This window comes from Phacochoerus africanus, chromosome 3, assembly GCF_016906955.1.
Source record: "Phacochoerus africanus isolate WHEZ1 chromosome 3, ROS_Pafr_v1, whole genome shotgun sequence".
Taxonomy (NCBI): domain Eukaryota; kingdom Metazoa; phylum Chordata; class Mammalia; order Artiodactyla; family Suidae; genus Phacochoerus; species Phacochoerus africanus.
This window is the reverse complement of record NC_062546.1, coordinates 33420616-33492704: the sequence shown is the minus strand read 5'-3', so window position 1 is coordinate 33492704 and position 72089 is coordinate 33420616.

Genomic DNA, 72089 nt, shown 5'->3' with positions numbered 1-72089 from the left:
AGAAGATGCTTTAGGAGTTTCCGTCATGGTGCAGTGGAAATGAATCCAGCTAGGAACCATTGTGGGTTGGGACCCTGGCCTCGCTCAGTGGGTTAAGGATCTGGTGTTGCCATGAGCTGTGGTGTAGGTCACAGATGCGGCTCGGATCTTGCTGTGGCTATGGTGTAGACTGGCAGCTGTAGCTCTGATTGGACCCTAGCCTGGGAACGTCTATATGTCGTGGGTGCAGCCCTACAAGGCAAAAAAAAAAAAAAAAAAAAAAAAGGAGAGAGAGAGATGCTTTACATTGAGAAAAGCAGTACTTTTCTCAACCTCAAATGTTACAGATTTGAGGTTTTTATTTTATTTTTAGTCTCACGGTATCTTGTGAATAAAACCAGCTTTTTTCTTTTTTCTTCTTAACTAACATGCAAACTTGTCTCATCTTTTAAGAAAGCAAGTTCAAACATTTGGTACGGATGAAGGTGGGTCCAGCATTTAGGCAAATAATTTCAGAGTCCAGTGGTTATATAATAAAAGGCGTTTGATTCAAAACAGTATGTCATGTTGGTCAGCAATACCTGCTTCCACTAAATAACCAAAATACACAAATTGAAATAAAGTGAAATTCTTTTTCCAGAGTTAATGAAAGGTTCCTGTTTGTGAATTGTAGGCTTTGAAGTCCAAACCTCCCCAACAGCACCAGGAATTTACTAGTGATTTACGACTGTTTGGACAAGTGGCGACCAGAGTGTACTCTACAGAAAGCTGACACTCCCTACCTGTCGAGGCTGCGCGCCTACAACCGAGACTCGGGCTCCTCCGCCTGCAGCTCCCGCTGGCCGTGCCCCAGCCAGGGTCCCGATGGGCAGTGGGGTTTAGCTCAGCCTCATCTCTCCTCCCGGGCCCAGCCCTTTCTCGCTCCACCTGCCGCCACCTCCCCCCTAGACTCCCACCCCCACTTCCCATCACTGTCCACTCTCCCCAGGCCCAGACAAAGCCCACTGCCTCATGTGCTGTCTCCTCTGAGCCTTTCTTTGTGACACTTGGTTGACCCAGGGAACTAACCTGAGGCCAGTCTGCCTGTATGACTAGGAGGTAAGAGTCAGACCCTCTTTCAAATCTTTCCAGAATGTCCCCAGATGGACAGTGGCCCACTCCCCACTTAACGAATAGTGGCTGAGGTTCTCTCCTCATCTTTAAGCCCACACTGCCTATCCTGGGAGAGGACCAGGCCTTGCGAGGGTCCAGACTGGAAACTGTGGGAGACCAAAGGTTCTGGGAAAAGAGCATCATGACTCCTCAGTGGCTGGGACATCCATAGTCCTTGCTGGATGGAGGCCTGGCTGAGTTTTCACATGACTGAGTGTAGGGTCCGAGCAAGTCCCCCCTCCCGTGTCCTGCTACAGTGTGGTCATTAAAAAATAAACTGTGCCTATACATTCATTCATCAAAGCTCCTGTGTGCTGCTGGGCTGTTTTCTTTTCTTATTATGATCACTTTGCTTGGGAGCCACTTAACTTTCACAGCCATTAGCACAAACTAGTATTAACAAGAAAGAAAACCCATTCCCTTTATCTTAAAATGTACTTTCCTACTTTTTTTGTTTTGGTCCCTTTAGGGGTGCACCTGAGGCATATGGAGGTTCCCAGGCTAGAGGTCAAATTGCAGCTGTAGCTGCCAGCGTACACCACAGCTACAGCAACCCCAGATCTGAGATTCGCCTTCAACCTACACCACAGCTCATGACAACGCTGGATCCTTAACCCACTGAACGAGGCCAGGGATCGAACCTGAGTCCTCATGGATACTAGTCAGATTCGTTTCCACTGAACCCCGATGGGAACTCCATACTTTCCTATTTTTTAAGTCTTTTCTCTATCCCCAAATGACCTTCAGTCTCAGTCAGCTGGCATTTCTGGAATATTCCCACACATCTCCTTTTGTGATATGGCATCTAGAGGTTAAGAAAACCCAAGATAAGGGCTGCATAGTCTAGCTGGAGATAAAAGAATAAGCATTAAAGGATTAATGGGCGAGGTGACCTCAGAAAGAGGCTCCAGAGAGAGCTCAGGGCTGGCCTCGGGTCAGGGGCTTTGGACCCTGGTTGTCACTGACTGACTAAGGCCTTGACACCACAGGCACCTTCTAGAACCTCCAGGCTTCGGTTTACACCTCTGAAAAGTGATGATATTGTGGTACCTGCCTCGCAGGTCACAGTGAGCACTGAGTGTGATAACTGGGCAGTGCGTGGCCCTCTGTAAAGCATGTAACATGTATCCACGGTCACCTTTACCTGTGTGTTCTGGGGTTCTGAAGGGGTTGGCTCCTGGGAAAGGTGTGGCTTGGGGGGCAGGATCTGGATCAGGTGGGATCAAGATGGGAAGGCCTGTCCTGTTCCAGAAAAGGAGGAGAAAGGAATGAGTAACAGACCTTTTCGTGCTTTTGCGTCCCAAAGTTACACCCTGTTTCCTAGGTCATATGGAAACAGCTCACTTGTGGCAGGGGAAAAAAATGCGCATATTCCTATTTGGGGTGAAATCATTTACCATCAGAGGCACCACGCACAGCTTGGCTGTATACAGAAAGTGTAAAAGAGACAGAGGGACAGAAAAATTTTGTTTGTTCAATGTGAATGAAGGATGAAGGAAAAAATGATCTTCAAGTAGTTCAGAGTCCTGTCATTTGGCTGCACTCTGCTCCAAAGAAACCTCTGCTCGGTGCCATCCTGGCCCTGCCGCCACGGTGCCCGCCCTCACTCCCTTCCCCCGAGACGCACCGGCTCCTTCCCAGGGCAGCACCGAAGCAAACCCGCAGCTTTGTGTTTCCAGACCAACTCCTGACTACAGGACCCTTTAGGACGAACTCTGGGTGAGGAGTCCAGGCCCCAGGGGGTGTGCTGAAGAAAGCATCAATGACATGAAAGAGCAGATGGTAACTCTCTCCACAGAACGGGATCAGGACCTCTGAATCTGGAAGGTATGTTTCCATGATGCCTTCCAGCTCTCCGGAAGGGAAGGTTTTTTTTCCAGAACAAAGTGATGCTTTTCCATTCATATTAGACAAGTTGATGTCAGTGAAGAAAGAGTGGAGGAGGTCTGGGTCCGATGTGGACACGTGGGCAAGGAACCCCTTCACAAGGCTGCCCTAGACCATGCTCTCCACCCAGCGTTGGATTTGGCTTCACTCTGAGTGCAAAGGCTGAATTCTTTCAAGACCCTCAGGGCTGTGCAAGGGGCCTGGGTGGATGCTGAGGCTCTGCTTACTCAGCTGTTTCCACACAAGCTACCTGGGTCACTGGCCAGAATTTTTTCCTCTTTATGCATCTGTATTCTCACGTTTATTGCCATTTCTGTGGACTGTGGGAAGAGATAGAAGGAAGGGTGGAAATGTTGAGTGGTGGTGGCACCAACCCCCAGCTGGACCGAAGGCTGCCTAACACACCTGGTGCCATATTTGTCATCAGAGCATCCAACACCAGGAGCGTTTTCATGCCATTTTTTTCTCCTAAGATCCTGCTACCCATCATTAGGACCAAGACTACTCAGGGCTGCCCCTGGGACATCTGCTGTGGCCACAAACCACAACTTCTCTGCTGAGAGATCTGCAGCTGCCCTGGAAAGGGACACATTACATTTAAGGAGCCTGGACAAGGGGAAGTGCTAGGTTGGCAGCTAGAATAGAATTTGGGAAAGATTCATGTCTCTGGTAATTGAAGCCCTGAGTCCCAGGGATGAGCCAACTAGAAAGAGAAACAGGAAGAGAGAAGGTGGCCCAGGACTGTGAGGCAAAGCTTTCCAACATTTAGAGTTCAAGGTGGTGGTTTAATCCAAGTACAAAGACAACAATTCAAAAATCTCTAACATGTTGGCCCCTGCACCATGTCTGTGGTGGATCAGGGGAGTAAGGACTTGAGAGAGACTCAAGGAACCCAGCATCAGATGCTGAGTGCATGGGGTGGGGAGAGGGGGAGCCGATGATGGGGAGGATGGGGGGGAGTGTTCTGCTGCCCAGGGTAGATTCCTTGCAATTCCTGTGTGATTACCTCCAGACAAAAACTGAGAACCTCAAGCCACGTTTTCCCTTGCAGAAGCAGCACTCATTTCTAACCGTTTTTACAATGTCCCCAGAGAAGGCGTTCAGAGGCTTTGGAGGTCCCAACAGTGGGACCTTCATATTCCGGAAGTTCTAGCAGGTACATCTCAGCCTGAGGTCAGGAGGTTACCAAGAGCATAAACCATGATTCTTTTCCTTGGTGATTTCACATCCTGTGACTGTGCGTGTCTATGAAATGCCAGATACCTTTGAGTGACAGTGGCTTTTATTCTAGAACCAGGTCCAAAAAAAAAAGTTTGCACAAATTGGCTGAAAAACTACTGCTAATATGCAAATTTACAATGTCCTAAAGATATTTTTGCCTTCATTCACTCGTGATTTGAACCCCACCTCTCCAAAGATGTTAGCCTGTTACGGTTACAATTTGTGACTCACACCAGACTGCAAGCCTGGAGAACTAGGCTGACGCCAATGTCCTCCATCATTGGACCTAGAGAGATTCTATGTTGGGCTCCATTGCAGCCAGGAATGGCTTCCATGTTGACACAATACTTATATAACTCATTCTGATGGTTAACTTGCAAAATAAGCCTCACGTCGTTCCAGGATGGCCTCTGCCTTAACTGGATGTGGAAGGGAGAGCCAGCCGCCAGCTGGATAGGCATTGCTGGGTGACTTCGAGTCATTCCCCCAATGTGGGTCACCTGCCTGCAAAAGACGAGACAGTTGCATCTGTGTTTCCAAAGCCAGCTGCTGTGTTTTCTAAGTCACACATCAGGCAGAACATCTGGGGAAGGTCTTCCTGGAGAAACCGTCATCAACATTGGTACCTAAGCCTGGCTGCTTTCACAGTCACATGGGAGAGTTTATTTAAAAACATGGAGAAGTTCCCATGGTGGCTCAGTGGTTAACGAAGCCGACTAGGAACCATGAGGTTGTGGGTTCGATCCCTGGACTTGCTCAGTGGGTTAAGGATCCAGAGTTGCCGTGAGCTGTGGTGTAGGTCACAGATGCGGCTCAGATCTGGCGTTGCTGTGGCTGTGGCGTAGGCCAGAGGCTTCAGCTCCGATTAGACCCCTAGCCTGGGAACCTCCATATGCCACGGGAGCGGCCCTAGAAAAAGGTAAAAAGACGAAAAATTTTTAAAAAATGGAGGCTCAGGAGTTTCCATTTTAAGAACATCTGGCATAGAGCTCAGGAATCTGTATTTAAAAAATTTTTTTCTTATTAAAGTATGGTGACTTTCAATGTTGTGCCAGTTTCTACAGAACAGCAAGATGACTCAGTTATACACACACACACACATTCTTTTTTAACAATATTGTTTTCCTTCATGGTCTATCCCAGGAGACTGGATATAGTTCCCTGTGCTGTACAGTAGGACCTTGTTGTTTATCCATTTAAATGTAATAGACGAGACATGGAAACAACTTAATGTCCATCAACATCTGAATGGATAAAAAAGATGTGGTAAATACACACCATGGAATACTACTCAGCCATAAAAAGAACGAAATAATGCCATGTGCAGCAACATAGATGCAACTAGAGATTCTCATGCTAAGTGAAGTAAGTTAGAAAGAGAAAGACAAACACCATATGGTATCACTTATAAGAGGAATCTGTGTTTTTAACCAGCGTGGCTTGTGCATTGCTATGGAACCACACTGAGTGAGTGGGATTTTCTAGCACATAGGATGCAACCAGAGAAAGAGTGCGTCTGGTGGGAGACTTCTATAAATGATGCAGGGTTCCATCCCCTGGGTAGCGTTGAAGAACCTGCTGCACACAGGACCCTCCCGCAGTCACAGCTCACACAGAGTTGACCAGATTTTGATCTCAGTTGATAGCAGGATTGTAGAAAGGGCTCTCTTACTGAATCAGGATTTCTTTTCTTTTCTTTTCTTTTCTTTTCTTTTTAATTATGGCCACACCACAGTGTAAGTTCCCAGGCAACCTATGCTGCAGCTGCTGCAACACCAGGTGCTTTAACCCACAACGCCAGGCCAGGGATTGAACCTGCATCTCCCACAGCGAATTGAACCACTGCAGTTGGATTCTTAATCCACCGCACCACAGTAGGAACTCCATGAATCAGGATTTCTGCTGCTCCCTGGAATCGATGTTTTCAACCATTTCTCTGGATGAGTCAAATACGCAATAATGTTTTGGAAACCAGGCTCTAGTTACAGAGTCCCAGAGTGAAGGAAGCTGTCATCTGCCACCATCACCATGTCCAGCACAGGAAAAAACAGGAAGAAAGCCTTGGAAAGAAGTGTTCCACTCCAGCGCCTAACTGTTAGTGTAAGGGTATCTTTGCCAAATCTGAAACCACCACACCCTCCAGCTTGCTTGTCTCAGTGAAAGACCCCTTACAATCATCCTTCAGGCTCACTCACGCCTACATGCAATATCAAGCTGACAATTCTGCCTGTTTTATCTGAATCCAGTCACTTCGTACCAGCTCTGCCCTGGCCGTCTCCCGCCTGGACCAAGCCAGTGCTTCTGGTCGCTGCGCAGCAGTCAAAGTGCGCCTTTCAAAACCCAAGTCAGGACGCGGACACAGCGGCCCAAACTTCACTACACCCTGTCTCACTAGAGGAGAATGTGCCGCTCTTACTATTCAGCTAGTTCTCACCTAACCCAGGCGACCCAGGCCTCTCAGCCCTCTCTCCTGCCCCTCCTCCAGTCCCCTCCTTCCCACGCGCCCTGGAGTCCATGAAGTTCACGCCCCCGCGGGGCCTTTGCACCTGCTGCTCCCGCAGATGCCCTCCTGACTCGCTTCATCCAGGTTTCCGCTCCTAGGCCTGCCCCCCCCTCCCTCCCCCCGCCCCGGCACCCCGCCTTGTGGAGCTCTCCACCTCCCACCTACACCAAGGCCCGCGTGTCCTTTGCCAGCCTGAGTACCACCAACGCAGCCAGACCGCATCCTCAATGTTGCCCCGCCCCCAGCTCATCCCCACAACGCCTTCGTCACGTGACGCGCACCTTCTGCTTCTTGCTCTGCTGCGCTCCTGATGCTCTTAGCCTGTGTTATGACCTCCTTCCCCGGTCAAGGGCATTCACGCTCCTTCGTCCCATTTGCTGGTCTGCTCTGGCCCTTGGAGCGGTTCAGTGAAGTGATTCCGCTTCCCTACTCCTACCGTCTCCCACACGGTGGAGTGGGGCTTACTCTGGGTGGACCAGGAGCACTAGCGTAGGGTGGGGGGCTTTCCCAAAGGTTCACTTCTGGGAATGCATTTGAAATCCACTAATTCGGAGTGGGCTCAGGGTGGCCTGGGACACATTTTCCCATTTCTAAATCGACTCAAGACTCTTTCCAACCCAGATTTCTCTGCAGCCTTTTCTAATATGCTTTGGGAGGTTTCGGCTGAACGCTTTGTTCAGTTGCATAATCTGAAAAAAACAAAATTAAGCAGGGGTGTGAAGTGGCTGCCTATGCATCCATGTGCTCTGATTTGTCTGGCAGAAGATAAGATCTGTTTCTTTTCCTCCTCTGTTCCTCATGCTCAATATCTCCAACGTAAAATACACTCTGTTCTGCCTGTAGGACCCAGAACCATACCAAACGAGAAACACGAACTTGGCTATGGTGCCCGAGGTCCTGGTCTGTGATCTTTCCCCACAGCCGCACCTTCCCTCTGAGGCTCTGAGACGCCTACTTAGTTCAGCAATAGGGACTGAAAGGCGTGTCCAATTAAAAGAGAGTTAAAAGACCTCAGCTTCTCAAACTCAGTGCCAAAGAAAAACCGTGGCACAGAGTGGGATGGCAGCTCGTGGCTGGAGTCCACCCCAAGCCTCCGGGGTCAGGCCTGCTGGGACCACGTGGCCAGGCCCCAACCATTCCCTACAGATGCAGGTTTGATCCCTGGCCTGGTGCAGTGGGTTAAGGATCTGGCGTTGCTGCAGCTGTAGCAGAGGTCACAGCTGTGGCTTGGATTCAGTCTCTGGCCCGGGAACTTCCGTATGCTGCAGTGGCCATTAAAAAAAAAAAAGTCAAAAAATGGAAAAGGGAGATGCAGCTGGAAATATGTGAGAGGCTTCAGATCTCCCCGAGGTGCAGCTTCACCTGTTCACCCGTAAGCCCTGGGAAGCCCTCCAAAGCCTTCTCCTGCCCTCTGGTCCCGGGGGAATAGTGTCCTTGCCTCTTTCTTGGACCTTAAATGCTTAAGCGAGAGCCCTGAAAACTAGCCATGGCTGAAAGACTATATGTGGAATCTAACAAAAAGGATACAAATGACCTTATTTGCAGAAAAGAAACTGACTTACAGACTTTGAAAAACTCATGGTTACCAAAGGGATAGGTGGGGGGCGGTGGGCTGGGGCTTGGGATTGGCATATGCACCATTGAGATGTATGGAATGACTGGCTAATGAGCACCTGCTGTCTAGCACAGGGAACTCTACCCAGTATTCTGTGATAATCTATGTGGGAAAAGAATCTGAAAGAGGATGGATGCGTGTACGGGTATAACTGAATCCCTTTGTTGTACAGCAGAAACGACCACAACCTTGTAAATTGACTATACCTCAATAAAACTTAAAAAAATAAAATTAAACTAAAATTTAAAAAAAAAAAAAAAACTACCCATGGCCCCAAATATGTATGGATTCAGATCTGGGGAATGCCAAGAGCCAGGTTCTGTGGCTTCTTCCTGCCCTTGGCTTCTTGGAGATAATCTGGTGTTCTCTCTTCCTTCCCACATCTGTCAGTTGAAACCTTCTAAGAAATATTACAGGCCCAGCACCTTCCAGGCCCCCAGAGAAGCTACCAGGTTTAGGCTCAAATTTGTTTAGAATTATGAATGATTGTTCCATGAAGCTCTGATGCTGATGGCTAATCTGATACAATTCAAAGAACATTTTCTAGGTCTCTCTTGTCATCTGTTCTTCCTTTTTATCCCAAAAGCCACTCACTGCTTGGGGTGTCAGAGAACCTGGAGCGAGAGTCTTAACCAAAAGCAATAGCTGAAAGGACTGAATAAACCTTTCAACCGAAAGAGAGGGACAAAGGCTTCATGAAGGTCCACTGCTCATGGTCACACACCCCAGAATGTCGCAGCTCACCCAGCTCAGCCTTGACCAGCGCTGCACAGGAAAGACTGTTCTTCTCTCGTAGAATCCTTTGTGGTCTTCCAATTCCAATGCTCATTTTCCTTGTCATTGCCAGTAACTGAATACATTTGGGGCTTTCTTCTGGCCCAGGAGCTTCCTGAAGAGGAACAGTTAAAGACAACATCATCCAAAGCATTGAGGTCTGGGGGTTTTGTTGAGGTCCCAGCACCCTATCCTCTCTTGGGGTCAGTGACACCCATTTTGACCTGCTTCCTTGGAAAGGGGGCCATGCTGCCTGACTCATATCCAAATAGGATGGAGGAAATGCTGAAAGAACCTCTTCAGCCAGGCTGACCGGGGGCCGTGCCCTTCGTAACAAACCCAACCCTACAGCCCCGTTCAGGCCTCCCTCCCGTCTGGGTTCTGTGGCCACTGCGTTCCTGGAACGGATTTGGGTTGAATGTGTGTTTCACAGAGGGAAAAGGAGGGGTTTCATCTCAAGAAAAGTCTCTCGCTTTACAGATGAGGAAACCGAGGCCCAGAGATGTCACATGATGGAGATGAACAGCCTGCAAACAGGGGACCTGAGGTCCCTAAGGAACTTCACCACCGGCACCATCTATTCGATGCTGACTGTCTGCATCACCAGGGCTTGGGGTAGGACAGGAGAACAGGGAGCTTAAGCACCAGCACTGTCCCCTCCTGTGAGTGAATCCCCTCACATATACCCACGAAAGCTCTGACACCACGGAGCACATGTGATATATATTTTTTTTTCCATCAAGACCCTGCAAATAGTGAAAGGAATTTCAATATGCAGGTTGTCACCAACTCTCTCTCCTGTATGGGATCCTTCTGCCCTAAGTAAATTCTTTGCAACCTAAAGATGCCTGGCGCCACTTCCTGCCAGCCCCTGTGACTGCAGCTAGTGAGTGGATGGTGCTGGGTGCCTGGCTCGGACCACCAGCCCCCCTTGACCGTGGACAGTCAGTCTCAGGCCTGGCAGCTGTGGTCTCGTAAGGGTTAACCAGGGGAAGGAGCGAGGTTCCAGGGCCTACAGTCGATTTCCAAGGGTCCCTGCGTGTGGAGCTGACTCCAGTGCAACATCTGGTGTGCACCTGAGTCAATTTGAGAGGTTTCCTTTTCAATATTGTCTGCATTCTGCACCTCAACTCCTGGCTGTTAAACCCACTGTGGTGACAGCTCCAGCAAGCGGGGCAGTATGTCCTTCATGAGGAGGACATTCCAAGAGGAGCCACCTGAAGCCACCCCCACCCAGCCTGCGTCCTGAAGCCCAGCTGGCTCCTTCTGCTGCTGATTCCACTTGGCTCACTCACTTTTTAAAGCCACGTTTTCCCTTTGGAGATGCGTTGTCTCTTTCTCTCTCCTGTGCTCCCTCTTCCAGACTCAGTTTTCCCCCAAAAGACACATCCCGGCCCCCTGCCCCCCGCTCCTTGTGCCTTCCTGTCAGCCACGTCTCATCGCTCAGGGTGGCCTGAATTGAAAGTTGACCCTTGGAGGGGCCCCGACTGCCCACTCCCCCTCTTTACCGTGGCTCCCACATCATGCTGCTGCACAGGATTCTTTCAAGGGGTCTTGGCAGAGTGAATCATCCGTAATCCTGGCCTCTGGTTCCTTCCCCAGAGTGAGATCGAAAGCGGGGACCGCAGAATACGGGAGGTGCGCAGGCTCTAGAGGCTGTTTAGATCCACAGCCCCATCGTGCATGTGAATCAAATGAGGCCCTGGAGGGTGAGCGAGGGTCCTCACCCCTCCGCCTCGCGGTCCAGCCTCCTCTGCCATGTGGTCCCCTTCTCACGGCCACAGGCTCTGGTGAATTCAGCTCACCACGCTTCCCTAGGGCTGGAAGGGCACCGCCTTGGGAAATGGTCCTCTCTCCTCCACCCTCCCCTCACTCCCGCCTGGAATGCACTCCTTGCTCTGCCCTTCCCAGTTCTAGTAGCGCTCGCTCTTGTCACAGTGTCCCAGGGTGCATGGCATACAGGCTATCTTAGTCCTCACCTCCTCCCCCCAGAAGGAAAGCCCTGAGACAAGGATTCTGTGCTAACCTGTGACTTGGGAGGCGACCCTGGGAGCCCCCGGTGGGAGGTAGAGACGGGAGGAAAGGCTGGGGAGGGTGGGGGTGGGATGGTTTTGCTGAGAAGAAGGGCCTCAGAGAGCCACCCCACCAAAGAGCAAGGAGGCAGGGAAGTGTACGTCCAACGCCAGCCCCTCCTTTTGGAAGGTTGCTCCTTGGCATCTCTAGCCCCTCTCAGTCTCTGGTCAGGTTCTGGAACCATCTCCTGGGGTCCCTGGCATGGATGGGAGGGTGACAGTGTCTCTCAGGGGACAGTGTCTTCTGAGAAGCAGAGTTTGCATTGTACTTACCTCCATGTCCCAAGATACAGTATGTAAAAAGCACACTGATGAGTTCAGTTGGACTAAAACATGAATTAAACCAACTAGTAACCCACTCACCTAAGGGACAGTGGAAACCGTGAAGCAGGGCTCTTGACTCCACGTTTTTCAAAGCGCTTTTCAGAATTTTCAGCCAAATCATTTGTTTTCTAACCTCAGGGAAACTAGAAGTATATTCCCTGGAGTGTTGGGGCACTGAGTTCACAGGAGCCTGTCACCAGTAGGGCGTTTCTTTGATGTTTGTTTCTTAAATTTCTGTGAATGACATTCTGTGCTGTAGCCCATTTCCATTTCCTTTCATATTTTGTAAACATTTCGATTACCAGTTTAAGTGATTACCCATCACAGCTCAGTGGGTTAAGAACCTGACTAGTATCCATGAAGACACCGGTTCGATCCCTGGTCTTGCTCAGTGGGTCAAGGATCCAGTGTCACTGTAAGCTGTGGTGTAGGTCACAAGCGTGGCTCTGATCTGGCGTTGCTGTGACTGGGGTGTAGGCCGGCAGCTGCAGCTTCAATTCAAGCCCTAGCCTGGGAACTTCCATATGCTATGGGTGCAGCCCTAAAAAAGACAGAAAAAAAAAAAAAGATTAACCATTGTTTTAACATTGTTGGGCTATGTCAGAAGCTAATGATCCGAGAGATGATGACTTTCTGAGGCTTTCCTGGGGCTTCAGGTGTCCCCACGATCCCCCCGCCCCTTGGTGAGACACACTGCCTTCCACGATGGAGACAAACTCCCGGGAACTCTGGCCCTGACCGCAGGGTTCTCCTGCCCTCAGTCTTGGGCACCTTGCTGACTGGGGGGTGTTGCCTGAGGGGTTGGGCTCCCCCTGCCCCTGCTTCACTTTGTGAAGGAGCCTGACCCCTACACAGGATTCCTGCCCAAGCAAGTGGGACTCCAGGCAGCGCCGAGGTGGCAGTGGCGGGGGACAGGTGTGTGAGGAGTGAGGTCTGGATCAGGTCTCCTGGCAGGGGAGGGGGGAGGGGGGCTGGCTCAGGTCTCATGCCCCCAGGCCTCCTGCCCACACACAGGCAGGGTCCTTGCCGAGCCTCCCCACACACGGTGCTCCCTGCACCTGCTCAATGGGTGCCACACTTGCACCAAAGCCATGAGAGGGATGGTCTGCTGAAGGTCCCTAGGTGAGGTCCCTGAAGCCTGTATTTGTCCTCGTGACTGCCTTTCCCAGGTACCCCTTTGGCTTTGCAGATGCTCTGTCCCCTTCACCCTCCCTCTTCCCCCCGTGCACATGGTGCCAGGCCTCTGCCCTCCGCCTCCCCTGCCCCCTCCGCAGGCACGCTTCCCTGTAGCCCTGTTCATGTGTCGGCCCCCACACCCCAACACCTGCCCCATGAGACTCTAAGGGACCCTGTGATGCCAAGTATCCAGTGTGCTTAGAAGGAATCGGAGGATTCCAAATACAAACACGTCTTTGTCTTCCGGCACTTCCTGGACCAAAAGCACAACCAGGAGAAGAAATCTCCAAATTTGACTTTCTTTGCCATAAAAATCCGATACCCCACTTTTGGTCTGAATGTTTGATATCAGAAAATGCAAACATTAACAGATGAAGTTCATGGTTTAAATATCATCAGGTACACACACACAGCCACCCACCCATGTGTGTGCAGGTAGGTATATACACACGCACAGAGTATGAATGTGCACATGTACGCACATGTACATTTCAGGTGTACTCCCCCACAGTCTCCCCCCCACCTCCATCCTTTCCACACCCCCCATCCTTCCCTCATCCCCCTTTCCCGTGTCTCCTCAATCAATTGCTCCGCCCCAAATCTCCACTTCCATTCTCCTTCCAGGAGCCCAGCTAAGACTACTCCCTCACAAGGAAGCACTGCCTTTCACCCTGGGACTTGAGGCTGGGCCCTGCCATCTCTCTGACGTGGTGACTGCATCCTGAAATTATTCCTCATCTGCTGAAGGTGCTCCTGGTCTCAAGACTCTGAGAGATGATTTGGCAGAAGGGCCAGAAGGAGGGGTCCTGCCTCACCTCCCCACTAGCAGGGGCAGGATGGGTGCCCACCTGCTCCCAGGATGCAGGTGGCACTGGGGACAGTCTGTGGAAATCCAGGACTGAGGCCGCTGTGCTGGGGACTGGCCTTGGGGAAACGGACACAGCCTGGCCTTCTTCCTGCTGTCCTGGAGGGAAGCTGTCAGCCAGAGGGCTCTGGGTTACGTAACCAGGACCCTGACTTGGTCACATCTCTGACACACGCACCTGCACACGGGCCTGGCCCAAAGTGGGGTCTTCAAACCTGGCCCATGAACTCACAAGGGTGCACCCCCTTTTAAAGTGTGTTCATTCAGATCCCTGGCAGCCAGAGCAGAAAAGGCAAGTATTTTGAGATGTGCTCACCTTAACTCATCAGTTCAGATGAGTTCCTGTCTCTTAGAATGGCCACTGGAGCTGCAAGGGTAACAAAACAGTTTTGTATTCCTGGTGAGAACACCGTTCCTACTGCCCTTTCACAAAGCTGCTTTTACCTGCTTTGTGGGTTTCTGAGGGCAGCATGGGGGTTGGTGCTAGTCGGAGAACGTGCTGGAGTGGACCTGCCTCCATGGCCAGGTCCAGGTTTTAAAGATGCCCAGGGGCCAGCAAGGAAGGGATGACACTGGTTAGTTTGGCTTTCTTCCTATGGTTCTAAAAATAACAGCTATCTCCTCTCATGCTTTCTTCAAACCTGGCCCATGAACTCACAAGGGTGCACCCGCTTTTGAAGCTTGTTGGTTCAGATCCATGGCAGCAACAGCAGAAAAGATAAGTATTTTGACATGTGCTCTTTTAAAATTCTTAAGAGCCGAGAGGCCACTGGCAAAATATGCTCAGAAGTGAGTGAAAACATGTGAAGCCAAAACGTGGGTTCCGGCCCCTGAGTCTGATCTTGCTTCCTGAACGCCCTGTCCGTCTGCCTCTCCAAGGTGTAAGGACACCACCTGGTCGTTCCAACTCCCAAATTCCCTCCCCGGCAGATGACCTGTTAATCGTGCTGCCCATCTGGTGTCTAACATCACAAGGAAGAGACACACAGGCTGGGGGAGCTTTGGGGGACTTGTTCAGAGCCTGCCCAGCCTGTGCCATGATTCCCAAGCCCTTGTTTCTCCCCCTTGCCTGACCTGATGTCACAGAGATGTGTGTGTGATTATGTGAAACCCCGTCTCCAAAGCCGACACAGGAGACCCCTATGTGTGTTTTCCTCCTCCGTCCTTGCTTTCCTCCTGTTAGGCTGCATCTTTTCTGTGGGGAGGGGTATGCGTATCACAGTTCCCAACTGTATGGCCTGCTCCTTAGGCATAGAGGACCCAAGTTCAGGGTGATCCCAGGAAGCCCTGGCAGGGGTGAGTAGGTAAGGGTGAGTACCAGGTTATCAAGCAAGTTAGTACCGTGAGTCATCGGAACGTAATGCCAGGCATCTCTGGGAAGAGATATACAACATGCATCTCTAAGTTCCCAGCCTGAGGGGCGGGGCACTGGGGTCAGACTCCACCCCCATCCATCCTTGGTTCCTGGTGTCCCAAACCAGCACTTGGCTCACAGACAGTCACCTTTCAAGGTTCCAGGGAAAGACCCAATAGAGCGATGCAGCCTTTGGCTGCTTAAAATTCTGCCCTAAGGTGGTCTGGCCTGAAGGGAATGGCTGGGCATCTGCTGTAGGTGCTTTGGGCTGAGAAAAAAGAAAAAAACATTTATAATAATGACTGGCTCCAAAACAAAATGCTTGAAAGTAAATATTGGCCTTTTTTCCAATGCAGTGCATGGAATTAGTTGTGGCCCGCTGTTGCTGAGAAGAGGAGGGAATGTCTCAATCCTGCTTCCAAGACCTTACTCAGATCTTGGAGCATGTCTGGATAAGCTTGACTCCATACAGCATAGCAGTATCAATATGCACACCTACTTGTGTTTCTGTAGAACCATACCAAGCTGGTAGCGAAGAAGCCAGTAAGATGTCCCCAAATTACTACAAAGCAATGCATAAGTACACATTGAGAAGGATGACAGAGGGTGACCAGGCATGTCCTGATCCACTCGGAGGTGTCTGACCACTGAGGGCTGTGTGGCCATTAGCCAGGTGAAGAGTGGAGGGTGGAGGTGGGCTGGGGAGGGGCCACGAACCTCCCAGGAGGAAAGTTCACCGATGTGAGAGGCCCAGGGCAGGAGGGTTGTGGAAGGAAACCAAGGTGAGAACTCCGGACTTTGGGGGCCTTGCCTCAAAGTCCCAAAACGATGTAGGCTCACAATGTGACCTTGGTCAAGTGATTTAGCTCATCGGCACCTCCCCTCTTACACTTGAACAATGAACAAAACAATGCCTCCTTCACAGATGTACTGTCCCATGGAAACCTCTAGAATGATGGGGATGTCCTATGTGCTATCTGGTACAGTGGTCACTGGCTATCTGTGGCCATGGAGCACATTATGCCTGTCCACGGGGACCTAGAAATTGATTTTAAACTTTATTTCATTTTAATGAGTGTAAGTTTCAATGGCCACAGGTGAGCAGTGGCCACCATATTGGATACCACTGCTTTAGAACGTGGTTTGGGGGATTAAACAAAGCAGAAGCGCTCCATCCACCCTGCCTGGTGCCGAGACCCCGGCCTCACCAGCCAGGTCTCTGTATCCAGAGCTGACTTACCACTGCCTCTTGAACAGAAGTGTGTTTGATGTAAGTGTGGTGGCTGCCAGCATTCTCCGCTGGCAGCGATGCCTTTCCTGGCATTCTTCCAGCCCCATGATTGACTTGGCCAGTCGAAGACAAAATTCAAATGGCAGCCACTAAACGGTATGAAATATCTTAATTTTAACCCAAACCGGGGGCCAGAACAGTCTCCAAAGCTGCAGAAGCAGGGCTCGGCCGATGACCCAAAAGACAAGAAGAAAAGCCCGTTTAAAGGAAAACAATCAGTGGCTGAAAGCTATTAAGTTCACTCTTCTAGTTCAAAGGGATTTGAAATGGCAATTTGTCAGGCAACTGTTGTCACTTTAGATGCCCCAAGTTGCTTTCTTTGAAGCCCTTGATTGACTGCAGGAGGCTGTGCCAGATTCTTCTAAGGACAGGATTTCCACAGTTGAACACATTTATGTCACAGTAATTACGAGTCTTCCCAAATTTAATCAACAAAGGCAAGAGAGTGCAAGTTTGAGAAAGTATGTGTGCTCTGCAGAGTCCAGGCAATGGCCCCGGTGACTGACAACCAGCTGGACCATTGTGGTCACTTAATTGTGCTGATCCCAAGCTAGAGAATGTTCTCTGTTGGGGAGCCAACAGCGAAAGGAGTTTGAGAAGGATGGTTTCTGTGAATGGCGAATAATCAAGCAAACTAGCCCTGAACTATCTCTGTAGTCAGCAGAGGTGGGATGAGAAGGACACCTTTTGCCAGTTGTTTCTGAAAATAGATGCAAAGGCAGTGTGCCCTGGGGAAGCCATGAGAGGCTTGAGCAGAGATGGGAGCAAAGGGAGGACAGCAAGTGTGTATGACCCAGACTTTCCTCTAGGAACGCATAGAATGGGGAGAGGGTGGGAGGAGCCCTCTGAGGCGTTTTTACATCAGGAAGAATTATTTGCAAATTAATCTGCCTTTTGCGGGGCTGTCGATAACCTCCTCCTTGGTGAAGGCAAGCGTGCCCAGGGTGTTTGCAGATGGGGAGTACAAGGGCCATTTGCCAGGGTGGTGGCCCAGCCTAAGTGTCCACAAGGAAGGTCCAGCCTAAAAGTTTGGGGCTGACAGGGACATAACTGTCCTCACGGCCCAGCCCCCTTCCAAACTCTTACACACTCTGACCCAGGCACCAGGTAGCCCCATGGAGAGTGACAGGAATGGTAAAAGTGGGAGCTGAGCATGCCAGCGAGGTGAATGTTCGCCCAGCTGCTGTGTGCCAGATGTCCCTGCTCTGCAGCCCTGGGGACACATCCATGGCAAGTCACCACAGCAGGAACAAAAGTGCTATATGCATGTGACATGTGGGGACAGGGCCGGGGGGGCAGGGAGGTCGGGGAAAGCAACTCGGCAAAGGCGGCGCTGAACAGATGGAAAGAAGGTACAGTCAGGAGAGAGCTGGAAAGCTGGGATGGGGCCTGTTTGCGGCCGTGCGCCCCATGCACAGAGAGCCAGGCGAAGACGTGTGCGGGGCACAGGCTCAGGCGCACCTGGAGGGAGGCTGGAGGGCAAAGCTGCAGGGCACTGGCCTCTGGTCCATATGTGAGCATACTGGCCGTACAAAGAACATGGTTAAAAGGCAACATCTTTAATCATATGGAACTTTCAGAATCACTCGTTCATTCATGCATCCATACCCTCAGCTATACATTTATTTCAGAGCCTCATGTGTTAACCAGGGCCCTTGAGTTGTAGCCTTTCAATCAATTACAAAAGCAAATCATATCTGGGTTTTGTGCATTCAGATACATTCTGGATGGATGGGACAGAAGATAAAAAGTAAATACATCTGGCAATATCTGATGGAGATAGGAGCTGTTAAGTAATAAATCAAGATAACATCACAGAGGGGAGCTGGGAAAATGAGGGGAAATTTTAAATTAGAAAATTGGGATTGGAGTTCCTATTGTGGCTCAGCGGGTTAAGGACCTGATGTTATTCTGTGAGGATGCAGGTTCGATCCCTGGCCTTGCTCAGTGGGTTAAGGACCCAGCATTGCTGCTGGCTGCAGTATAGGTCACAGACGCAGCTCAGATCTGGTGTTGCTGTGGCTGCAGTGCAGGTTTCACCTGCAGCTCCAATGTGACCCCTGGCTCGGAACCTTCCATATGCCTCAGGTGAGGCTAAAAAAAGAAAAAAGGAGATTAGGTCAGACCTCCCTGATGAGGGATTTATCTTGGAAAAAGTGCAAGGAAAAGTGTTCTAGGAGAGGGAACAGCAGAAGTGAAACCTGCATGGAGGGAAAAATGCTGGGGGCTTAGCCTCTGTTTAGCACCAATTTCTAGACTTGATAATGACGTTCTTGTTTAGGGCATTATGATCACAACCGTTGAGGATCACACTCAGCCAAGGGTCTCAGGCTTTCACATACCTACAGCCTCATACATGTTTGCACATGAATGTGCAGGTGCAGGGGCAAAGGTCTCCCCTAAGACTTGGCCTGTCTGACTAGGTGTACTACTGTGGACCAGCCCTGGGATGGAGGGCGGGGCGGGGGGGGGTGGGGGTGGGGGTCACGTGTGGCCTGAAAACCCGGTGGTCTGCGTGGAATCCCAGCTCTGCTGAGCACCAGCTGTGTGGTCTCAGGTACACTGCTCACTTCCTCTGTGCCTTGATGTCTCATCTGTAAAGTGGGGGTGATCCTAGTGCGTCTCTCCCAGGGCTGTCCCGCGATTAACTGAGTGAGTGTGTGCAAAGCGCTCAGAGTGGTGCCTAGTGTGGTCAGAAATCGGCAAGATTTCGCTATTTTTATGATGCACTCCTTGAGTTACCAGGACACTTACTGTATATATTTCAGCAGAGGGGGATTAATAGACTTTAAGGATAGTTTATTTTCACCCTGCTTGAATCCCCCGCCTCACCCCCTAAGTGGTCTTCCAGAGTTTAACACTTGAGCGGCAAAGAGTTTACTACAATCTGGGGAAAACTTTAAGTTTCTTGGAAAAAGCCCTGGCATGCTGAGTGGAAACCAGTGCCTGCAGTTTTCTCCTCCTTGCTCGGGCTCTGTCCCGGGCCACCACACCAAACCCACCCGATCTGCCTCCACAGTGCAGTGTATCAAGGGCTTCAGGGTGACTGGCAAGGTCCTGGGTCATCCTTTCTCCAGGCATCACACCCACAGCCTCCCCAGGATCTCCCGAGATGGGGCTTCAGCATCTTCTGTCTCCCGGTGGGCTTCTCTGAACATGCTCCTGTTGACATCCATGCAGATGACACACGGTGCCCCGGCCAAACTGATTCTGCCAGTGATCTGACCAGGTTGCATAGAGCAGACCAATGACCATCTTCATTCAAGACCTGACAGTCACCCTAAGGTCACCAAATATCAATGTCAAATGTGCGGCTGCTAAGTCTCCAGATGCCTCTTAAAGATCCCACGGCAATGAGCACATCGAGAGTTCTTTACAAATGCAGGTTGGGGGGGTCGCTTCTTCATCATTTTCACTCCGTGTCATTGACATTTGAGCCCCAAATTTAAAAATCCAGTTGTCCCTGCCAAGTGTTTGAAGCAGTTTATCCTTTGGAACCCTAATTTTGTTAGACAGTGTCATCAGTTACCGACTGCATTGCTAGGTAATGAGAGACACGCACACACCCTGGGTGTTTCCATCCATGTTGTTACTAAAACAGGTAAATCAATAGGCAGGGCTCAGAGCCACGTGTCACACTGGGGTCCTCCTGCTGGGCTGGTGCTCTTCCTTCAAAGGAACGCTTGGGGTGCAGCCTTGCCACCAGTTACTGATCCAAACAACTGTCAGAAGATTCTCTCCACATTTCCCCTTATTTTCCAAAATGCAGGAGTTTCCATTGTGGCTCAGCAGAAATGAATCTGACTAGTATCCACGAGGCTGTAGTTTTGATCCCTGGCTTCGCTCAGTGGATTAAGGATCTGGCATTTGCCATGAGCTGTGGAGTAGGTTGCAGATGCGGCTCGGACCTGGCTTGGCTGTGGCTGTGGCTGTGGCGTAGGCCGGCAGCTGCAGCTCTGATTTGACCCCTAGCCTGGGAACTTCCATGTGCTGTGCGTGTGGCCCAAAAAAGACAGAAAAAAATTAAAAAAGCATCATGAAGCCCTCTGTCAAAATCTCACCACAGTCCAGCAGCCACGGGGGCCTCTGGCCACTTACCAGGTGACAGTGGAGCCTCTTCAGTGGACAAGGGGGATGGCCGAGCTGTTGCTGTGGCAGCAGGACCAGGCCTTTCCACTGCACAAGGTAACATGGCTAAGCATCGCTCGGTGTCCAGGCTCGGGGCAGTGGATCAGGAATTCTGCAACTCAGCGCATCACCGTTCCCCGAGGGCTTGGTGTTAACACAGAGTGCAAGGCCCCAGCCCCAGACTTCTGACTCAGTGGGCCTGGGGCAGGGCCTGGGAATCCGTATTTCTCACACATTCCCGGGTGGTGCCGATGCTGTGAGTCTGCAGGCCATGCTTTGTGAATCAGTCTTAGATGAACTTCTCTTCCTGCCACTCTTAAGATGGAAAGAAGTGAAGATGGGGGTGAATTTGATCTGTTCTACCCACACCTTTGAGACTGCTCAAAAAGGAAAACCCCGCAGCAGAGGATGGAGTATGTATGTATGTGTGATTTATTCATTATTTTCTTTTTAAGGGCTTTTTAAGGGCTGCATAGTGGCATATGGAAGTTCCAGGCAAGGGGTTGAATCAGAGCTCCAGCGGCCAGCCTACACCCCAGCCACGGCAATGCTGGGATCTGAGCTTCATCCTGTTTCTTGTCTGTCCTCGCACAGACATAGAGGCCTCTGTCTGCTTGTTTTGCTGCTGCATCCTGAGCTGGGGACAGGGAGGGTCCTCCAAAGGGGACGGTGAATGACTGATGGATTAGCAGATTAATGGCATAGAAGAGGCGCTGTGAGCGGGAGATGGGGATGGAGACCCACAAATGGTCTCACCTCCAGGCACTTCCTCAGGTGCAGCCCCTTTGGGCCAAGAGGATACATGGAATCAGGGATTTGAAATCAGTTATCCTAAAACATCCACGGCCACGTGCTTCCCCCAAAGACAATGGGGACCCCAAAGCACCACGACTGTATTTCATCCATTCTCTCGGCTTCAAAGCCCCCCTCTCCCACATTGCTATATCTCTTGGGTCTCTGGGTGCTGGGATGGGGGCCTCAGACAGGCAGGCACTCGGACCCCCTCCCTCTAGCCTCTGTCAACTAGAGCAGAACCTCTTCTGTTGGATACAAAGGGACCCCCCCCCAAAACCTGGATGGGGTTGGAGAGCCTTCAGGCAGCAAACCTGCTCTGTTCCTACCTTGTCAGACTGGCCGTGAACATGCAATCCCATCGGCTCTGCTACTTACCAGGTAACAACCCCACAATCAGCTCTTGCCTCTGGATCCCATCCCACTTAGTCCTCCCAGCAAGCAGTCTGGGTCCTGTGGCCTGCCTTTTAAAGACTAAGACAGAGGCTGGAAGAAGTTTCGGAGGACTCCCCAGCATGTGCAGTCATCAAGGTTGGTGGAAGGAGGGAACTCGGGGGCGGGGGGGAGCCTGACTGCAGAGCCCTCTGACCTGTGTTGGTGCTGGGTGCAGTCAGCTCCCCAGGGAACTTTGGGGGAACCCCATGGGAATGACAGTTCTGCTGTGACTCTGGACTTTCGCACAGGCACTGGTTTCAGGAAGGTGGGCCAGGCCCACAGCCTCCAAACCTGGAGACCTACACTTGGGGGCCTGGCTATGGGCCTGTGGGGGAAACACCAGGGTCCAAGGAGACCTTCCCGCCGCTGTCCCCCCACTGTCATCTTTTCCACTGAGATGCACAGCTTACATCTTTCACACTGAGCCTAGCCAGGGGGCCCAAAGGCACATCTGTGTTTCCCCTTCACGCGCACAATAAAATAAGGGCTCGCCAAGTAGACACCTGTATATACAGTCACCTTCTTGGCCAGACAGATATTTATTTGCTGTTGTATAAATGAGGGAAATTTGCACTCAGCCCTGAACGTTTGGCTACCCCGGGCCATCCTTCCTCCTCCCCAGTGACTTCTTCCCTGAGAACGGCCACAGTCCGTGACACGTCGTCCTGCTCTGCTGGGAGACCTGGGCAGATCTGTTTTGCACCTGTGCTCAGGCCCCGTAAGGTGTCGGGCTGTCAGGGAGAAGCCATACTCCGAGGAGAAATCAGTCTCCCGTGACAGGGAGGAAGTGCTTTAAAGACAGGTGTCCCCATCCTGTCATACATTGTTTTACGAGATGGCCCTTAAACCAGAGCCTGTGTAACAGGGCTTGCTTTAAATGGGCTGGCCCATCTCCCTGGGATGAGAGTGGAAAAGATGTGAAAACAAGGCAGAATATAAACCAGGAATGTCAGGTTCTACCCATGTCTCCCCCTGACACCCCAAACACGGAATGAAACACCAGCAGATTCTCCCCCAGCAAACGGTGAATGTCTGTCTGACTGTGAGCTGTCCTGACAAAGTTAGGAGAACACCTCGGGGGCATTCCTACTGCAGGTGGGTGATGGCAAATGGTGTTTCAGGATTGCAAGGAAGCTAATCATTTTTTTTGATTAGTTACATTTTGAGATCAAAATGTTTTAATCTACTCCTATTTGATCGCAGAATTTGTAGAACAGGTACAAGCAAGAGCATTTTGAGAAAAGGTGATTTTGTCCAGACAGGAAGACATGAAAGTGAGGTGCATGGAAAGAATGGCTTTTGAAGAAGTAGATACAAATGTGGGCCCTGAGGGCACTGCTTGAGGAAATGAAGTAAAGATTTAAGTGGTCTTGTGATGGTATTATCTTTCTTTGGTTGTGATCCTCTCCCGGGACTGGGCCTCATGGACCCTGATTCTTACATGGGTTACAGAGGAAACTCAGGAAGTTGGAGCTGTCCATGTATAACGGTCCTGAGGATGAGAGGGCAGGTCTCCTGAGAAGCCACTGGGGAGTCATGAGCCCCCTAAAGCGCTGAGGTGTCCTTGAAAAGGCCACGTAAACCTGAAAGTGATCTGAGCATGGTCAGTAAATGAGAAGTGGCTGCTGCTCTCACAGCTGCTTATTGGAGCTGGTCTGCACATTGGAGATGCCTGCTGGGATGCAGACTCCTGGCCTGTTACCTGGTCAGCTCTGTCAGGCTCTGCCTTATTAGCGGGTTCCTTGGATCTGTATTTTCCACCCCAGCTTTGAGATCCAGGCTGTCTATGGAGCAGGGAATTTGGAAATATACAGGAAGATTTGCACTGGGCTCTACCCCATGACCAAGAGCAAGTTCTGCAGCTCAAGTGTCTTGAAATAATAAGTGTGGACCTCACATTGCTTAAGCGAAAACTATTTCTCCTTGTCCTCAATGTCCCTGGAGAAGCCAAGAGCTGTGGATGGAGTCTGTCAGGCCATTTGGGCTTGGGGTGGGTCAGAATTGATTTGATTTGCACCTATAGGTCCTCCAATCTGCCAAAGGTAGGCAGAGTTTTTTGTTATCCCTATACAGATTTATTAAACTTTCTGTTTCATTTAAGTAGGAGAACCAAAGGTTACTGGATTCAATTATAATTACATGAGACTTGGGGGAAGAAAAGAATTTTTTAAGTCTTTTTTTCCCCCCTAATTGGGAGATACTCAGTGTCTGTGATAAGCACCAACTCTCAACCAAGGCAGAGCTTTTGCCAAAACCCCGAACACTGCCCTCCAGTGTCTGAACAGGCAAACCCAACTGAAGTGCTTCAGAGCTGGCCTCCAAGCTGCTCCATCCATCCAATCTGCCTGGAATTTCCGGGCCATGAAGTCTCCGCAGAAAGGTTAATCTGTGGCTGCTCCATTGCTTCTGGTCCCCTCTCCTAGGCCTTGCAGGCACATGCCACCAAAATTTGGGGAACCAGTTACTTGATCCATGTGGCATCATTAAGAGAAATCAGGGATGGGCACTACACCCAGCAAGCATGCCCTAGCTTGGTCCACACCTTGCACTGGAGATGAACTCTGTACACGAGGTTTCTAGTGCTTTTGAACTTTGACTAAGCACTAAATGGTGCCGAAAAGCCAACTTGTTAAGCAGTGTAGTGAAATCTCACAAATAGATTTGTACTCAATTTTTAAGAATATCAGCCTGTTAAAAGAAAAAAATAAGGGTCACAGCAGGCAAGAGGGCGTTCTGCAGTCCATAACAGACGTGAAAAGAAGGTTCAGTTTCCCTCTAAATGTGTTAACATTTGGTTAGAGATTCTCTCCTATTATTAGATTCACATTAATATGTTTGTATTATTACTTGCATGCTGTTAGTGAGTTATCATAACTCCAATTAGAATTTATAAGTTTAAAACTTACAGGCAACTTTAGTGTGACCAGGAAAGGGATTTTGTAAACTGTTCTTTGTTCTCCCTTCCCTCCCTTCTAAAACCCCCGCCCCCGCCTCCCCCCCCCACCCAACACACAGAAGGAGTACATGGAGCTACCCATGAAGAGTTTCAAAGTTTTCTGGGTTTCTTTATGTTGTATATTTCCTTCCTCCAGGAAATGATAAAGGCAAAAATCTCTCAAAGATTTAAAGACTAGTAGTCCTATTGAGTAACCAATATTATTTTCCCCTCTTTTTAAATTATGTACCTAAATATTCATGTTTCCTAAATTTGGAGACAGAAAATGAGGAAGAAGAAAGTATTCTCATGGCAGAGAATCCAGTGCCGGCTCAAAATACATGCAGTGAGGAACTTTCACAAATCAATCATTCCCTTTAGATTCAGACAGCTGACTGAGTGGACTTCTTGAGGAACTACCATTTTCTAGAAGTAGGTGAAATTCCCATTTCTCACTGGGAGGCTTGCTGATAAAACTACTGGAACTAGTGCGCCACCTAATGGTCATATCTCACATTGTGGCTTACTAAGAAAAAGCAAAAGAAAAATTGGAAATTTCCTTTAGCAAATATCCTTTAACTTGAGTCAGGTAAGATTCTCATATAATACTGAAATGTGCTATTTATCCTAAATACCCAGTAACTTTTTACTAGACCATCTATCTATATAGTTAGGAAATACCAAATGGATCTGTTCATTTCTATATTTCTTCTTGAGTTATTGGTGTATATTTGAAAGGTCTGAAGCAGAGGCAATAGCATTTCTAGCCCTCAAAGCTGTTTTTGCAGGATCGGCCCTCCAAATTCAGGAGCTGTCCTGGGTCATTTCATTCAACATGGACCTGAAATTAACTGAGGTTCAAAGTTAACACCATCATAATTGGAACAAACACAATCTGTGGGTCCTGCAAGATGCACTCAGTAGGATGTAGTGTCACTTCTGGGCTTTTCCTGCCCCAAATGGAAGACACTGGAGAAATCCAAAATAAGTGCCATTCCACAATGTCACTGATCGATGCTTTTCAAAACATCCATGTCTGGAGACACATGGAGAGGCAGAAGGAATGTCCACTTCAAAAGCAGCCAAAGAGGCATGACATGGAAATCCTGGTGTGACTGTGCTATGTCTGGGGAAAATCACCAAAAAGGACATGATTTGGACAAATGATGACATTTGAAGTTGGGCTTTGGGCTAGATAACGGTACTGTCTCAATGCTGAGTTTCCTTGCTTTGACAGTGAGACAGTGGTCATGTAAGAAAAGCTCTCTGGTCACAGGAAACACACACCTTGGCCATACTTACAGCAGTTGAACCAACAGGGCCTTAAGTGTGGAGGTAAGTGTGCTTGAAGCCAAGCTCTTCCCCACTGGCCTGGGGTCCTGCGTTTGTGATTCTGCCCCCCCGCCAGATCTGGGGATGCCTGGCTGGGCGCAGCTCCTTTGAGCCTTGACTCCTATGCCTGTACAAGGGGAGGTGGACTTTCTTCCACCTGTTCTCCTGCACTTCTCTCCCGGGCATATGCCTCAAAGAGCAAAATGAGTGGTGGTCTTGACGTCTCAATGTCAGGGAAGGACATGTGGGCTCTGCGTGGGGAGAGGGTACGGTTTGTGGGTTTTATCCAAAATTGTCTGGGAATTTTGAGAATCAACGTGTGTGTTTTGCATGGTATGGGGGAGAGCAGTGACCCCTTTCAAATGCAGCAGATAAAACAGCTGTGTGTGCCTGTGTGTCTTCAGATGCACGGTGTGTAGGGAGGGGCAAAACTTTCCTGATTGCCACCACCCTCCGCCCCCTTAACACAAGAGTGACTAAGATAAGTCACCAATCCTTTGCTTCCGCCAGTATCAATCCAGAGACAATGTTCCCAGCTCCAGCCCCGAGATACTCTTGGCCGGAGGCCAGCAGGTAACTTAAATTTGTGCTCCAACAGTTGAAGGTGGGTGATCCCAGTAGCTGTCAGCTGAGTTCCTGGCAGCCCTTCCTGTACGTGACATCTTTCCTCCAGACGCGGCCAAATCCTGCGAGTCGTCCCTTTCTGGGCCAAGCCTTCCCGTGTGGAGAGCTCAAGCATTTCCCTACTTCCTGCCACCCCCGAGCCAAGACTGGGGGCTCCTGTGCTCTTATTTTCATAAGGTCCTTCTCTGTTTTTTCACCTATTTCAACAAGCTTTAAATCTGTCAGCATCTGCCGTGCCAGTGTGTGGTATGCGGGCTTCCAAACGCAGAAGGGATATTTGACTAAAAGATCAATAAATACATTCCCCGCTCCCACTCCAACTGGATTTGTGTAATTGTGTCAGACAAAATTGAGTGTGTATGTAAGTGCATGGTGTGTACGTGTGTTGAGAGACCGTTTCCACGCACGCTGAAGATGGGTTTGAACTCTTCATGGTCTGATTCATGAGTAATGAGCGGAACTGACACCGAGGAATCAGCATCTCCTACTTGATCGCGAGAAACTGGACTTGGGAAGATTCAGGTGAGGAAGGATCTTCACTGGAAAAGAGCAGAGATTTGCCCTAGCTCTGTCGGCTGAGGGGGGCCTGAGGCAACAGACCCTCAGTACTAACACCGTGTGTGGCACCCAAATGTCATCTACTTAACCCTACTCCCCACCGAAAGGGATCCAGGATCTTTAGAGAAATGGCTGGGACCAGGAGAGGCCAAAAGGAGCCTAGAACATGAGCTAGAAAATGAAGAAGCACTTGGAGAAGGACAAGGCATGTGCTGTGCCCCTCAGCTCAGACATCTTAACAGACTGGGGCTGAAACCACAGCAACCCATTTTCTCACTGTTCTGGAAGCTGGAGGTTCAAGATCAAGGTGCCCCCAGGGTTGGTTTCTGGGGAGGTCTGTCCTTGGGCTGCAGATGGGTTGTGTCACATCTGGCCTTTCTTCTGTGCGTGTGTGGAGAGACAGAGACAGTGACACTGGTGTCTCGTGCTCCTCTTGGAAGTCCTATGGGATCAGGGCCCCATCCTTCCCAATTCACTTAATCTCCATTCCCTTCTTCTTTTTTTAAAATTTTTTTTATTACTCAATGAATTTATTACATTTATAGTTGTACAATGATCATCACAATCCAGTTTTATAGGATTTCCAATCCCAGTGCATCCCCCCCCCCAAATTGTCTCCTTTGAAGACCATAAGTTTTTCAAAGTCTGTTGAGGCAGTATCTGTTCTGCAAAGAAGTTCATTCTGTCCTTTTTTCAGATTCCACATGTCAGTGAAAGCATTTGATGGTGGTGTCTCATTGTCTGACTGACTTCACTTAGCATGATAATTTCTAGGTCCATCCATGTTGCTGAGAATGCCGGTATTTTGTTCCTTTTAATGGCTGAGTAATATTCCATTGTGTATATGTACCATATCTTCGTGATCCACTCCTCTGTCAGTGGACATTTAGGTTGTTTCCATGTCTTGACTATTGAAAATAGTGCTGCAATGAACATCAGAGTACATGTGTCTTAAAGGCCCAGAGGGGAACAGGTTTTCCAAAGCACAGATCCTGGAGCAATGGTACCGTGCATGCACAGTGGCGACCTTCACTTCAGGGTCCTTTTCCTTCTGGAGAAAGGTGAACACTTTCCCACTGATACGCAGTCAAAGGTTGTGTAAGACCCTCTGTGTCCAGACCTTACCTCCTGAACCCGCATTTCCTAAGATGGATCTAGCTTCTCTTTTCAATAGCCCATGGCTGGCTCTTCATGGATGGAAGACCCCTCCCCTATCCTAAATCCAGCTGGGCTGCACATCTCAGGGGTAGAAACCCCCCAGGGACTTGGCTGGGTGGGGTGGTCCTTAATGATCAATCCAGCCGTTATCAAACTCACAGGAATCTCTCTCCTTGACTGGCGTCTGCTAAGAGGGAAACATGCTGTTACTAACACACATTTGGAGCCCTTCTGGGATGTTCTGAGTTGCCTATGACAGACTGACATGATGCACTGATGAGGCTACCTGATGGACAGATATTCTAAGGACATATGGGCCCTAGCATCATTTGTGTGGCTTAACTTGATAATTCCAAATGAAAAGACCTTTTCCCACAGAAAGGAGTGGTACGCTTTGCTTAGTTCCTTTCAACTAGAGCCTCGAGTGCTGAATCCCTCACAAAGACCAGCAGCCTAGGAAAGGTCTGCTTCTGCTAAGCACAGAGTTATCATGATTCCCAAACCTGCTCGTTTGCCACCTTACCTTGATGGACAAAAGAGGTAGACCAGTTGTTCATATCTATGGAATTTTATGTTTGGGCTCAGTGGTTTGTGTTAATTAGACATGGGGCAAAATAAACTCCAAGCCCCTTAAGAGAATGACCTCTCTATTTCACTTGGTTTGCCCCAGCGGTTTGACCCTCCTGAAACTGTTGGTAACTGAAGGAATTAACGAAGGCATGAACCACCAAGACCACAGGGGCCTAAGACCCTATCACAGAACCCAACTCTACAGTCGCTGAACTAAAGGGTTCTGCTCTTATAGTCCAGTTTTATTTGGCTCAAAATAAACCCCCTCGCTCTTAGCCGACAGCTAACAGCTCCCTGCTCACTTTCTCTGTAGGTTAGAGGTTCATCTCCTAGCTGAAATTTCTTAGAGGTTGCTTTGGAGTCACTGCTGGTAGAGACCATTGCCAATGTGAGGCACAAGCCACAACTCAGACAAGAACCAGGAGGTGATGGTGAAGGATGGAGGGGGCAGGACTGGGAGCCTAATAGCAGTTTCCCAAGATCTACTTGGCTGCAGCACTACATTGGGTTCAGACTGGGGTTTCTGAAATACCCAGGAGTGTTTGTTTTGTTTTGTGTTTTCCTAAGTGAGACACTGCAGGGCAGGTGGAAGAGCACGGATTTCACAGCCCATGAATTTCAATTTGAAAATCGCTCCCAACGTCATAGCAAACTAGCGAAGTGATCGGAAGATGGCAAGATCTACACTTAGAAGTCAGGTTCAACAGAAGCAGACTCACTGGCAAAGAGAATAGACTTGTGGTTGCCCAGGGGCGGGGGTGGGGAGGGATGGATGGGAGTTTGGGGTTAATAGATGCAAACTGTTATATACAGAATGGATAAATGAGGTCCTACTGCATAGCCTAGGGAACTAGATTCAATATCCCGTGCTAAAGCATGATGGAAAGAATATGAGGCATTCCCATAGGGGTGCAGTGGAAACAAATCCAACTAGTGACCATGAGGTTGTGGGTTTGATCCTGGCCTTGCTCAGTGGCTAAGGATCTGGCATTGCTGTGAGCTATGGTGTACGTTGCAGAAGGATCCCGTGTTGCTATGGCTGTGGTGTAGGCCAGTAGTTATAGCTCTGATTAGACCCCTAGCCTGGTAAACTCCATATGCTGCAGGTGTGGCCCTAAAAGGCAAAAGAAAAAAAAGAAAAGAATATGAAAAAGAATGTATACATGTATAACTGAACCACTTTGCTGTACAGCAGAAATTAACACAACACTATAACTCAACTAGACTACAATTAAACAAATAAAAATGAAAAAATAGATTTCCAATTCAACTACTTAAATTACCTCATGAGCCCTGGCATGTTTCTCAACTTTTCCAATTCTCAGCTCCCTCATCTGTAAAGTGGAAGCAAATACTTGTTGGGTTGTAACCTCCCCAAAGGCTTAGTGGCCAGGATCTGACACATGGCAAGTTTAACCACGTGAGGATCATCTAACTTTCTTGACCCTCATTGACCATCCTCCTCCTCTGGGCAATGCTGGGGACAACCTCAAAATGCTTACAAGGGGGGCTGGCACCTGGTGACCCTGGAGGAAAATTTACTATTAGTAACCTTAGTGCTAATAGTGTTATTAATGTCATTTCTATTAAATTGAATACTTGTTCATACGAGTCTGATTACTGGTTTTAGCAAAAAGTTTTAATAATATTAGCTTTAATAGTCAAGAAAGTGTGAGTAAGGAGTTCCTGTTGTGGCTCAGCAGTTAACGAACCTGACTAGCATCCATGAGGATGCGGGTTCAATCCCTGGCCTCGCTCAGTGGGTTAAGGATCCGGTGTTGCTGTGAGCTGTGGTGTATATCCCAGAGGCAGCTCAGATCAGGCATGTGGTGGAGGCCGGCAGCTGAAGCTCTGATTCAATCCCGAGCCTGGGAATCTCCATATGCTGCAAGTGCAGCCTTAAAAAGCAAAAGAAAAAAAAGAAAAAAGTGTGAATAGGAGAGAAGATGCCTCAAGCCTTAGACCTGGTCCATAAAAGTGACGAATGGAGGCATATTTCATTGTTTTGCATTTTTCAGATCAAACAGAAGTTTCCCTCCTCCTCCTTTTCCCTCTTCTGCCCTTTGAAGGCCACTAACCTCCCATTTTCAGATTGATTAAAAAAGCAAGCCACCTCGCCACTGCCTGCCCTCATTCCTCAGCTGAAGTGATTTCAGTTTCCTCTGAAATATGAGATTTTTTTCCCTGGTTTGTATTTACTATGCACAGATGCAGAAGGAGAATTACTCAAGTTTTGCAATAAAAATAAGCGTGGCTTTGCGAGCACCTGCTTTCCACTGTTTAATAATGCCAAGCTGCCTTCTTCTATGTGCTTCTGTTTACTCTTCAGCAAATTATTTTTGTTCTCAGTTGACAAAGATAAATGATGGGATTAATATATATTGAAGAAGTCTCTGTGAACAGTCTGCCGGCCCAGAGGAAGGGTGGGTATTATTTCCCTCAGGTAAGGCAACACAGCAAACTGGATTAAGAGTAATTTGCTATGAGGCTTATAGTTGATCACGATCCATTAGTGGTACACCATTTATGAAAATTGCTTTTTCTTAAATAAAAATTAGAACGACTTTCATTACCTTGTCAGAACTGAGCCCAGCCAACTGCCTTCCCCCAAGGGAAAACAAAACACCAGTGACAAGGTTTAGATTTTTGATTTAACCTCAAAGCAATTTCCAAACTGTTGAAAGTAACAGTGAAAAAAAAAATGCGTGGCAAAAAATTTAGTCTCTAAGGCGCAGGGACAGGGTTGTACAATTAGAACTGAAAACTAGAAAAGAAAATATTTGTGAGAACACAGAGTAGAGTGACTCCAGTGTTCATATCTTTGGATGACAGTATGTAGAGTTATCCAAATCCATGTGATTTAAGTAGTGATTGTAGCAAAAGACATTAAGACGTCCAACTTCACGGTATTTGTGTTTCAATATTACAGAATCTTTTTTGAGTTATAAAAGTAGAATTTTTGGCCAATGTATTTCAAATTTCCTCTAAACATCTCCCTAATCCTGACATCTCCAGCGTCAAGCCCAGAGACTCACAACTGCTCTGATGTGTAGTAAACCCTTATTTGTGTCCTCTGCTACCCAGTGATAGAACTTTTTCCCTTTGTTAGGAATGTATTCATGTATTGCTGTGCCTAAAATAAATGTTAAGACTTTTTAACTTGTGGCAAGTTTTAAAAATGCAAAGACGCTGGTTACTTATGACTAAGACTGGACATTTTTTTCCCTTCCCTTTTTGGCGCCTGGGAATGAAAATTTGACTCGTGTGCATTGCCAATTCACATCTTAGGGTGGGAGTTGCCATCAGGCTGACGCCACCTTCAAAGAGAAACAGAGAGAATGTAGGGGACCAGCCACGCCCCACGATGTCCTCACACCAACCCCGGGTTTGCCAGGATCAAAGAGAGACAGCTGTGGGGTTGGTATGAGCTGATGTTGTGCGTGGCTACAAAGTCACGGATCTCCTACAGGAGAAATGGGGTGTGGATCATATGCATGATTCAGAAACGAGAAAGGAAGACTTGTGTGTTAACTGGGTGAGGTTCGAATAATACATGTTTCTGCCCCAAGTGAAGCACAGGGACTTCTCTTGAAATGAGAAAAGCTACCAACCAGAGGCATTTTTGAAACAGAGATGCTGGAGCTCTCATTAGCCATGCACCTTGATGGGCTACCATGGGCCAAGCATGACTCAGAGGGTCCTGTGGTTGAGCAGATGGTGTGGGTTTGCAAGAGCAACTTAGGGATGATGAAGGGGTCCCTCAGGCAGTGTCTGGCTCCTGCCTCGGCGTTTGTCCAGCTCAGGGACACATAAAGCCCAGAGGTCACCAACAAAGCACAGAAACACAGACTGCGTGAGGGACTCACCAACAGAGAAGCTGGATGGGAAGAGCTGGCAGAGCATAAACCCTGCAAAATTTGGCTTTATTGATTCTGTACCTTTTTTTTTGGCTGTGCCCGTGGCATGTGGAAGTGTCCAAGTCAAGGATCAAACCTGCGTCATAGCAGTGACCCAGGCTGATGCAATGACAACTCCAGAACCTTAACCAGCTGCAAAACAAGGGAACTCCCAATTCTGTAACTTTTATGGCAACCGAAGGAACAAGGCTTTGGGCAGAGTCCTTAGAACATCACAGCAGGATGAATTCCACATACGCCAACAGGTTCTCGGTCTCCTCAAACCCAATGGTCCACAGCTGACTTTTCCAAAGCTGTCCTGAGGGATTTGCTCAATGCCCACGTGAGCCAGAAACCATCATGACTGCTGGAGGCTGACAGCTGACTGATAATATAACCCATGATCAATCAGGCAGGTGGCAACTCTCACACCCACACTGTCCCCTTCTCCCCAAAGGTGCAAAAAGCTGCCATTCAGTGCTACACCTACACAACAGCTCAGGGTGGGCTGGAAAGAAAGAGCAGAGACTTGAGAGTGGTTCTCTCTACTAATCTTTCACAAGCAAACAAGACAGGAACCACAGCCATAAAACCAATTCAGGTCTTCCAACCAAGAAACTGGGAGTCCTCTGGTGTGCTTACCTGTGAAAGCAGGATTCTCAACAGTAAAAAATGAGATTCATGGTGGAGATCAGTTTCCTTCCAGGCCCTGGAATTCTTAGGACTGTCCCTCAGTGGCCAACATGGTTGTAGAAATATGGGTTACCTGGGAACACCTTTGTTATCACTACCTTTTAAATGTCGGGGTTGCATTTCATGTGAAAATTGCCTCCAGGAGCCCTATAAATATTAGTGGCAAGAATGAATGATTGGAGTTCCCACTATGGTGTAAGGAATTGGAGGTGTCTCTGGAGCACTGGGACGTAGGTTTGATCCCCAGTCCTCAGCAAAATGGGTTAAGGTTTTTGGCATTGCTGCAGCTGTGGCTCTGATCTGATCCCTGGTCCCAGAACTCCATATGCCACAGGGCAGCCAAAAAGAAAAACAAAAACAAACAAAAAAAAAGAGTGACTAGTCACACCATCCTCTGCCTTGGGGTTCACAACAACAAGATTGGGGGACATGATCAAAAGGGACCCCCAAAACAACCCATTAAAGGCTGAGAGAAGAAAGTGCCCAGACCATCAGAGGTCAGGGCCTTAATTACAGAGGAAGGAACCACTTTTAAAACTCCCTTTGCCAGGATACCTTGAGAAGCAGAGTTTGAATTTCTCATAGTTCAAGTCATCTCCACCACTGCCTTCAATATTTTCCATGTAAAATAAAAATATGTACCAATAAGTACTCTGAACACACTAAATACACCAAAAATAATTTTGCTCTGGACAGAGACATTTCCAATTGCCAACAAATTTTTCCTTTCTTTCCTTCCTTCCTTCCTCTTCTTTCCTTCCTTCCTTTTTTTTTTTTTTGCTTTTTAGGGCCGCACCTGAGGCATATGGGTCTTCCCAGGTTAGGAATCAAATCAGAGCTATTGCTGCCGGCCTATGCCACAGCCACAGCAACGTGATCTGAGCTGCATGTGCAACCTTCACCACAGCTCATGGGAACGCTGGATCCCTGATCCACTGAGCAAGGCTAGGGATCGAACCTGCATCCTCATGAATACTAGCTGGACTCATTTCCACTTTGCCACAATGGGAACTCCCAATAGTAACAACATTTTTTTTTTTTTGGATTCGTCTCCTAAGGCAAAAGAAGTAAAATCAAAAATAAACAAATGGGGCCTAATTAAAAGTTTTTACACAGAGAAGGAAATCATCAACATATTGAAAAGACAACCTACTGAATGGGAGAAAATATGTGCAAATGATATGACTGGTAAGGGGTTAATATCCAAAATATATAAATGGCTCATACAACTCAATATTTTAAAAACTAATTTAAAAAATAGGCAGACGATTTGAACAGACATTTTTCCAAAGAGTACATACAGATGGCCAACAGGTCCATGAAAAGATGCTCAACATCCATAATTACTAGAGAAATGAAAATCAAAGCTATAATGAGATATAATTTCACACTTTCCAAAATGGCCATCGTCAAAAGGTCTATGTTGGTGAGGATGTGGGGAAAAGGGAACCCTCCTACTCTGCTGGTAGGAGTGTAAATTGGTGCAGCACTATGGAAAACGGTATGGAGACTGCTCATAAAACTAAAAATTAAGCTACTATATGATCCAACAATTCCCTCCTAGGCATCTATCTGGAAAAAATAAAAATACTCATTCAAAAAGATACACGCACCCCAATATTCTGTAAATAGTGCTCTGTCCAGCAGCACTATTTACAATAGCCAAGATATGGAAGCAACCCAGTGGCCATTAATGGAGGATTGCTTTAAGAAGATGTGGTGCATATATATATGGAATATAATGGAATATTACTCAGCCATAAAAAAGAATGAAATTCTGCCCTTTGCAGCATTGTGGATGGATCTAGAGAATGTAATGCTTAGTGAAATAAGCAGAGAAAGACAAATACTGTATGTTATCACTTGCATGTGGAATCTAAACATAATACAAACAAACTGTATATAGCAAAACAGAAAAAGACTCACAGATATAGAAAACAGACTAGTGGTTACCAATGAGGAGAGGGAAGGGGGAGGAGCAAGTTATGGGCTGGGGATTAAAGGTTACAAACCACTATATATAAAATAGATAGGCAACAAGGATATACTGTACAGCACAGGGAAATACAGCCAATAATTTTCATAATTTTAAATGTAGTAAAGTCTATAAAAATATTGCATCACTAGGTTGTACACCTGAAAGTAATATAATATTATAAAACAATTATATTTTTGTAATATTCCATTATATATATATACATATATATCACAGCTGATTCATTTCCGCTGAGCCATGAACGGAACTCCTAAATCAATTATCTTTCAATAAAAAGTGAAAATAAAGTATGTTGTTCCTGCATACTTTTTTGCTTAAAAAGGTACAGCATTTAAAAAGTAAAGTATGCTCTTTATGCCTTCCTGCATTTTCTTTTGGTTCTTGTCCCCCTTTTCAAGGACCGCCCTTTCTCCAGCCCCCTGTCCCCCAGAGCTGACGCCTCTCCTTTCTCTGGTTTGATTTTGGGGGGACACAGAGCTGAACTGTATCCTCTGTCTGTCCCGTATCCTCTTGGTGCACATGGACCGGGGTCCTGTCCCCAGCACCTCCCAGTACCTGCAGACTAAAGTGAGCTTGTTCTTACTACAGTGTGCAAGACTGTATCGAGTGTGTGTTATGATACTGAACATAGTTTAAGGCTTACAGTCTTAATTTTTTAAGTGCTTTCATATATTGAAATCCATAGCTGTTGTCTTGCCAAACCCACATCCCTCCTTCTGGTGAAAGAACTCCCTTCATCCTTTAGGGCAAGGCTTGTGGCTTGACTGGGCTGGCTCGTAAGCACCCCACCCAGGCCTGGTCACAGGCAGTCCATGGTCAGGTGTCTTCCACCGAAAGAGAATTTGTTTCCTGGTAGCTGAGCAGGAAAGTCAAGGCTCAGGCTATTGGGATTCACTTTTCCTACAACTTGGAAGAAACTGCCCAATGAATTCCACGGGGAAAGCAGATGGAACGGTGTGGAGAGAGCCTGGGTCACTGGGCTGCTGGTCCTTCCATGCCGGCAATTTCTCTGTAGGTGAGCCAGTAGATTCCATTTCCTGCTCCAGCAAATTTGTTGTTGTTGTTTGTTTGTGTGTCTTTTAGGCCGCACCTGAGGGATATGGAGGTTCCCAGGCTAGGGGTCCAATCGGAGCTAAAGCTGCCGGACTATGCCAGAGCCATAGCAACCTCAGATCCAGGCTGCATCTGCAGCTTACACCACAGCTCATGGCAACACAGATCCTTAACCCACTGAGCGAGGCCAGGAATCAAACCCTTAACCTCATGGTTCCTAGTCAGATTCATCTCTGCTGTGCCATGGTGGGCATATTGCTCTAGAAATTTTTTTTTTTTTTTGTCTTTTCTAGGGCCTCACTTGCGGCATATGGAGGTTCCCATGTTAGGGGTCTAATTGGAGCTATAGCCATCGGCCTAGGTCAGAGCCACAGCAATGCAGGATTCAAGCCGCATCTGCAACCTACACCACAGCTCATGGCAACACCGGATCCCCAACCCACCGAGCGAGGCCAGGGATTGAACCTGCAACCTCATGGTTCCTAGTCAGATTTGTTAACCATTGAGCCACGATGGGAACTTCTGCTCCAACAAATATAAATTTTCCTTCCCTTCCGACTGAAAGAGTTCTAATTAATACATAATTTGGAAGCTATTTATTAAGCTCCTACTCTGTCCCACATTCATAGTCCTAGATGTTCTGGTTCAAGAATCACTTCATTTCTGTTATCTTAAAGTGGGTACTTTTATTTTTTAACAGCGCTTTGAAGATCACCCCACCTGAGCCTGTGGGAGTAATTCTCTCCATTCCACAGAGGAGGAAACTGAGGCTCAGAGCAATTTCCTTGCTTGCCTTCTTCCCTCCCTGCTGCTCCCCATCACTCTCCCCTCCCCCACCCTCCTCCCCACCATGGCCTCCTGTGTCCCTGTCCTTTCTAGGCACTTAGGATTGGCAGCTTAAAAAGAGGATGCTGGATTTAGACTCAGGGTTTATGGTTCCCAGTCCTGCCTCCTTACAAATATACACGACCTGCATCAAGGTGTTTAATCTCCCCTAGCCTCAGTTTCTCTGCCAGTAAAAGGGGGAGAATTCCTCCCTCAAATGCTTGTCAGTGCCTGTCCCCCACATCAACTTGTGGCCCATCCAGGTTGCTTTTTGCTTTGAAAGAGGTTTTTCTAAGCATAGCTAAATGCCCTGGTCCCAACATCATCCCTGCCTGACTTCTGCTGATCTTGGACCAGTGATGTGTCCTCAGAGGACTGGGTTCTCCTCTTGTCCTGCACTGGCCATGAAGGCAAAGTGGCCTCACTGCTCATCCTGTGTCTCCACCGGCAAGGGCTTGTTAGAAATGCAGTCTCAGGCTCTCAGGACGCCTGAGCCCCAGCCCTCACTTTAATTGGACCCATGATGGGGGTGTCTGCACTGGAGGTGAGATCTGCATAGACGCTTTCCCCCCATCAGCTCCCAGAAGCCTCTGTCTCCCCACGGCTGCACCCACCCTCCATCCCGCCAACCCTGTACAACCATCAGTTTGCCCACAGGCCCCTCCTCCAGGAAGTCCGCCCCACCCCAGCCCGGCCCCTTTCGGGGCCAGGGCTCACAGTCCCTGGCCCCTGGGGTGGCTTATGCATCTCTAGCGACACAGCAGGCCTGTGGTGAGTGATTGTCGGGGTGAGTTCCGAAGCCCTGGTGACTGGCCCTTGCCTTCCTTACATGACACGGGCTTCCACGTCCCAGGTGCTCAGGACGTGTGCGTGGAACAAACTCATGATGATTAACGAGTGGACAGGGCCGTGAATAGATGTCACTGTCCTATCCGTAAAGACGCCAAACAAGGAGGAAAGGAGTGCATTTCCACATGTGCCCCGCAAGGGGCGTGCGTTTCCTGTGCATGTGTCAGGCCCGCTTCCGCCCACCTCACAGACAATCCTCTTCCATCAGCTCGTCCTCCTCTGTCCTCCGTCATCCTGGGAGGCCATAGCCTCATCTGCCCACATCACTGAGCTGGAGTCCTGCGTGGAGCCGAAGCAGGGCCAGGTGCGGTGCACCTTGCATCCCTGGGGCAAGGGACCACAGAGGCATCAGGACCTGTCACAGTGTGGCAGGGCGCAGGGTGGGGCGAAGAAGTGCCCTGTGACCCCCTCCCCATCTGCCTGTGATTGGATTCGAACCCACACTCACTACACACATCACATGTCAGCAGATCTGTAGGAAATGGTATTTTCTGGAACCAAACTGTAGCTTTGCAAAGGGCTTTTCTCATATCTGGAGACAATGGTTTAGGGGTGGCCTCTGTTCTGACCTGACCTGACACTTGGGCACCGGGTGGGCCCCTGACAGCCAGGTGTAGCCCTCCTCCCCCACCCAGGTGTGCTTAGAGGGCTGAGGGGTCAGACTGGGAAGTACTGCATGCGGGGGGCCTTCCAGATACCTCTGTGGATAAGCCTGCTGGCATTTTCCTAACTAAAGTCATAATCAAATGAATTTCAACCCTACCCCCACCCCTACCTCAAAAGAGGTCACCTGCTGGGTGGGAGGGGGGTGGGGGGGCGGAAGTGGGTACTGAGGGTTCATTTGGTAAATGGTCTAGCAATTGGTTCTTCCCCAGGCACTGGGTACTGGTTACCCCCTTGGGCCCAATATCAGTGCCCCCTAATCCTATTTGGTTGTTAGCATCTGAAGAACATGCAAAAGCCAGTGCCCACCTGAGACCCCCATTCAGCAGCTCTGGGGCATGGCCAGGACCTGGTATATTCTAAGCATCCCAGATGCTGTGAACTGACACACACCATCACCAACCTGTGCTCTTGTATTTCCAGAATCCGGTGGGAAGAGGCTAAGGGAAGAGGGGACTGAGGCCCAGAGAGGTTAAGTCGCTCACCAGACCTCACACAGCTTAACTAGTTCCTGAGCCAGGACTGGCCCCTGAGAGGCAGGACCCTCACCCAGCTGCCTGAGGTGGGCTCCCTCTGCTGCTTTCTCTCCCTTTTCCCACCGTTGACATCTGGGGACACCTTTGGGTCTGGTGCAGACCCTCTATCTTAGAGCTTTCTGAGTCACAAGCTGGAAGCTTAGCTCCACCAAGACCAAGGATCCCAGCCTGGCTCTTCAGCATCCATTTGGGGGAGGGCTGGCTTTTTCAGTGCCATGGGGGGAGGGGCAAAACAAGTGCTGCTTCCACTTCCCAGGCCTTTGATTAAACTTAGGGATTGAAGATTTAGAAAAAATAAGCTTCCATTTGCAGTCTTTTCCAGCCCATCCTAAACAGTGTTGCAAAGTGACTTGTGGAAATTCACTGCTAACCTGCCTTTTTGCTGGCTCTCCATCACCTACAGGACCACGTGCTGACTCTCGGCTGAAAGTCCACTGCCCTCCTCTGGGCCTTTGTGCTCAGTGCACTAATACATTTCACAAACCTTTGGGCCCCCAAGCCAGTCTACAAATTATTTCCCCAGGATCCCCCTCTCACCCCATTTCTCAGGTTTTAGAAAACTTAACTCTCCAGAAGCATTCCTCGGTCCTTGCTCTTTCAGTGACCCTATAAAAGGCAACCGTCTCCCCCAAACATCCTGCTCTGGACAGCTGCCCCTGACCCAAATTCCTAGAGTATTCTTTACTTTGTCTGTTCCTGCCCCCGGGCCTTTGCACTTGCTGTGGTTCAATCTTCCTCACCTTCTCCTAAACAGCTCCTTCTACAGTCTCATCCTCACCCGGTGAGACACTTCCATCACCTGTTTCACCTTCTTCCAGGGCACATCAGCATCTGAAATCATCTTGACTTTTTCGTGCATGTGCATGTTATCTGCCTTGCTCTGTGTAAATGTAGGCTCCAAACACAAGACTTCGTCTGTCCTGCTCAGAGCTGTCTTCCCAGTCCCTAGCACAGAGCAAGCACACAGGGGTCTCACTCAGTGTCAGTGCAATAAACTAACGTCTGTTGGCAATTATTTGTGGTCACGGTGTGCAAGATACACTTTCTGCCCCTGGCCATCTCCCCTTGGGCTTGCTGTCCAGCCCACATTTGGCCTCTTCTCACTGTCTGGACCAACACCTGCCTGTCACCTCCTCAGGTGAGCCCTTCTTTTCACTGACTCAGCAGTAAGAGCTTTCAGAGATGGGGCTTTAGACATTGGCTTCACTAGTGAACCCCAAGTGCTCAAAAAATAGATAAAGCTGATATGAGACCCTGCCCCTCTTCAAGGTCCAGGAGGCCAAGCTATGTGGTCCAGGGGTGAAGGTCAGCAGCGTCTTTGCCTGGTGTAAGGGTGGACTATTTGTTTTGAGGATGGGCCATTTTGAAAAGCAAAACTGTCATGTTTGCAATAACACTGAGTCACAAAACTTTATGCATTACTCTGCAAAATAATCGTAAGCGAGGGAAGGGATCATAAAACTATGACCCATGGGTCAAATCTGGCCAGCCACCTGCCTTTCTGTGGCTCAGGAGCTAAGAATTGGTTTCATGGTTTTAAATGGTCACAGTTTACATGGCTATATAAGCCCCTAGGTAATATTCTTGAATTTTTCCTCTTGACCTGTAAGCCTGAAATATTTACGTTCAGGTTCTTGAATGAATGTTCGCTCATCTCAGGCTGAGAGGAAGTGTTATCTTCCCAAAATCTTACCAACCAACAAGTGGATGCTGTGTACTGCTGTCCAGAAGGTCAAAACTGCTCAGGAGAGCTGGGTGTGTGGATAACATACTTTGACTAGGAGAGACATTGTTAACACCATAAGGAGAGGCTGGTCAAGGAGAAGACTGTCCATCTTGGGACAGAACAAGCTGTCCAGATCAGAAAGTAGGTTCAAGAGTTTCCATTGTGCCTCAGTGGTAATAAACCCGACTAGGGAGTTCCCGTTGTGGCGCAGTGGTTAAAGAATCCGACTAGGAACCATGAGGTTGCGGGTTCGATCCCTGCCCTTGCTCAGTGGGTTAACGATCCGGCGTTGCTGTGAGCTGTGGTGTAGGTTGCAGACGCGGCTTGGATCCTGCATTGCTGTGGCTCTGGTGTAGGCCGGTGGCTGCAGCTCCGATTCGACCCCTAGCCTGGAAACCTCCATATGCCACGGGAGCGGCCCAAGAAATAGCTAAAAAGACGAAACAAACAAACAAACAAACAAAAACCCACTAGTATCCATGAGGACTCGGATTCAATCCCTGGCCTCTCTCAGTGGGTTAAGGATCTGGTATTGCTGTGGCTGTGGTGTAGGCTGGCAGCCACAGCTCTGATTTGACTCCTAGCTGGGGAACATCCATATGATCTGCAGGTGCTGCTCCCCTAAAAAAACAAAAAAAAGAAAAGAAAACAAACAAACAAAAAAGCACCATGAGGAGTGTGGGACCTTGTAGGGAATCTGCCACCTAGGAAAGTGCCCAGTCCTATGAATTCGCGGCTGAAAATGCCCCCACGTGACACATTTCTGCTCATTTTCATTCATCCAGCATTAAGAACAGCCCCTGGGGTCTCGTGTGGAAGCACAGGGCCCACATCACCATCCTTTCCATCAGACCAGGGTCTGCGGGTTCCCTGGATCATGCACTTCCATACCAGCATCGGGATGTGGCACTGCAGGCCTGCGCGTGTCCACGTGGGGGCGCCATCGAACCAGGTCTGTGTTCAGTAAATGGACAAAAAATAAAAAACAGCAGTTATCTCCATTGCCCGCTTGGGCTTCATGTAGAGCATGTCTGCATCGCCTGCCTGAATTTGTAATTTTTGCAAATACAATAATAAAAATGCTCTGATGTTTTCCTTATTGAGAAAGAAGGGCCTGGGGGTAAGATTTTAACCATCAGAGAAACAAATCCAGGAGTTAGACATAAGCAGTGTTCCCATGAAGGTAAGGGGGCTCATGGGACTAGTGGCACGTGACTTAGAGGAGGTGGGCACTTGGGGGTCAACACCTCACTGTCTCTGAAAAGAACAGGCTCTTGAGCCCCAGTCACCAGGCATGTGGGACTCTACTGGGGCTGCCAAAAATCCAATGTCTAAACCAAATGATGCCTGGTCTGCAGGAAGAAAGCGTTCCCAGGGCCCTCATTTCACTGGGCAAACAGTATCCTTTCAATAAGAAAACTAGCCCTCTCCTCTGGACCTTTTTGTGACCTGGAAAATATGTAGTAGTGACAATGGCTTTAATTTTCTATAGCTCTTCATCATCTGTCTGGACTTCCACTGTCATATTTCATCTTATCTCCTGAAACACACTTGAGCTCATGTGTGACTGAAGTGCAAGTCCCCAAACTAAATGACTAACTTTTTATCTGGCACAATACTTTCTGCTCCCTGACTATCTTTCAGAGGTTGAGTTAGTTTATTTTAAACATCTTGTACGCCCTCCTTTCAACAACACAGTCTTTCTGAAATCTATGAAGCATAGCCATGCGATGTAAACAGATAAATCTGAGCTGTTTTGAGCCATCACTTTTTAGTACCTTAGGTTTGTTAAACCCTTTCCTCATGCACCTGGTTCTGGGAAGTTCCCCAAGAGCTAAGGCGGGGCCCTCTCTTCGGGGTCCCCATGCATTTTCTGAAATAAAAACAGAGATCACCAACTCCATTTAAACTATATCCTGCTATTAAACTATGACAATCACTGAATCCATGCTGTCATGGCCTTCTATTTCTCCTCCCCAGTTTGAACAAATGTTACCAGTTTCGAGGCTTTTGGAATTATTACCCGATAGTAATTTCACCAGCCCTCTGGGTTTAGAAAACAATACTTGGGGTAAGCCTGTTCTGATCTCCTACTAATCCAAGATAATTGCTTGTGGGTTTCACGGGGAATCCGAGATTCTCAATGCTGGATTCACTAAATGGCTCTAGGAGAAAGACTTTGGGGGGCATTTGGCTTCTACCAGCAAACCTGTTTTCAGCAGAAGTTCTATCGCAAAAGCACCCTTTCCTTCGACAACCTCCAGCCGCCAACTCCCTGTAAAATCAGATGCATTTATTGAGCAAGCCTACAAGACTCTTTCACAGATTCCCCACTTCCTCCTTTCCTCTCTTTCCAGCTCTCCTTCCTTTCCTTCTTTCTTCTGTTGGTGTTATTTTCCAATTGTTTAACAGACATCTGGTAAACCCCTCCAGGGGCCCTGGAGCAGTGGTTTTGGCCGTGTGGAGGATGTGAGTAGGTCTGAGAGGCAAAGGGCATCCCCGGGCTTGGCTTCTTGGTTCCTAGGAGGGATCTTCAACCCCCTGTTGGTCTCACTGAGACCGCTGGTAAAACCCCTAGACGCTATGCCAGTTTGGCTTGAATGCCCTAACCTGCCACTTGGCCATTGGTTCTGAGAATTTACATTAAACTCAGACCTCATAGCCTCAAACTAGGAACACGGAGTGGGCAGGGCTTGCCAACCAGCTGCCCAGACACTGTGCTTTCAGAGCAGGGCCGGACAGGCGGCAAGGCCCAAGCACCAGGCTCACGATGAAGAAGCACAGCTTCCAGGACCATGCGGTCTTTGTGAAAAGGCAAACCCAGCTGTCCCATGGGCCCTGGATTCTCCGGGGCCCAGATGCTTTCACCCTCTGGAGGGGTTGCTTCCACCTCCTTTTTGTAGGAGAATCAAAGGCCATTGCCCAGGTCTCTGTCTGCCAAGTCAATACATGACAGCACATTTTCCGGGGAAACTCAGATTCACAGCTGCCCTCTTTCTTCTTTAGGCCTAGGAATATTTCCACGTCTTTGCATCTCTTCCTAGATGCTTGCTCACTCCCTGGACGATGGGGGGTGGGGTGGGGGAATGTGTCCCCTCATCCCAAAATTGGCTATAAATTCCCCTGGGGTTAGGTGTGGGTCTTTGTAGGTGTCTTCACAGTACAACTTCAAGGACAGCTAAGAAAGCCAAAGGTCACTGCAATGGCAATTGCCGCCCGCTGGGTCGACGGACTGTAGCGCAGAAAACTAATTTTGAACAATAACAACTAAAATCTTAAAGCCAAATCTGTCTTGATGATTTTTCTGTTGGTTTTTTTCTTCTCCTGTTCAAAACCAGCAATTAAACATGTGAAGAGCCACAAAATTTGGTATCACTTTTCTAATATTTTGCAGTAAAAAATATCATCTTCTGTTAATATGATATTCAAAGCTTCTTGCAAACTATAGGAACATATTTAAGGGACCTGAGTTCAATGAAAAAAGTCCACCGCACAGTAAATGGTCACAAGTGAAGAGAAATACTTCTTTGTAACAAAGTATCTTTAGAGTTGATCTTTGGAACTTGGTTGCAAAAGCAGTGCATTAGGGATGACGTGATTTTTCTCCTTTAAAAAATTTTTTTTTCTCTTTTGACTATGCCTGTGGCACATGGAAGTTCCCAGGCCAGGGAATGAACCCGCGCTGCCCCAGAGACATCGTCAGATCCTTAACCCACTGTTATTTTGTTTCATGGGAACTCCGTGATTTTTCTCCTTTAATTCTCATAGGAAACTCATAAGGCAGGAACTATTAGTGATCCCCACTTCATAGAGAAAGAACTAACCTTGGGGAGTTTAAAACTGCCCAAGGTCATGGAAGTAGGGTTCCCAGCAATGTTCATCTCATCATCTGTAAAGTAAAGGACACCCAATGTGCAAGAAATGTCCACGAAGGCCAGGCAGCCCATGCTTCTCGGGCTTGGGCCTGTTACGTATGTTCACTGTTGGGAGTCCAGAAACGCCACCATGAAAAGCCTGCTGACCCAGCAAAACTAAGTTTACCACACATCCTGAGGTCAGGAGGGAGGGCACCTGACAGCAGGGCTTCAAAACAGAGACATCAGGAAAGGCTATTTCCCAGATCTTAGGGCCGGAGTGAGTTTTAAATCAGGTCTTGCCAAGTGGGGAGACACTGGCACCAGGCAGAGATTTTTTTCCCCTTATCAGCTATGGCTCAGAGGGCACAGAAAGGTGAGGGGTGCGAAATGGACCTTGATGAGCTAGTATTAGTTTTGATCAGTAAGCTGTTTAGTCAATGCAGAGTCTTATTCTGCAGGAGCAGAAATTTCCAGGGAGTTACTTTTGCTTGTTGTCAACATTTTTTTAACAGGACACGTCGGTTCCAATTCTCAAGCACTAAAGACAGAAAGGTGACCGCAAACAGATAAAAATGCTGCTCTCAAGGAGCTGTGTCTCTCGCAAGGTGGCCACTGTCCTCACTGGACAGCTGAAAAAACAAAGGCTCAGGGAGGAGGTGACAAGATTCCAGCTCACACAGGGGTGAAAGCTGGCCCCGGGGGTTTGCTTTTGTAGCGAGAATTTGCATTTTGACTCCTGAGTTCCTGACCTCAGGAGACTCAGGGCTCCGTTGGGGGCCCTTCTCTACTTCGGGCCACGGATGTACCCAGAGCAGGGTCTGGGGAGAGAAAAGAAAGTGTGCCTGACGGGAACTTATTCAGAGATGATTCCAGAAAAGCAGTCTGTCACAGTCACCTGAGGGAAATAGTCACCTGAGGGAAATAGTCACCTGCCTGCTCTCCCAAGTTCTTTAAACCTCTGGGAGTTTGATGGGCTTGATTAACCTATAGATCACTGAATTTTCACTCTTTAAGTTATAAAATACCCTGGGGATGTGGTTTATTGAACAACAAAGAACATTGGCTTATATCAAATGATGTCGCTAAGGGCTTTATCTTTAGTTTCAGTCATGAACTTCTCTCTGATTCATAAACTGAAAGGTAGAAACAGAATATTAGAAAACAGAGGCTGGAATTCGAGGCATTCATAAAAACAAACAGAAATGTGTGGGGAAAAAAACTTTTAAAAATGGAGTGACTATTGTTTCTTTTTTCGTTAAACATATACATAGAAATGGTGTCTTTTTTCAGTCCGTTTCTTCACATTTTGGCTTTGTAGTTTGTAGTTGTTGTTGAAGTCCCTACACAGCAGAGCTGTGACTGCCTAGAACACTTTGAGGGCTTTGGCCACCAGGGGGCGCGTTGGACCCACAAATTGACGCAAGGTCCATGGTCTGCTCAGCAGCACGCATTTTGGGGAAAACAGGAGCTTCCTTATAAGAAGGATGAGGATAAATAAAGATAGGGGAAAGTTTGGTCAGATGTGATTGCAGGGAGGTGAGGAGAGGAGAAGATAATTAGAAAGGGCACTCCGAGGTCCCTTGTGCTGAACTCAGCCAGGTGGTGGCTTCCTTCCACACCATCCAGAAGTGAGTTTGTGGCAGAGGCTGAGGAGGGGCATCTCCTGAACATGGCTCCTGAACATGTGGCTTGTGCTGGGCTGCTCCAGGATGGCAGTGACCCCTCTTCCAGGGAACCACCTTTCTGGAGCGTCTGCCTCTTCAGGGCAACTCAAGAGAGACTGCAACTGAGACTCAAGATCCAAAGTCACCAATTTCATTGCCTCTTTTCTGAGTGCAATGGAGAGGCAATATTCAATCAAAGAAGAGATGTGGAGCCAGGTCCAGTGCACTGATGAGCTTGGGCTTGTCACAGCAGGGGTTTGGGGGGTGCTATCACTAGCCCCTGCCTTGAGAGGCAGCCCTAAGGCCCTGCAGAACCCCAGTGCAACTTTGCCAGCTGCTCCCTGTGGGTTCTGCATCTGCTGAGTGTGCCAGGGAAGGAGCAGCTCTCTCTCCCAAGATCCCCTCTCCCTGTATCTCCCATCAGCAACTTCCAGCAGCATCTCTGGGAAGAGCTTCTTAACCCCAGCAGTGGCTGCTCCATCACAGGGGCAGCTAAACCCTGTTGGACACTTTCCATCACTCCAGAAGCAGCTCCATCACAGCCCCTCACAGCCTCCTGTTCAAACTGCTTCCCCTCTGAACTCCTGGTTGATCATCATGACCTCTCCCTGTAGGGACCCCAGCCCAAGGGGGCAGCTGCCTCTGCAGTTGCTGCCTCATGACCCTTTAGGTCCCCCTTTTGCCCTTTCAGTTCTGTATTAATAGGAACAATTCTTTTTGAAAAATGTTGTCTTTTCTAGGGCCGCACCCGCGCCATATAGACGTTCCTAGGCTAAGGGGCTAATTGGAGCTGTAGCCGCCGGCCTACGCCAGAGCCACAGCAACGCAGGATCTGAGCCGCATCTGTGACCTACACTACAGCTCACGGCAACGCCGGATCCTTAACCCACTGAGCGAGGCCAGGGATCAATCCCACAACCTCCTGGTTCCTACTCAGAGGATTCGTTAGCCACTGAGCCACAACGGGAACTCCCAGAACAATCCTTTAATTAAATTCTGCATTACAATAACTGTAGTGGTTTGTTTCTCTGACTGATACGTGTTCTACTGGAGACTGACTGCTCATCCACATTGCAGATAATTTGAGCTCCCAGTGTGAATTGGAGGAAATGTGGATAAAAGCCAGAGCAGAGCTGGAGGTGGGGTGAAGGGCAAAACCCCTGAGGATCAGGGGCAACTTTTTAGGCCTGGCCCACGGAGAGGCCGGGCAGAGGGGAGGAGGCCTCACAGCACAGCCTTCCCTTCAGAGCCTTTGTCTTCCTCCGCGTCAATCTGCTCTCTTCCCCTGGCAGAGCCTCTGGGGGAAGTGACCCTTGGGTCACTATCACCCCAAATATAAACAGCGGATAAGACTTTAATACATCATTCGGAAACGTGCATTGTAAAAATTACCTCCGAACACTGACAACACCACATGCCAGCCAGGATGTGGAGCCACAGGAACTCTCGCCCATTGGTTGGAGCTAATCTTGTCCAGAAACACCCTCACACCTGTTTATGTGACAAGGAATGGGTTTACTACTATATTTCCAATGAACATTTTAAATGTCTCAGTTCGAACTTCCAAAACACGAACTATCAATAGATCAAACCCACACAACTCAAAGCTCTTTTCAGAAATGTAAAGGGATCCAGAGACCACAAAGTTTAAGAATCTCTGATCTAGACCTTGATACTGAGAAAAAGAGTAGGCTTAGATGTTCGGCAGCAATAGGACTGACAGGAGTATTTAAAAATATATATTGGAGTTCCTGTCGTGGCTCAGTGGTTAACGAATCCGACTAGGAACCATGAGGATGCGGGTTCGATCCCTGGCTTTGCTCAGTGGGTTAATGATCCGGCGTTGCTGTGAGCTGTGGTGTAGGTCACAGACGTGGCTCGGATCTGGCGTTGCTGAGGCTGTGGTGTGGGCTGGCGGCTGCAGCTCCGATTAGACCCCTAGCCTGGGAACCTCCATATGCCGCGGGTGTGGCCCTAGAAAAGACAAAAAACAAATAAATAAAAATATATATTCACATGCACATCCCAAGCATGTGTTGTGGGATGGAAATCCTGTGAAACTGGATAGTGATGATCATTATACAACTGCAGATGTGATGTGATAAATTTATTGAGTAATAAAAAATAAATAAATAAAATTAAAATATATATTCACTGATGGAAGGCTGGGCCCAAGTGACACTGTAACATCCAAGCAGCCCAGATCCAGGGAAGCTGGACTTTCAGTCTCCCGACACCCTCTCTTCCTTTCCCATCAAGTGTCATCTGCCAGAGGTTTGGATTTGACTTAATATTTTGAACCCCCAGTTTCAAGTCTCCCCCATTTACCACGGCTTTTGTACAAGTGGAATTCATGAGGCACTAAGAACAAAGTGACCTTGAGAGATGAGCTTTGGAAGGCTGACAATAACCATGCCTTCTATTTCTTTTTTTTTTTTGTCTTTTGTCTTTTTGTTGTTGTTGTTGTCGTTGCTATTTCTTGGGCCGCTCCCGCGGCATATGGAGGCTCCCAGGCTAGGGGTTGAATTGGAGCTGTAGCCACCGGCCTACGCCAGAGCCACAGCAACGCGGGATCCGAGCCGCGTCTGCAACCTACACCACAGCTCACGGCAACGCCAGATCGTTAACCCACTGAGCAAGGGCAGGGACCGAACCTGCAACCTCATGGTTCCTAGTCGGATTCGTTAACCACTGCGCCACGACGGGAACTCGTCTTTTTTAAAATTTCTTCTTTTTTAAAATTCTTTTTTTGGGGCCACACCCATGCCATACGGAAGTTCCCAGGCTAGGGGTCGAATCAGAGCTGAAGCTTCCAGCCTACAACACAGTCACTGCAATGCAGGATCTGAGCTGCATCTGTGACCTACACTGCGGCTCGTGGCAACACTGGATCCTTAAGCCACCGAGGGAGGCCAGGGATCAAACCCATCCTCATGGACACTATGTCAGTCCTTAACCCCCAGAGCCATGACAGGAACTCCTCCTTCTGTTTCTTAGATTTATTTTCCTATGAGGTTTGCCCATCCACAGTGGTCATTTCTCTCTCTTAAAACTTAACAAAAGTTCAGGTGGAACCACATAAAATTGCCATTTTTGTAGGTAGGAAAAAAAAAACCATAGTTAGATCCTGGCCATTTTCACTTTAAGTGACCAAATGAAATAATGTCTTATTTAACCCAGTCCAGAAACAAAATGCATTTTGGCACAACTGAGTAGAGACAGAATAGCTGCCCCAAATTGTTATTCAGACAAGGGCAAGATATCTGAAAACGGCGGGTGGCCCCTGATTTCTCGCCTTCTTTGAGAAACACAGCTGAGTGGTGCACTGCTGCTGTACGTTTGAGCCCATGACAGCCCAGGTCCCCCATCCCCAGGCTGTGCTTCTGAACCATGGGACCACACGGGGATTAACCAGCTGATAGTGTGCCCTGGCACACCTCCTTGTTCCAGTGTAATGTTAGCTTCTGTTTCCAGTGGAGTTCACTGCAGCATCCTCAGGGCCAGCAGAAGGACAATGGCACTCACCAGGGGACTCCCCCATCCCTTCGGCACAGGTCCCACTCCCCAACCCCCAGAGAGTGAAGCAGAAATCTTCCTGCCTTCTCTGGGTGGCTTAACACTACGTTCAAACATCATATAAGGGGATAAAAAAAAAAGAGGGAACCCCTCACACCCACGCTGGTAACCTTGGCATTGGTCATTATTAGAACAGCAAACTGAGTACTATTGATTCCGAGGTTTTGTGGTTTCCCAGCTTGGAGCAGCTAAGTTCCTCTTCCTGCCCCATGACTCATGGCTACACATCCAGCCCTCAATAGTGTATTTAGCGTTTGAACAGCTTTCTGCTTCTTGTCCCATTTCCTTTAGGGCAGATGACCCACAATGCTTTCTTTACCCACAAAAGCAAATATAAAACAAGAAATGCTGCTTTAGAGATAAAGGAATTTGGAAGATTATGCATTTCATTGGGGGAAGGAGGGAGACCAAAGCCCTCTCGGTAGGGGGACTTCTATGAAAAACATCTCAGTTCTAATTTATGTCCCAGCATAATGCACCATTCACTCCCACAGTGTCCTGGAGTGGATGAGAAATTATATGGTAACCTCACTTAGAGGCAGAGTGCCTGCTTAGGAGGGATGGAGGCAGAGGTGTGGGAATGGGGGCAGGACTGACCTCTGTGTGGAGCAGGGAGGAGATTTCTCATGGCCTCTTCCTAAGCCAAGTGCCTTTTAAGACCTTGCTGCTCAAGGCTCGGTCCTGGGCCAGCAGCCCCAGGCCCTGGAGCCTGTCCACCAAACAGAATCTCAACCCCCGCCCGAGCCTGAACCCACAGGCTGAGCCTGAGCCCAAATCCGTGTGCTTATAGACCCCCGTGATCCCAGTGATCCTTCACTGCAGGCAGGGAGCTGCACCTGGGAGAACGGTACCCAGGGCACAGGAACCAGAGCCTCCAGACTTCACCAGCTGGTCGCCAGCCAACATCTCTGAAGCCTCGGATTTGGAGGACATGGGGATGAAAAGCCTTCCCTGGGTGTGGTGCACTTGTGAGTTCCCTCGAAGGGAACTCCCACCTCGAGGCCCCCCTGTGAGCTCCCAGCTCGGGGCCCTAGAAAGCTTTTCAAAAGGGCTTCCTTGGGGCGAGCTGGAACAGGAGTCTCTAGAAATAACACCTCCTGGCCCATTGCTTCCAGCAGAGAAGGATTCAGAAAAAAATGCCCTGTCTTGCCCGTGCTAAGTGCTTTCTGAATGCTAAGACAGCCCCTGAACTTGACCCCACATCCATTCCTTTCTGAAGAACTCTGGTAGGTTTGGAACCCCTCCCTGGGTGCCCTGGGCCATGCCCCTGCTGGCCCAGCTTCAGGAAACAGCAGGAGGAGTTGTGTTTCTGATGCACTAGGGCATCATGCAGTGATGTTATCCACTTGTTTCCTGGGCAGTCTGGTGGAGAGTTGCGGCTGGCCAGACCCTGTGACTGGTCCTTATCTATTCATGCTCAGTAGCACCTTTGAAGGTGACAGGCAGGGCTGAAGACAAGGGTTTGGGTCTGGATCAGGTACAACAATAAATCTTCATGAAACAAGATGAATTTAGAGAAAGCAGCTACAGCAGAAGATGCACAGGACATAGGTGCTGACTGCCAATAAGATACAATCAACTGGAGGACAGACCATAAGCCTACATGTAGCAGTACGGTAGGCGCTCTGTATCCATGGTTCCGCATCCACGGATTCAACAAACCATGGATGGAAACCTACAAGCAAGCCCGTCCACCTGGGTGGATGGACGGATGGGTTCTCTCTCTCTCTCTCTTTTCTTTTTTTTTTTGTCTTTTTTTTTGCCTTTTTTTAGGGCTGCTCCAGTGGCATATGGAGATTTCCAGGGTAGGGGTCTAATCGGAGCTGTAGCCACCGGCCTACGCCAGAGCCATAGCAACTCGGGATCCAAGCCCCATCTGCAACCTACACCACAGCTCACGGCAACACTGGATCCTCAACCCACTGAGCAAGGCCAGGGATCGAACCAGCAATCTCATCGTTCCTAGTCGGATTCATTAACCACTGTGCCACTACAGGAACTCCTGGGTTCTCTTTTTACCCCATCAGAGTAGGCAGGTCCCAGGATTCCAACATAGTTGGCAGTGGCTTGCTATCATATTACAGATTCAAATTCTTCTACACCATCATAAAATTTATTTTATTTTATTTTACTTTTTGACTGCACCTGTGACATGCAGAAGTTCCTGGGCCAGGGACTGAATCCCCACCACAGCAGGTACAATGTTGAATTTTTAACTTCCAAGCCAGGGAACTCCAAAACTTATTTCAACAGTAAGGATGTTGAGTTATCCTAAAGATGGTTAACTTGTGTTTGGTATGATCTCTTTGAGATGGCAGATAAATGCATAAAGTGTGTTTGAGATATTTCCATTAGAATGGTTAAAATAGTTATTCTTTGTTATTCCATGGCAAGGTATTGGACGCAATTGGCAGTGAGGCTGACCCGGCTTTAAATTCTGGCTCTGCCACTTACTAGCTTTGTAAATTTGAGCCAATAACCAAACCTCTCTGAATCTCAATTTCTTATCTATAGAATGGCCTTAATTATACCATGTGTGGAGTGCTGCTGAAGGCAAAGAGTGATAAACTGTTTAGAGCACAAGGTACCCAGCCATGCATCTGGCACATAACAAGAAAGGAAATTAAATTTATGAGATAAAAACAAGAGGATCAGGAGTTTCCCACTGTGGTTCAATAGGTTAAGAATCTGGCATGCCACAGCTATGGTGTAGGTCGCAAGCTGTGGCTTGGATTCAATCCCTAACCTGGGAATTTCCATATGCCATGGGTGTGGCCATTAAAAAAAAAAGAAGAAGAAGAAGAACAGATCTATTAATCTGAAAAGACATTTCAAGACATGGCTGTGTCCACAAATGTATTCTATACCCCTTGAGCAAGGAATGCAGCCAGCATGGGACTGGGGTTAGAAGCCAGCAGCTCATCCTACTCGCTTCATTATAGACTCACTAAGAAGTTTAACTTGAGGCCTGAGGCAGAGTGCCAGCAACTATCTGAGAGAGGCAGGTGCTCTGGCCCAAAGGATATCATGGCCTAAAGCACGATGATGAGTGGGAAGGAAGAGCTGGAAAGAACAATAAATGTGTGTTGAATTCAGAGCAAGAAGAACTGTGGTTTGGCAGATCCTGAGCTGCTGGTTTTTGTGCACTGTGGCTGGGGTGGATGAACATCTCCTGTAAAGGGCCAGGTGGTAAATGTTTTATATTTTGAGTGCTGTATGGTCTCTGTCCCAACTACCCACCTCTGCTCTGGCAGAGCAAGAAAGAAGCCGTAGACAATCTGTAATTGAGTGGGCGTGGCTGTGTCCCAATAAAACTTTATTTACAAGAGCAGGCAGGAGGCAGGATTTGGCCCAGGGACCATGGTTTTCCAACTCCTGCTATAACTGACAGATTTAAAAAATAACCTGGAATCTCACCATCAAGAAACTTCCTAAATACAAGGAATCCAAAGAAAACTATTAAAATCCTGGAATCCCGTCCAAGAAAATTTATAGGAAGAGGTGATTTCTGCCATGAAAAATAAACTCTCTTTCTATTTTAGGAATGACTCCCAGGAAAATCTCTTGGGTGGGGTAATGTTTTCTTTACTCTGGGTTTGAAAATATACTGCGAACAGAATGTGTTCAAAGGTTATTTTATCCAACCAGAGGTGGTGGTTTGGAGAAATGGAAAGCTCAGGAACCAGAAGCTGCCAGGGAACAGAGAGGTTTATATTTGGAGGGAGTGGCCACCATGCAGGGCCCTGTGGGTCACCTGGGTTGGCAGCAATGGCCCAGTGGCTGGAGCTGGGTTTCCCAGGCAGGACACGCACAAGGAGACCTTCTTTCCCTTTGGATGGGAGAGCTGGATGCCCAAGCCATTTCATGGTTCCATGGCTAGCTCATGGAAAATTTACTGGATGCTTGGCACACAGAGAGATTCTCATAAGGAACTCCAAGGGATTTGCTGGGAGGAACTTCTGTCTAAAGGTCAGAGGAGAAAATGGTGCAGTTTCCAGAAGAGCCCAGGGTTACTATGGGCAGACCAAACAGTGGGCTGGGAACACAGATTGTTTTCTGGGAGCTCCGAGAAGGGAGAGTGATTTTTTTTTGTCACCATCATCATCACGCTCGGGACACATATAGCAACTGCTCACTCAGCGGCACGAGCTGTGCATGGGAAAGGTAGTTTCCACCATCCAGTGATATTTCTGGCCCCTTGAAGAGTGGCCAAATGGTGGAAAGGATGTTGGTAGAAAGGATGCGTGAGCATCACAGATCCAATCATATCTGCTCCCCATGTCCTATGACAGATGAGCAGTCCTAGTCCACTCACCACCAAAGAGAAGGAGAGGAGCTTGGGGTTCAGCTGGCTCCCCAACACTGGAGACCCTTCTCCATGAACCCCATCTGGAAACTCCCCATGAGGTTTGCTCCTTCAGAAGGGGGCTCAGAGTCTTGAATCTGCATAGAAACCTCACAAATTTCAGAGGTAAAAATCTGTAGGAGCTGGTGGACCCTGTACATTGTCCTGCTTACTCTCAAGAATAAATAGACAGTTCTGTATTCAAGTTGGGGGGGGGGATCATCTCCATTTCCAAAGTTTAGAGCTACTTCTTGTTTTCACTAAGTTACCCTCTATACTTCAAGGTAGTTAATTCTACAATATATTTTTAACTGGGGCGTAAATATGTTTTGGGTGGTAGAAATTAAAAGATATCTAAACTTGGAGATTTTGACTCCATTTAGATGTCTGCTTCCCACAACAATATGATGGCTTATGACAAGTTATTTCTTAATTCTACTATAAAATGCTATAAAACTGTATTTCTTTTTTGAATCATCCTAGATGTTTCACTAGATGCGTGTTCTACGAGGAAAAAAATTATAACGGCAAAGCTATTTCCTTTTTTATAGTACATTTTTTCTATATCATTTAACTTTCACATGTTTTTTACTCAAAGGAAGGCTGACTTATTCTATGTCCATTATTATCTTATATTCAAAACAGAATCAAAAGATTTAAAAACCTACTACTGAACATGATACGTACCTGTATAATGTATTTTTTGTATATTTTGACTATGAGTCAATTTGAAAGCAGCAATTTAAAACTCACGTGAATGACTAGTATAGTCTAGACAACAACCACAACATAAAAACGGTTTTACAATCAAATTAGTAGTCAAATAACTAACGGCAAGTGGAAAATTGGTCAACGTATTAATTCTTCTATAACCTAATTCAAAATGTGACATTTAAAAATGTAAATCTCTCTTTTCAATGTTAGAGAAGCATTGATGAATATTTCTATGAGTAGGAAAATATTTATTAAAATAGTGGCCACCTATTGGAACTGATCTTATTCTCTTAACCGCCAAGACTTAGAAGAGACATCTGGGCCAGATGGAACCCAAGAGCAATGGAAACTAGAAGGCAAAATACCATCCACCTGTGATGGCCACACAAAGTGGGGAAACCACAGGTCCAATAGCTTCAGCTTTCAAACCTGGAGAGCAAAGCGATGAATCAGTATTTCATGGAGGAAAGTTGACCCTAAAACACTGATTTGAGGAAGAGTAGCTTCTGTGGTAACGGCTGTTTGGCATCTCACTTTAAAAAAAAAAACAAAAAAAAAACCCGAAAAACAAAAAACTGGGTTGGTCTTATAGAATTCCAGCCCCTTTTAAAATGACAAATAGACAAAAGTTAAAATAGTCTATCTCCCCATCTCTTCTCCTTCTTTCTGCTGTCCATTTTCATTCCCAGAATTCTATCCACTCTTCATTGTTCACTTCATGCCTACTTGTACATGACAACATCAAGCCCACAGATGAGTTAATAACTTTACGAATTTCAAGAAGCCTTGTGAAGCAGAATGAGTGAGCTGATGATAACTCAGAACTTCTCTACAAGGCTGAGCTTGGGCTCATGGCCAAGAACCTACCACTCCATAATGTGACACTTCCAGAAACTAGTAAACCAAATTTCAAGAGCAAGCACCAATCATATCAGTAGGAAAAGCATTATATTGGGGGGCAGAAGTCCTATATTCTGATACCACATGTACCCCCTGACAAATTGTATCCCAGGACAATTTATTCGAGTTCCTTGAGGCACATATTCCTCTCCTGTCACATCTAACTTGGTAACTTCTAGAATGAAAATTCTATGATTTTAAGCCTTATTCCTAATGGGGATCTGGATGAACAGTGTTCTACTAAAGTTCCACTGAATTGAGAAGAATACGTGAAGTCCTTTGTGAGGTGATGGAACCTGTCTTGTTAGCAATGATTCTCATTCATTTCCTCTATCACCTACTTCAATAACTAAGTTTGTAACTTGAGATGATTTCTCCCACTAAGTTTTTTTTACCTCTGGACTTGGAGGTAAGAATGTGTGTTCTATAACATGAGGAGTGTTTCTCTGGAATGTCCAATCTCTTTAGCCAAGCAGCAGTATCTCTAGCAGTCACGTGTCTCAGGACTAGAATGTCTGTCCTAATTGCTCAAAGCACATCTGTGCAATCTGCAAATATCTGCCATCACATTTCAGATGGTTGTTTCAAGAAGAGCAGCTATGGCATATGAAACCAAACCCTATTTCTAAATCAAGTTGCAAAAGGAAAATGGATGATTGATGAATATACTCACAACTGAATAGTATTGATTCTCAACCTTCATGTTCATGTCTATAGTAGAAAAAGCAGTAAGTTTTCTTTACGTGTTGGGGGTATTAAGTGAGCTAATGCATGTGCAATAAATGTAAAAGGCTTGAAAAAGCTAAGGTGTCTCTCAGAAATTCCTAATTTTTATCATATAGTGACCCCAAAGCTGAGGACTTAGGCTGCCATGCTCCACATGAAGCCTCAGAAAGTTGTCTGCAAAAAATATATTTACAAATTTAGAAACTGGACTTCATGGTATGTAGCAATAGATTATCCTGTGAAGTAAGTATTATGACTATCTAACAAGTTAATCTCCATTTAACAATGGAGGCTCACAGGGGTTAAGTGACTTGTGATTTGTGACTTGTGACAATGTCAGGAATTTTACCTCCCAACAAGGAAAAGGCCTGGATGAGATGGCTTATAATTGACTAATTCTAACAAATGTCTTAAAATTTAACACCAACCCTCAGACTCTTGAAAAAATTAAAGAAGAGAGAACATTTTCTAACTCATTCTGTGAGACCAACATTACCAAATTTAGGCAAAGACTAAAACAAAAGAAAACTACAGATTAATATCTCTTATGACTACTGGTGAAAAAATCCCCCCAAATACTACTAAACTTAATTACACAGCATATTAAAATGAGCGTACACCTTGGCTAAGTAAGATTTATTCCTAGAATTCAAGGATAGCTTAATACATGAAAATCCATCAATGTAATATAACACATTTACAAAGTAAAGGAGAGGAATCACACAGGATTATCTCAACTGATGCAGAAAAACCACTTGACAAAATTCAACATTCGTTTATGATTTTTAAAAAAAGCTTAACAAACTAGGAATAGCAGGAAAGTACCTTGATAATATAAAAACCATATATGAAAACCTGACAGCTGACATTGTACTCAACAGTGAAAAACTGAAAGCATCTCCTCTAAGACTAGGAACAAGACAAGGATGTCTGCTTTTACCACTTCCAACATATACTGAAAGTTCTATCCAAAGCAATAAGCAAGATAAAGAAGTAAAAGTTATCCATATCATAAAGGAAGAAATAAAATCATTTCTGTCAACAAATGACATAACGTTATCTATAAAACCCAGAAGATTCCCCCACACACAACTGTTAGAACAATTAACTGAATTCACAAAATTGTAAGATACAAGCTCAACACACAAAAAATTGCATTTCTATATACTAGCAATAATCTGTGAAAGAAATTAAGAAACCAATTCCACTTACAATAACATCAAAAATAACCTTAGCCAAGGAGGTGAAAGACTTGTACACTGAAAACTATGAAGCTTTATTTAATTTGCTGAAAAAAAATTAAAGAAGACACAAATAAATGGAAAGACATCCATGTTCATAGACTGGAGGACTCAATACTCTGAAGATATCAATAATACCCAAAGTAATCTACATATTGAATGCCATTCCTATCAAATTCCCAGTAATTTTTTTTTTTTGCAGAAAGAGAAAAATCCACTTTAAAATTCATGTGGAATCATAGAAACCCCAAATAACGTACATTATTTTGGACAAAAGAAAAACAGTAGAGTTAGAGGACTCACACTTTCTAATTTCAAGCTTACTACAAAGCTATAATAATCAAAACAGTGTGGTACTGGCATTAAGGCAAGCATACAGACCAATGTAATAAAAAAGAGACCTCAGAAATAAACCCTTGTATATAGAGTCAAATGATTTTCAGCAAGGGTGCCAAGACCATTCAATTGGGAAAGGACAGTCTTTTCAACAGTGTTCAGAAAACTGGATATCCATATGCAAAAAAGTTGAACCTTTACCTTAAACCATAGACAAAAATGAAGTTGAAATGGATCAAAGATCTAAATGCAGTAAACTCTTAGAAGAAAATGTAGGAGAAAAGCTTCATGTTTTGGATTTGGCAATAATTTCTTTGATATGACACCGCAAACAGTGACAAGAAAAGAAAAGTTAGATAAATTAACAATGAAAAACTTTTGTATATCAAAGGACACCATCCACAGAGGGAAGAGGCAACCATAGAATGCAAGAAATATTTATAAATCACGTATCTGATAAGGAATTAATGTCCAGAAAATATGAGGCACCCTTACAATGAAACAATAAAACCTAATTTTAAAATAGGCATAGGACTTGAACTGACACTTCACATGGAAAAGCACATGCAAACATGTTCAGTGTCAATAATCATTAGGGAAATGCAAATAAAAACTGCACATAGAGATATCACTTTGCACTCACTAGGATAGAAAGAAAAAAAATAAGGAAGGAAGGGAGAGAGGGAGGAAGGAAGAGAGAGAGAAAGAGAGAGAAAACAAATGCTGACAATGATGTGAGAAAATAGAACACTTTTGCACTGCTGATGAGAATGTAAAATGGTGCTGGCATTGTGGGAAGCAGGGAGGATATTCCTCACAAAGTTAAACATAGAAGTACTACATGATCTAGAAACTCCACTTCCAGGTATATACTCATATTAATTGAAAGCGGGAACTTGAACAGATATATACATACCTACGTTCACAGCAACATTATTCACAATAGCTACCATGTAGAAACAACACAAATGTCTCTCAGTGGATGAATTTATAAACAAAATGTGGTCTATACATACAGAGAAATATTATTCAGTCTTTAAAAGGAAAGACATTCTGAAATATGCTACAATATTAATCTTGAAAAATTACAATAAGCCAGACATATATCACATAAATGTATGATTTCACTTATGTTTCCTACAGTAGTCAAATTCATAGAGACATAAAGCAAAAATGATGGTTTCCAAGGCTACAGAATGGAGACTGAGTATGTAACTGGGACAGAGTTTCGGTTTGGGAAGATAAGAAAAATCCAGAGCTGAATGGTGGTGATGGTTGCACACCAATGTGATTGTACATAATGCTGTTGAATTGCACACTTAAAAATGGTTATAATGTTAAATTTTTGTGCTATGTATATTTTACCACGGTAAGAAAATGAGAAAAAAAAGACATGGTGAGTGGAAAGTCTACTGTTCAGAAGTTCGGTCTCCCTTCCCAAAGACGGGGCAACTGAAGAAACCCAGGCTGGTGTATCTCCACGTGACTAAGAGAAGCAGAAATCTCCGTCTCTCGTGTTTTCATCCACTTCATCCAGTTGGATGTCTGCTTTCTCTCGAAGGACTTGTAGACTCTGAACCTAATGTGATGGAGTGAGCACACTGCAGACAGGACTCATTCCATCTGACCTCTGCATCCAGCGAACCTCATAAGTTCAGAGGCTTTTGTCCTCTGATACAGAATGGGCTTTGTGAGAACATCAGCTCAGGTAGACCCTCTGCTGCCTGGTTTGCAGAAATGATGCTTGTGGAGGTAGATTATAACCAGGGCTTGCAATCTCAAGGTACCTAAATCAGTGGGTTGATGGGGTGAGGTGGGGATGGGACGCCTGCAGTGTGCACACCCCACCTTAAGAGAGTGGCCTTGAAGAGGTGGGGTTAACTCTGAGCTCATATCATATTTCCAGATAAGCCCCCCCAATATAATTATGTGAAATAATAGTATCTTTACATGTAGAAACTTAATTTTTTAAATACTGGCCAGTGAAACAAAACCTAGCCATGAGTTGAATGCGGCTCTTGTATTCCAGTTTGCAACGTCTACATGAATGTAATTTATGATGTGCAGCACTTCCATTTCCTAGGGTCCTGGGCATGTGGTGAATAATTAATTCATTTCTCTGTGAAAAGAATGAGTAGGAAGTGGATTTCTGCATATTTGGTATCGCACTGACCTGAGAGTATCACACTAGATGCCATTGTGAGAAGGGTCATCTTTTCTTCTAAGGAAAGGTTCTTAGAAGAGCGTCCAATGGATTTCTGCTTTTAAATTCTTCTCTTCAGTCTTGTCTTGCGACTCACAACCTAGACAGGTGCCTGCTTTCTTTACATAGCGATGGAACCATGCTTGTCCATAGAAACATGGTTTTCCACGGAACCATGCATGTCCACGAGGCTTCCTCGAGCAGCAGGAAGCCACCTTTGACCAACCACACAGCACAGGCTGCAGTTGAACAGGTATCTTTTGGTCCTCTGAGCCAGAAGCTCAGAGAAAGTGAAGCAATGGTTACAACGGCTCCTTTCCGGGCCCTCAGTGCCCCTGTTGCAACAAAGCCCCACTGAACCTAAAAATTGAAGTGCGGGGGTTTCCATGCTGATTTCAGTCTCTGGGTTTTGTTTTGTCTGTGTGTGTGTATGTTTGTTTTTCCTTTCAAAATCCCCTGTTGAAGTTGCTGAGACTCACCACGGAGAGAAAAACAACCTTGGACTCCAATCGCCAAAGTGTCATCACAAATAACAGGGTCTCTAGGATCCAGGCTTCCTGAGAATTCACCTGCTGGAATGTTCCAGAAAAAAAAGGAGATTATGTTTCAGAGCCAGATCTGTGAAGACTGCTCCTTCTTTGGAATGAATTCAACAAACGTGAGAGTCCTTGGCTTCATTTTACAGCAGGAAACGGCTGGTTTGGTGTTTATTTCTTCCAAAGGCCTCTGGCCCCTGCTTTGTCTGCAGAGGGTCATAAAGACAGGTGCGGGGGGAGCCAGAGTGCCGATGAGACTGACCTTTAAGGTTTTGTCTCAGGCCAGTGTGTGCGGCTCCCAAAAGCACACTGACCAACACAAATAACTTTTGACCTCTGCCCTCCTCACTTGTGTCCTATCGTTGTGGGCAAGGCATCCATCTCCCAGGGTGACACATCTTTTCAAGACAGACAGACTGCGCATTGAGTTATTACGATTATTGCGACCTCTCCTGTGACCTGTCATTTTCTTCCACACAATGAACATACCGGGAAGACACAGATTTAAAATAATACGTATAATGATTTGTTTCCATTAGGTTTGCAGTGTTGCCTTCTCCCTTAGTCCTGTCTTTACCAAAATGTTTTACCCTCTACTTTGTCCTGTTTCTTAGATGCTAACACGGGGCTGAAGGTGGGGTGAGGGAGGGGGACATCTCATTCCTGGGCCAGCAGGAATTAGATGCTCACCACGTGCTCAGACTGTCACAGGCCCTGGAGGAGGTGGGGGACATGGGTGACGGCGCCCTGCCTGTAAGGATTTTGCTTCTGAGGGGAAAAGCCTTCATGGGCAGATCCCTGTGTTGTCCACTAACCCCAGGGCCTTTCCACCTCTCTTGCTGTGCCCATGTCTCAGCCTCATGTGCCCTCTCATTCCAGAATCCAGGCTGAAGGGCGCCCCCACTCAGGACAAAGGGCAGAGCAAGAAAGTGGACGGACCTGTGGGTTCTTCTCAAAGCTGCTACCTGAACATAGCACAAGCCCTGCCTCTGCATCACTGCTTGTGGGTCAAGGCTGAGCCCAAAGCCATGGGCAGTGGTGCACATAGCACAGACCATGCGTCATAGGAATGGGGCCTCAGGGGAAGGAGGAAGGAAAAAGATGTGAATAATATAAACTGTTCCATCCCAGACATTCTCATAACTTAACATGATCTGCAGCCAATGCGGACTGTGAGCATCCTACAGGTAGAGACTCACTGTGGCAGGTGAGAGCAGGGAGAAACCAGAACAGCAGACAAAACACAAAGACAGAGGAAACATGATGGAGTAAAGCCCGAGGCCCAAGCTGTGGGTTTTCTTTGGCTGAGCTCAGCCTCACAGATGGGGAGGGGGAGGAAGAGCCCCATGGACACCTGCCATTTTTGGCTACAAAGCGTCTCTTCCCTTCCCAAGGGCACTTCAGATGGCCTCTGGGAAATACTCCTTCCCCACTTGTGGGATCTAAGATACCTGCGTTTGCCTGAAGTGAAGCCCCCCCAGAGTCTTCTGCATCTTCCCACCTCCTCCTACCACGGGGCCGGTGGCCACCATCTTCCGATACTTACGCTCCGGCTCTTTTTTAGGACTTTAAACATGAGAGTGCTGCTTCCAGGGATAAGCAGGAGCAGCGGCCGAGGTTTACTCCCTGCATCCTCCATTCCTGTCCTGTCTCCTGTCCTGGCCCCTGTGAGGATCCCTGTTACACTGAAAGTCAGCCAGCCTGTGGCCAAATGGTGCCGACAGACGCAAACTGCAGAGATCACCAGAAACCAAGATAATACTCCTTCGAACCTGCCACTGAGAATCAGAAAGCAGTAAAAAAAGTGTCCTGTCACAGGCCACCTGGTGGTGTAACTTCTTCTGTGAGAGAGTGTCCTCACCTGGCCAGGGGTCCTTCCCATCACGCTGAGGAGCCAAGCCCAGCTCCAGCATGGGAGGGAGGCACCCCAGAACGGTATGGGATGGTGCCAGACAGAGAGGAGCCCATGCTCATGAGAATGAAAAAGGGACATCGTGGAGGATGAGATGTGACACAGACCAGAGAAATTAGGGTGACATTTTGAGTGATGCTAACAGAGGAATTATAACAGCATAAACCATGATTTGGCTAAAATGCGAAATAAAAAAGAAAAAGACACATTTACTCTGCCATGTTTTATTCTAACAGATGGAAATATTATGTATGCAAGAGTTTATAGTGACATCTGATAAAAGCAGGGTGATGATTTTTTTTCTTTGTTCTACTTTTATGCAGTGTCTCATTCTTCTACAGTGAGCATGACTCACTCTTATAAAGGAGGATAAAATCTTTGAAAATCAAAGTCTCTCAAAAGTAAAGGGCAGAAAGCCAGGGAAGGGATAAAATTATAAACAAAATGCTTTGTGCAGTCTATCTTCAGATGATTTGTGTGTCTTCAATTTCTCTCAAGGACATGCATGAGTGCTCCAGATCTGCTTGACCAGACCCTTTCACTTGGTGCAAAGCTTCAGCTGATCTCTGCTGGACTTGGGATGGATTAAGAAATTCACATGGGTAAAAAGATACCACCTTGAGTTCCCACGTGGCACAGGGGGTTAAGGACCCGGCATTGTCACTATAGTGGCTCATATTGCTGCCATGACGCAGGTTCAGTTCCTGGCCTGGGAACTTCCACATGTCATGGGCAGGACCGAAAAAAAAAAAAAAAAAAACACCTGGATTTCCTCAGCTTTTTATAAACAATACTTTTACTTTTCTTATGTATCTCAGTAGGAGCTTGTAGCATCTTTATAATAGCCAGTGAGGGATACAGCTGTTCCTAAATTTAAACACAAAAAGACACAAAGGTTCTAAAGCCCGCACTGTGGTTTCTCTTTGATTGGAAAGAATACCGGGAACAATGCTTGTGTGGCAAAGAGAGGTTTTATGCAACAGCTGCTGGAAAGCTGATCTGAGACAACCTTCCCCTCGTCACATGTAGCAAAGTCTCCAAGAGCCCCTATAGAAAAGGAGGCAGGGCCATTAGGATGATGGCCAAGCACCTGTGGATCTTTGAGATTAGTCTGCATCCTGTGGGTGAAAGTCAGGCCACTTTGTTTTCACTGTTTATGTAACAAATGAAATATATTTTCAGAAACTGCTCTGAATTTCTACCGACTTGCAAATAACTATCCTACCTGACACATCACTGCATATTTCTGAGAGCCGTCAACCTTATTCTTCAAGGACTTTTGTATTCTTTGGGAACTGATGGATTGTACCAGGGGAAGCAATTTAGGGATAGAAATGTAAGTAGGATTGGTACATAGAAAGTGAGCTACATTTATCCTATCCCCTGTGAAGCAAGATGCACAAATACTCCAGTCCTCATTCCCAGATTCATTGCAGATGCCAATATTCATTACAAGTCTCTCTGTTAACTAAGTCAGAATGGGCGTCAAAATGAACTGGCTCTGGGCAGTTGCTACAAGAGATCAGAGCTTCCAAGATGAAACCTCATTGATAACCCACTCTCTCCAGAGTTTGTTAAAATTACCAGCAACAGGGGTGACCCCACATGGCAGAAGCTGCTAGCTGTTTGTCAACATGCATCTACTCCTTCCTCAGTCAAAGGTGAAGGGACACCTCCAGCCTCCCTTGCAGGTTGTGGGTCCACACAACTAAAGTCTGCCCAATGAGAGGGGAGCAGAAAGGATGCCATTGTTCTCCTGGGAAACTGGAGGGCAGCCCTTTTCCTCCTTTGCACGCACCTGCTGAGGAGGACTCTTGCAGCCACCCTGCACCCAGAGACAGAAGGCAGGCTGAGGATGGGTCCCCTGGATCCTTGAGTGCAGGAGAAAGAAGTTTCCATCTGTCCCAGTTGTGGCATTTGTGGTCTCCTTGCTGCGATCCTGAGCCTGCGCCTCTGCCAATGCATGTGCAGCAGAAGCAGTCCCTTCCCTGCTCCTCCTGGACCCTGAGCAACTTCCTGCCCCCCACAGCCCTCCAGAAGCTCAAGACTTGAGAAAGTAAAATACAGTCATTTCTTACAAAGCTACCTGGGATTGCTGCTTTGGGATGACATGCTAAAAAGAAGTTGAGTGCAAGCAAGAAATGATGCAAACAAGAGGAAAATGCTGACCTCAGCCCTGCCTTCGATGGGCGTGGTCCAGGAGTCTGAGGTAGGCGTGGCTGCCATTGATGTGGGAGTGAGGAGCCCAGACTCCCCAGCTCTTACATGAAATTCGTCCTCCACACAAGATCTTCCAGATGGTCTATTGTTCAGGTTAAATGGAGTCTAACCAGAAGTAACTTTTTAATGCAAACCTGAGTTATATGGCCCGTTTTCATTCCTGCCCAGGCAGTTTTGTTTACTGACCCTCAAGGCAACTTTCTTTGATATTGGACAATATCAGGGTCTCTGGAAGTTTTTCTTCTGACAGACAAAAAAAGATGAGTTAGGGTGAATTCTTCACCCATTAGAAATGAACATCTTTTTTTTTTTTTTTTTGCTTTTTAGGGCTGTACCTGCAGCATATGAAGTTCCCAGGCTAAGGGCTGAATCATAGCTGCAGGTGCCAGCCTGCACCATGGCCACAACTCGGGATCCCAGCTGTATCTGCGACCTACACCACAGCTCACGACAACACCATACCCTTAACCCACTGAGTGAGGCCAGGGATCAAACACGCATCCTCATGGATACTAATTGGATTTGTCTCTGCTGGGCCACAATGGGAACTCCCAGGAATGAACATCTTAGAACAAAACAAAACGAAGCCCCATTTATATCCACCCCCCCCTCATTTTGCCAGCATCTAAGGGAAAGAAGCACAGAGCACCTGGATTGAGTGAAGACTCTTGTCCCTCAGGACAGAGAGGAGGGAAATGACCATTTTTCTAAGTGTGAAAAGCCTTCCCTTTGTCATTAGCAAGTTCTGGGTGACAGAGTGAGGATCTGTGTGAGTTTGTCATGTTTTCTAACACCTGCTCTCTGGACAACAAACACTTGCCCACATTTCTAAGTCCAGGTGGGAGAAAAAATTCGGGAGGGAGGCTGGGACCTTCTCAATGCCCCTCGTCACTTGGGTGTGTGCTCCCCCCGCCTTTCCCCCACCCCCATGGGCAGAGGGTCCATGATTTGCTTGCTGAATGAGCAAAAGCGAAATCTCTAGTTGGAGCTTCTCGAGTGCCTTTGGGCTAAATATGTGAGAAGGTAAAAAGTCTTGCCCAGGATTTGACATCTGGGTAAAGAGCTCAAAAGTCAACAACAGGCTGAACCTTCACAAACAGCTTGCAAAGCCCCGCTGAGAAGAGAAGGCAGGTGTGTATTTGATTGTGATTCTTGTCAACACAAAAGATACTACTTGTTTCAAGTGACTTTGTTTGAAGTGCACTTTTCCTGTGGCTACAATTTGCGTGTGAGTGCAAACCTCCTGAGAACAAGGGCTCATCTGACTCGTTCTGGACTCTGCTCTTCCCAGGCTTGACTGAAGTCTCCTCTCTGGACTCTGCTCTTCCCAGGCTTAACAGAAGCCTCCTCCTTCCACCCCTGCTGCTGCTTCCTGCACTCAACTCCAGGGGAGCTACTGCACCCAGAGCATCCTGTAAAGCCCAAGGCTGGGGCAGCCCCAGCTAAGATCGATCTCTCTCTCTCTCAATCTCTCTCACTCACACACACACACACACACACACACTTTAACCAAACTCAGGGCACAAGAGCAGATACGTGAAAATACAATGTACTTTAGTTTTCTATTACCCTCATTCCATTCACAGTCTAAAGGAAACTGGGGTGAGCTCAGCCTTCCCCCCATGATCCCTCAGGGGGTTGTGTAGCTTAGGAGCCCCCAGTGCTGGGTCAGAGGAGGGTCTGGGAGATGCTGGCTGAGCCACTGTTTTGACCACTTACTGAAGCTTCCTCCCCACGGCTCCCTGGATCCCCAGGGTCCATTCTTGGGCATCTTCAGGTGCCCTGGCTCAGCGGCCACCCCAGGCTGCTTTTGGGCTTTGGGGTGCAGTCTGCCGCCTGCACATCATGTTGTGTGGAAGTTCACAGCAAGTGGTAATTGGGGCTCTGTGAAGGTGGGTGAATCAGAGTTTAGGGCTGTTGATCACATACTCCTGAGATTGTCAGGGGTCACAGACTATGTTTTTACCCCAGGGCCTATGATTTATCCCTTTTAAGAACTAAAACCTGGATGATTTCCTGACATCTATTAAACAATACACCACCCGCCCCCGGCGTGGTTTCCTGTGCTTTTGTTGAACAGGTCAGGGAACAGGCAGAACTATCAACTTGCTCCAGGAATTTTCTGCTCCTGGAAAATAAGAGCTTGAACCAACAAAATAGTTTATTAGTTCATGCTAATACTTACTCACCAAGACTTACTTCAAGACCCTCGCCCTCCTCGGCCCTTGGATCCAAAGCTGTTATTCCACACACAGCGTAACAGCTTTATGGCAGGCCCTAAAACCACAGAGACACCCACCCCACCCGTGGCTTCCCCATTCTGCGACCTTGCCAAGGCTCTCAAGGTCATGATCTGTCTGGTGCCACCTCGAATAAATTTAGCTTTTCTTGGATGGCAGTTTGTTCAGATGCTCTGGAGAAATCCACTATGCAACAAGTGCGAGGTCACCCCGTGCCCCCTGCTGGCTATAGCTTCCTTTGGAAATAGATCATTTCCTCAAAAACCCAACAGCAGGAGTGTCTGTCATGGCTCAGTGGTTAATGAATCTGACTAGAATTCATGACGATGTCGGTTCGATTCCTGGTCTCGCTCAGTGGATTAAGGATCTGGCATTGCCGTGAGCTGTGGTGTAGGTCACAGATGCGACTCAGATCCCGTGTTGCTGTGGTTGTCACATAGGCCGGCAGCTGCAGCTCCGACTGGGCCCCTAACCTGGGAACCTCCATATGCCTTGGGTACGGCCCTAAAAAGAAAAGAAAACAAAAAACAGCATAAGGACTTGCACATAGTTTGTGAGGCGTCTTGTACAGTGAACTCTGGATGCCAAGCTTCAGCAGAGGTCGTAAGTCAAGAGAATGTGTGCACTTTGTATTTAAAATCCACATCAATTTATTCCAACAAAGCAACAGTTAGGCTGTCATCCTATATTCCCTAATGTCCCCTCCTTCCACCCAATTCTTTAAAGTCGGTGGGCAGAAAAATCACTTGGTCTTTCGAGATGTTACTGTTGGAGATCTGATTCATGCATCTGGAATGGGGCCCTGGAATCTGTGTGTTTAACAGGCCTCAGGTCAGGAAGCTCCCAAGCAGGAACACAATGGCGGCTGAAACACTACGTTTCTGATCAGAATGACCTTGTGTCCCAGCTCAGATCTGGGCCAGTAATAGAATCTCTGACTCCCTTGGTCCAAGATCAGAAGGCAGATGTCTCATGTTTATTTTGAGGGTATGATGAGCTAGCACCAGTGAAGCCCTGATGGCATCTGTGTGTTTGTTCTGTGTCCATCCATCCTCCGGGGGCACCAGGCAGGCTCTGAGCAGGGCTGTGGCCACTGGGGTACGATGAGCTAATACCAGCGAAGCCCCAATGGCATCTGCGTGTTTGTCCTGTGTCCATCCATCCTTCGAGGGCTCCAGGCACGTGACTGAGTGGATAGCAAGTCCTCACGGCTTTGGGATGAGAAGTAAAATCCACTAGCCTTAAGGGTCAGCCCCACTTCTCAGGAAAGACATCTGGCATCTTGAAGGTATTGCTGAACAACCAAGCACCGGGAACTGGATTGGGGTCTTTTCCTTGACCAACCCCCTATTTAGGGGTATCTTAGTTCAGGTTCTCTGAGCAGCAGACCCTAGGCCAAGCATCCTGGTGGGACTGATTTATCAAGGACGTGCTCCCAGCAGAAGCTGGCGTGGGGTTGGGGGGGCGGGCAGGGAAGGAAGGGGAGCTGAGGAAGGTGTGCCTTCTGGTCAAACCCAGCCCCAGCCCAGACCCCTGGGAGCTTCGCCTTGTACATTACATTTCAGAGATTTGGGGTGGGGGTGGGGGTCACCTCTCTGTATCTTCAAGGACATTCCAGTGCTGGTGAAAAGGACCCAAGGGGCTCTGCCCAGGTGCCAGGATGGACTGTTCACTATAGATGCCAGCCCAGGAGCTCTGTGCCCACACCCAGGCTTCTGCCCCAGGGCAAGTCTTGGATTCCAACTGAGTGGACGCCCAGCTTAAAGTCTTTGAAGAGAGGCTAGGATGGGGACCCATACCTTATAGGTTCATGTAAACAATAAAAATCACTTGCAATGTAAAAAGCCATTGAGCATCCTTGTTTTATTGTACCCATTTCTGAATTCGGTAAACAGTGCGTTTCACCTCCCCAAGTGCACATGGCTGCACCATACTGGGAGCAGCCCCGTTTGCTGAAGGGCGCCATGTGCCAAGCAGCCTTCCAGGTATGTTACATTAATTAACACACAGTCACAGCAATGCTGGACCCGAGCCACATCTGCGGTCTTCACCATAGCTCACTGTAACACCGGACCTTTAACCCACTGAGTGAGGCCAGGAATCGAACCCACATCCTCAAACTGTCTGTGACTTAACCCTGTTGCTAGCTCGGCTGAAGGCACATTAATGACAATAATAATGAAAATAATAACTCGCACAAGGTCACAGAACTCATGAGTGCAAGGCTGAGATTTGAACTCGAGTCTGTCTCCTGAACTTGGTCAGGTTGACCAGGCTGCCGCTCAGTGCCCGGTGCTGTACGTGACTCTGGGAGGCCCAAGAGAAGCAGCCTTTTCCTATTCACCCCGTCTCCCCAACACCTGGCAGGGGAGTTAAGACATGCACGCACATTTGCGAAGGAAAAGAATAATTATCTGACAACCGTGAAACACTCTGGCCTAGCGTTTAACTTGTACCAGAGGAGCTCAGCCATCATCACAACAAAAATTATGAGAAATCAGCCTTGCTAAATCATTGAGTAAAAATGTACTGAGTGCCTGTTATAAGCCTGGCATCGTGTTAGGTTCTGGGGGAACAATTGCGAAATTAGAGACTTGCTCCACAGCCCAGATCAGGCTTCATAAACTGGGCTGGGCTGTCCATTCCTAGGGCCCCTGTCGTCCCCGTGTGGAGCCTGACAGCCGGCCTGGCCGTGGTCACCAGGCAGTCCTGACCCCCTGAGGAAACCCAGAGCCACCCCCTTCACTTCCATCATGTGAACCATGCAAATCCATTCCTCTTCCCTTCCTCCCCCCTCCCCCGTCACCGGAACAGGGAAAGGCCTCAGAGTTATGATGAGAAGAAACTGAGCTGTGGGGATAGAGTTTCAGAACGAATTCTGAGTCACCGGATCAGGTTTCTAAAAGTTGAAAACCCTGAAAATATTCCTCCACCACCGGGAATCAGGATCACTTCCTGCAACTCCTATGTGACCCCACAGCCGGCGACTGTTAACTGTTTCTAGGGGAGAGGATTTCATTTGAATTCTTTTCTGTCCTCTCCATCCACCCTTTTTTGTCTTTTTGGGGTTGTACCCGCAGCATAGGGCAGTTCCCAGGCTCGGGGTCCAATTGGAGCTGTAGCTGCTGGCCTACACCACGGCCACAACAGTACAGGATCAGAGCCGCATCTGTAACCTACGCCACAGCTCATGGCAACGCCAGATCCTCAACCCACTGAGCGAGGCCAGGGATTGAACCTGCATCCTCATGGATGCCAGTCAGATTCGTTTTGGTTGAGCCACAATGGGAATGCCCCATGTGGCCTTTTAATTGAGGAAGAGCTTATGTAAAAATGCTCCCTTCAGTCCTTCTCTAGGGCTTGCTGAGTAATGGTGGGGATGAGTAAGTTTCATTCTATGGTGAGGTCACCAAGGACCCTCCCCTTCCAAGCCCCACCTTCTGCCCCTACAGGGGAGGTGGCAGTGAGGGAGAGGGTTCCGAATTCCCAGGAACAGAGGCCAGGTCCCTGTTGCCAGAGTCTGGGGCATAGGGAAGCTACCCCTTTTGGCCCATCTCCGGAACTGAGACATTACTAAGCATGAAAAGTGTTAGAATTACCTTGGGTTAGCTAGAAGCCAGATTGTCTTGTGTGAACCTCACTGTGGTATCACCATGTTCCAGGGGACCATAGAGCTCTCCTAGCTGAAAAATCCTAAATTACGGAAAATTGAGCCCTATTCTGCATCCCACAAAAACCAGAGCAAACTCCACGAACCATCACAAGCCTCCACCTTCAGCTGCCAGAGAGACATGAACTCTGCAGGGGAATATCCAATTCCGATTTCAATTTAATCTGTGTGGTCAATTATTTGTATTAATAGTGGAGGAAAATAAAGACTCTTTCGCCAGAGTCAATTCTGTAATTTTAGAGCCTTTAAGACATTTGAAAATGCCTCGTGCAATTATGTGGCGCTTAATACTCAGATAATGGAACAATGAAAGATGTATGTTTGCATTTTGTAAAATTAAACTGTATGCAGTTATTTATCTTTTACCTTAATTGTTTGAGCTTGTTTCTAATGTAAACTGTTGTAATTTTAAATAAATATAATAGAAAAAACTTTCATAGGTATCAAGAATCCAGAGTAAATTTACTTTGCAAATAGGCTTTGTAGGTATGTTTTATGCTGAGGATCTTAAACTGACACTTTCATTCAAAAATATTTTGAATTACTCACCGTTTGCTTCTCTGAGGTCAGACAGATTTTGAGGAGACTAGACTTCACAATGGAGTGTGGGCAACTTCTTCTACATCATTCCAAATCATGAAAGATGGGAAATATATATATAATCCATATGCTGGAGGGTTGGAAGTACATTTGTGGCTGACTTGCTGAGGATAGTGAACTTTGTGCTTTCATTTTTACGTCCTTCCTTCACTCCGGTTTCCACTAGATTTGCCTAATTTCTTCTCTATTCTGGTTAGACGTCTCAAAATCTGTTAGCTTGATAGGTCATGAGGCTTTAGATTTTGGGGGGATAAAGCAAGTAATAGTATATGAACACCATCTCTAAGATTTAAATCATCCAGACGAGCCGGACATAATGTTGTTTAAATTCCGACGTTGTGCATCCTGCTGATGTGATACGCACACA